Below are 72,089 nucleotides of genomic sequence, written 5' to 3'. Positions count from 1 at the left end.
CTCTGCCAGCTAGCCCTGACAGCTTCAATACCATGATCCAAATTCTGTGCCAGGCGTATCCCCAACATCTGTAGCAATGCACTGCCTATGAAAGTACCAACCATGATGGTTAAATTGTCCTGCAAGCCAGTTGTCAAACTGGGGCACACAGCCTTTTGTGCAGATTACCATCTGCTGGTCAACTTCTAGTTTTTGCCTGACATCATAGCCACACTGAGTGTTGATGACATTTTCTGCAGGATCGTTAGTACAGTAGGAGAATGGCATCCACATTACTTTGACTCATGTTGAATCTGTGCATTTTTAAAAAAATATTATTTATTTATTTATTTGACAGATAAATAACAAGTAGGCAGAGAGGCAGGCAAAGAGAGGAAGGGAAGCAGGCTCCCTGCTGAGCAGAGCCTGATGTGGGGCTCAATCCCAGGACTCTGGGATCATGACCTGAGCCGAAGGCAGAGGCTTTAACCCACTGAGCCACACAGGTGCCCTGAAATCTGTGCATTTGAAAGAAATATTTAGGTTCCAATCATCAACTACAGAAGCCTCATGGAACTGCTGCTATTTCTGAAGTCTATGCAGTTCTGCAAATCTATGTCATCTTTGTATGCTCTGATGCTGTTTATAAAGAAATACAGCTGGTCTTTGATCCAGAGAATTTTTCCCACTAGTTTGAGTACTCCTTTCTAATCTTGTGAAAATCAGAATTTTTGCTTTTGTGTGTGGGGAAATGAAGTTCTCTGGCTCATTCTTGAGTCTGTAGCCACAGGGGTCTTCTGTGTTTCATCCAGAGCACCTGGATGCAGACCAATCTTTATTATGTCTGGCATGGCTCCTGCTTATTTGGGGTCCAGCTTTCTTTCTTTGAAGAATGACATTGGAATGTACATTGCACTTTTTTTGTGATCTTCTATAGAAGAAACCCTTATTGTTGGTGATAAAAGAAATTAGCACTACGCAATTTATACTTATGTTTATATATTTAATATATAATATATATTTGGTATATATTTAAATATATATTTAATATATATAACTTATAATTATATTTATATATTTATATATATAAGCAATATAAAAGATATTTTATATCTTTATATTTTATTTTGATAGAAGAGAAAAAACAACCCTCAACTAATGAAAGTCAAAATTGTCATGTAATAAATTAATTGCCTATAATTGATCTTATTTGTGATAAGATTATTGAATTTCAAGTTAGGACCAATTTCATAGATACATTATTTCATATGACTGCTAATCTCTGGTGTCCTCATAATTCAACACAGTGATTTATTATATAACATAGTTTCTTTCGTTTGTGGGAAAGTTCCATCCTTAAATACCTTCTATGACTCAGGGAACATTTGAGATCCCCTCTGGTAATTCAAATTGTGTTGCAGTGGCAACACATCAAAATGATTGTGAAACAGCTTGTCTTTGTAAGTCATTGCAAAATGTGTAGCTAATGGTCACAGAAGGGGAAAGATATACTTGAAGTATTGCAAATCAGATTCTTTCAGTGTTCAGGCTCAATCTTAAGATTAGAAAACTGCAGCAGTATATCAAACTTGAATAAGAGAATAAAATATTTATTAAAGAATAAGGAAAACCCACTCTTCTTTAACAGAACAGAGATCTTTGTGTCATTTTTTCCCCTTCATCTTTCCTACTTCTTTTCTCCATAATTCCTCTTGGCTTATTTTGGCTTGGTTTCAGAATGAATAGAGGAAAACATTGAAGAAAGTGTGATTTACTTCATCTTTTCCACTGTTGCCTTGCCAAACCACAGCCAGAAAAAGCACTCTTTGCTTCATTTTCAAAAGCAAATTATAACCTCATCAGTTTTAATAATAATATTTAAATGCTTATTATGTTACACAATTTTACAAGGAACTCATTCAGTCCTCTGAGAATCCCATGAATTATCACATTTTACAGATGAGAAAATTGAGGATTGGAAAAGGTGTATAATTTTCCTATGATTAAAATCTATCATTATAACTATGAATTTATTAGTTGTAGGGTTTTATATTTCTGGTTTCACAGAGGTTATTATACCAAATAAATACAATCACCTCATCCTTACTATATAAGTTCAGAAGTTTGAAGGGATTTTTATGTAAAGCATACATTTTTTGAGATGTAAGTGGCACATAACATATTAGTTTCGGATGTACAACATAATGATTCAATGTTTGCATACATTGCAAAATGAACACATAATAAGTCTAGTTAACATCCATCACCATAATGGTTATTTACGTTCCTAAAAGTGCTAGATGCTATGTGCTGTGACATTCTCAAGCAGAGCAGTATTCTAATTAGCTCCCAATTTCAGGCCAGAGAGGCACGTTGATAATTTCAGAGTAAGGTGGAATAAACTATGCTCAAATATGGGGGTCATGGTCTCATATGGAAAAGGAATTTAGGCAGGTGCATGGGCTCAGGCAAGGCTTCCTGGGTACAGTGACACTTGGGCTGAATTTGGAGGATGGAAAGGCAGTGATAAGAAGGATGTGGGGGCACCTGGGTGGCTCAGTGGGTTAAAGTCTCCGCCTTCAGCTCAGGTCATGATCGCAGGGTCCTGGGATGGAGCCCTGCATAGGACTCTCTGCTTAGCCAGGACCCTACTTCCCCCGCCCCCTCTGCCTGCCTCTCCGCCTACTTGTGATCTCTGTCTGTCAAATAAATAAATAAAGTCTTTAAAAAAAAAAAAAAAAGAAGGATGTGGATTGAAGCAGGGAGGTAGAAGGTGACATACAGGGTGCTATTGTGTTGCTATCACTCCTAATCTCTGGATGAGTGAAAGGCCATGACAATCAAAGGAGAACAGATAGATCCTGCTGAGTTTGGTTTTTGCTTTGAACTGGCCAGAGGGAAGAACAATCAACTATGGCACATAGTTATGTGGTGGTGTTTTTTTTTTTCTTTTTCTTTTTTCCCCCTGATTCAACCTTTAGACTCTGTCTCATTCAAAACTCAGTCTAAGATTTCTAATTATTGTTGGAGATGTGAGTACTCTTCACTTAGAAAAACAGCTTTACTGGTGATGACTTTTGTCAAAATCAGTTTCAGCTCTGTGGAGCAGAATGTAGAGTTTACAAGCTTAGGAAACTTGGAACTCAGGATGCCTGGGTTGAAATCCTGGTTTTACCTGTTCTCTTTTGTCAAGGAATTCAAGCTTCTTTTGCCTCTGTTCTTTCATCTATAAAATGGAGATAATACTAGTGATAGGATTCTGTGTGTATGGAATAGGAAACACTTATGAAGAATACAATGCCTGGTACATTGTCAGCATTCGACAAATACTAACTTCTTTATTATCCAATCACAAAACTAGCTGTAATTGTAGCAACAAGTGAATAGAATCCTGTATAAACCAGGGAATGGTAAGTCTGGGACAGACAAATGCATGTTCCTGGCTTTGGGTATGAATCCTTTGAAGATGAGTATAGAATGAAGATGTCTAAGAGAGCATGAGCAGCTCACACTTTATCTGTGTTGTTAGTAGTTAAGCATTTTAACAGTGGGTGGGATGGGTTGGGGCAGTTGTCCAGGTTAGATAACCCTTAGCCAGAACAGTGTATAGTGGCTGGGGCAATAGAGTTGATAAAATAGGACTGAGAGTGAATCCAATGGGATCCTAACAGCCGGGAGTAATGAGAATAAAAAAAGAATCCTCTCCTAGGATAGCAAATAGCTAAAATCTTAGTAGAGAGCCGGCATCAAATCGATCCAAGAGCATTGTTGCTGTATGTGGTCTGTGCAGTCATTACAAAAGAGAAAGGAAGCTTTCTTACATAAGAAGTAGTAAAATCCTGGCTGTACCATGAGGCTTATGAGAACCCAGCCTAACAGAGCAAATGAAAAATGAGTGCTTGGGGTTGGCTCTTTCCCTCTAGGCACATCTGTTGCCTCGGGCAAGATAGCTTCCATGTCTCTCAGTGATCTCAAGGGTAGCGTGAGCTTCTGAATATGCACTTCACAAGCTTGCTGTAAGAATGGGCCAAAATAATGTCTGAAAAATTATGTTAACTTCAAAGTGTAATACAGATGTTGCTGTTTTTGTATTGTTTTTATTCCCTCTATCTCTTGAGAGTTTGTCCTTATTCTACATGTCTCTTTAGAGGAGAACTTTGTTAATATTTCTTAAAGTTTTTAACTTTCACTCCACATACATGCTAGTGACTTCAGCAGAAAAAAAAAAAAAATATATATATATATATATATATATTTTTTTTTTTTTTTTTTCCCCTCTCTTCAAAGACCCTGTTTTACCTGGGGACTGACATCTCTAAACTGGATCATTCAGCCATTTGAGAAATCTGATTTTTATGAAATTGAAAATGAATTAGAGAATTTGGGCAGTGCTCTTGTGTTGGGGAAAAAGTTAAAAACCAGGGGCTGGCTAGTTACTTTCTGTTCAAATTGCAGTCAGAATCACTGTGGTAAGAGTTTGGGCTCAACTGATCTTATTTATTTATATTTACTAAACTGGTCGAATTTCATATAGATTGAATCAGAATACCTTCCCCTCTTTGAAGTTTGGCAAAAAATATTAATCTACTTTGGATCTTGCTCCTATCAAAGAAAAAGAATTTATCTTTGAGTCATAAGAAATAGGAAATCATGGGGGACTACTCTTACAGGATGATTGTTTCATGACCTCCAAATTGTAAGTAGTCATTTAAGCTAGTAGCAGTGATGGCACATTTTCATTTAGCTGTTTTCTATTGCTAAAAATCTTACAACTAATATTCTCTGGTGGCTGCGTTTAGTTATGTGCAAAAATGGTTCATACTTGATTGAATCCCACTGGCTTAAGGATAAAAAGAGGCTATGGCCTTTCCTTGAACCACATTTGCCTGTTTTTCAGGTCCGCTCACACTTTAATTCAGCGACTCATAGTGTATTATTGGTAAGTGAAACATGTTCATAAGATGCAGCCTTTACTTTAGATTATTTTCTAAATTCTTATCTTAATAATCAAATATTATCATATAAGCTATGCATATAAGGGGGAAATATGCACGGTAACATATTAGCCTCCTCAAAATACAAATAATCCCACTGAAATAGCAGGGTTTTACTTTTTCCAAATGATATATGCATTTTTGTATACATATCCTTCAGTTGTCTTCCAGAAAGGCAACTTTTATTTAACTCTCATTAAGAATGAAATATTTTGTGGCTTCAGTAAGGGGTATTCTCAGCCTTTTAAATCTTTTCAGATTTGAGTCATGAACAATTAAATCTTATTGTTATTTTTATTTATTTTTAAAACAACTATTATGAATGAGACTATTTTTCATTATGTTTATTTGATAATCATATTTCTTTTTTATTGCGGTGTAATTGACATATAAAATTCTCTTGGTTGGGGCACCTGGGTGGTTCAGTGGGTTAAAGCCTCTGCCTTTGGCTCAGGTCATGATCCCAGTGTCCTGGGATCCAGCCCTGCATTGGGCTCTCTGCTCAGCAGGGAGCCTGCTTCCTCCTTTCTCTCTGACTGCCTCTCCACCTACTTGTGATCTCTGTCTGTCAAATAAATAAATAAAACATTTTTAAAAATAAATAAATAAATAAATAAAATTCTCTTGTTTTCAGGTATACAACATAATGATTCAATATTTGTATATATTGTGAAATGATCACCATAGCAAATTTAGTTAACATCCACCACCATAAATAGTTAACATTTTTTTTCTTGTGTGATAATCACATTTCTTATCCCATGATGTGCTTATTTATGTTTCTACCCCATTTTTCTTTTGAGATATTGGTCTTTCACCTATCTTTTAAACAGATGGTTTCTCTCTATTAATAGGTATTTATGCGTGAGGTCTTATTGTATGTGGGCAAGTTTGACTTTTTATTTTATTTTTTTTTTTACGATTTGATTTATTTGAGAGAGAGAGAGCATGGGTGAGGTTGGAAGGGCTAAGGAAGAGGGAGAAGCTGACTCCCTACTGAGCAAGGAGCCCAATGTGGGCCTTGATCCTGGAGCCCTGAGTTCATGACCTCAGCTAAGTCACTTAACGGCTTAACAAACTGAGCCACCCATGTGCCCTTACAGGCTTTGACTTATAAAGAAAAGGATCTCCCAGCTAAACAGGGAATAGTTGGGTTCTTTCAGAGTTGTAGAGGTTCTAAAAAAACCGCAGCATATGAAACCTCAGCATATGAAAATCATGTTTCAGAATTATGAGTTGGGACTTCTTTTTTCCCCTATTCAAAAGTTCTATGTGGCTTTTATGGTCTCTCATTGATCAGGAATTCTACTGTGAAAGAATTATAATTTTTACTTTTTGAAAAGTTTAGTTGTACTTACTTGGCTAATTTGTAATTCTTGGTTCATGGTACACTCTCCTCATTGGTCCATGCCTTGTCTGCTTTTATTTAACTGGGAATTTATTTCTTTATTTGGTTATTTTAAGTAATGTACTGAACACTAATGAAGCATCTCCCCTAAATAAAACCGTATCATGACAATGATCTCTGTCTAGCACATATTTGCTTCCTCTCTCCTATTCATTTGCCGCCAACTACTTAAGCCTGGAGCACTTGCAGGGGTAGCATGAGGTTCTCTGGCAGGACTTACCCGCCTCCATGTGCTATAACATAATTGCTGCAAAGTCACTATGAAGATTTTGCCAATTTGTGAATGAAGGATACTTTAGCAATCAGCCTGATCATTTTATAAGTCAGTCTTCAGTTAGTGTCTCTTATACCTACAATTAGTTTGAAGAATTGGAGATTCCGATTTGTCGTGATGAAGATCATGGATGGCTGACCAGGACTGACACTCCTTCCAGCCATTAGTGAGTTGAAGCAAGAATCTTTTGGTAACTCTCTGAGTAATGTAGTTTTCTTTGAAGAATATTTTGAATCTGCTCTCTCCACTCCCAAACTGAAAAACCACTTGTTCCCAGAATTTAGGTCATGCTTGTTATCAATACTGTTATCCCCACATTTGTTCACTTAATGATACGGAAGTGTAATATTACCCTGCACTTCCAATAAAGGGTGAAAATAGAACAACAAAAAAACCCCACAAAAACTATAAATACTCAGCTTTCCATAATATAATATATATTTCCATATATATATATGGAATATATATAACAAATTTATAATATATAATATATATCATATTTATAACATATATTTCCATATATAATATAATATGTCCATATATAGAAAATGTATATTATCTATATGCATTTCTTAAAAGTATATTTTTGGTCAGTTGTTTTTAATTTTTAAAAAAGATTATTGCACTATATGTAATCTTCAGGAGAATGTCTTTTTCACTTACTATTATATTTCTAAGATTCACTCAGATTCTTTAGTGTCTCTCTAGGTCTTTTTTAAAAAAAAAGAATAAATCTTTTATAGTGACAAATTTATTTTGTGCTTCCAAGTGTTACTCATTTTACTGATATGATAAAAAGAAAGCAGTCATTGAAATTTCAGAGATTCACTGACAGAATATCTCATATAAGGACTGCTTTTGTAAGGCTTTTACCTGAATAGTGTTTTCAAACTCATGATAGAGGACTTTGTTTTGTTTTGTTTATCATTTCTATTTAAATAATACAACTGGTTAGAACTGAGAAACTAAAGATTAGCTTTCCCAACCAACATTTTTCGACTATACTGCCCAGAATTATCTCAGTGTTTTGTGTAGACTGCATTCCTAACTATTGCATAAAAACAAGTTTATGACCATTTGAGACACATTTATAGTGTTAAGCTCATGTGGTTTGTCTTACACAAGGCATAATTTTTTCACTTTCACTTTAAGCAACTATGTTTTAAGAATTTGTTAAAATCTGACACATATGGGCCTTTGAGCCTGTTTATTTGCTTAATTTAATTAGTTCTAATTAGACAGCATACACCAATTAGATAGATATTAATTGATTGTGAGACATCTGTGTCACAGAAGTAAGGCTGAAACTGTGCTATTTTCCTTGAATCTTTCCCTAGATAGCCATAACACTAAGTTTTCTAATGGAAAAGGATTTTAATACCTATCTTGTCCAGTGGTTCTCAATTCTGTCTGCATATTAGAACTCTGGAGAGTCATTACTCTGATAGAACTTATTCATAACAATAAGAAACTGGAATAATGCAGTTGACCATCTATAAGGTAATGGATAATCTTGTGATATATTTGTAAAGTGGAATATTACCTACCTATGAAAATCAACATATTGAGTAAAGAAAGCCAGACACAATAAAATGCATAATGTATGATTCCATTTGTACAAAGGTTTAAATTATGTCAAACTAAGTTACTGTAAGAAAATTGGATCATTGGTTTCTTGGAACAGGGAAGGGAGGGTTGAATATAAAATGTCAAAAGGGAATCTATTATATGTTTATAAAAAATAAAAAATTAAAAAATTAAAATAAAAAAAGGGAATCTACAAAGAAAATTTCAATGTTCCATATATTTTCCAATATTTTATTATGAAAACTTTCAAATATACAGCAAAGGAAAGGATTTTACAGTGAGCATTCGTATGTCTGTAAACAAGATTCTACAATCAACATTCCACTGTTCTCCATTTGTTACAAATCTATCCATTTAGTCAAGTCTCTATCCACCTACAAATCAAACTATTATTTAGGATCCTTTCAGAACAAATTTAAGACATCAAGATACTTGCTAATATATACTTTGGTGTAGATATCATTAACTGGAATTCAATATTTGTTTACAGTATTTTTTATTTTGAGCAACATTTATATATAAGCAAATGCATAAATATTAACTTTACATTCACTGAATTTTGGTAAATGCATATATCAGTGTAATGCAAATCCCCATGAAGCTGTAGAACATGCCTAATACCACAGAAGATTTCCTTGTCCTCTCTTCTCATATATTTCCACTCCAAATACTCTTAGAGGCAATCATTGTTCTGTTTTGTTTTCACAGTAGGTTCCTTTGTCTGTTCTATAATTTCAAATAAATGTAATAATGTAGCATGTACTTGATTATGTCAAGCTTCTTTCATTTCTTTTGAAATTCATCCATATTGGTGTACTAAGAATCCATTTGTCTCTGTTGGTGAGAGCTACCTTGTTGCATGAATATATCAGAGTTTATCTGTTTTGTTTATAGATACTTTGACTATTTAAAATTAGAAACATTGGTGAATATAGTTTCTTTGAACATTTTGTACAAGTCTTTCTGTGAATATGTGCTTTTATTTTTATTGGAAAAATACCTACAAAGAGGAATTATTTGTCACATGACAAGGGTATATTTAGTTTTACAAGACACTGGCAGACTTCTTTCTAAGGTATTTATGCCTTTTTACCTTCCTACCAACAATGTATGTGAGTTCTAATTGCTCCACAATCTCACTGGTATTTTTGTAAGTTTTTTTTTTTTGTTTTTCTTGTTTTGTTTTTTTTTCCTTAACTTTGGGTATTCTGGTAGGCATGTAATGGCATCTAATAGTGATTATAATTTTCATTTTCCAATAAATAATGATTTTAGCACTTTTTATACTCAATTCTTGGCCATATACTCAATCCTTAGTCCATTTGTATATTTTATTGTTCAATTGTGGGAATTACAAAAGGTTTCAGTCCTTTGTCAGATACATATTTTGGAATACTTTCTCTCAGCCTGTCACTTAATTATTTATTAATTGATAAATTTTTATGAACTGAGATTTAAATTGTGGTGAAATCTATCAACTTTTATAGTTATTATTTTCAGTGTCTTTCTCAAAAATGTTAATTTCTGATTTATGAAGACATTTTATGTTTTCTTCTGTATTTGTATTTCTTATGTATTTGATTTTAGCTTGAGAATTATCTCTTTTTAATTTTTTTATGGTACTCTGCTCATCAGTCATGAAGAAAAACAAAGCAAGACGAAGCAATAAAGAATGCCAGATGAATGGAGAGATTACATTTTAAATTAACTGCTAAAGGAAATTATCTCTGAGAAAGTAAAATACAAGCAAAGACCTTTGATTTCCTAGGGATTGTGGGCACACCATTTAGTCACATCAGAGAAAAACATGCTAGATATAGGGAACAGCAAATTCACTGAAGGACAATGCTCCTGGGTTTTTGTTCGTTTTTGAGGAAGCAGGGAGGCCAATGCAGCTGTGAGAGAGACAGGGAGTAGTTGGGAAAGCAGAACACCAGGGGAGTTCTTTGCATCTCAGGGATCATCTGAAGGACTTTAGTATATTCATCTGAATAGGATGGAGATATGTTTCAGGACTTTAAACACAGGAGTGATATGATCTTACTCGACATTTAAAAAGACACCTCTGGGTGCTATAATGAGAATGCCTTTTAGGAGGGCAAATAAAAGCAAATAGTGTGTTGGACCAATTTGGCAAGGGTGAAGATGATGAAAAATAGTTGGATATTAATGGATGTTTTTAATCTGATAACTGATTGATATGAATTGATTTCTCACTATTTTCTTAACTTGTATTTCCCTAATTATGAAGTTCAATTTTTTCCATCAGTAACTTATTTTGATGTTCTTTATAATCTATCAATATGACTTTGTATCACTTTGTAGATATATTTTATGTATTCTTCATCCAAATAATTTAATTATATTTATCTTCAATATTATCTCTCAGAAATGTGAATTCTATTCTCACAGTGTGTGTGAAATACCTTATGTACTAGTCTTATATGTGAAATAATACCTCATATGTAAAATAAGTGCATTTAGTATATTTCTTAGTTTTAATATACTATTTAGTAATATATTTCTTCCATAATTTCTAGTTTGTGATTATTTACTTTCTCCTTTTCCTTCCTTTTCTTCCTCTTCTTCTTCTTCTTCATCTTCTTCAGAAATCCTACCTAATGTCAAGGTAGACATACTGAGATTGAAAATAAGTGGTATTTATTTAACGGTAAAGTGGCAGGTGGTGAGAAAACTGGTATCTTGATCCAGAAAGCTGAAAATGCCTGTTGTAAATTAAGAAAACAGTTTTTATGTATGATGTGTGGTAAGGGTCCAGGCTCATGTTCTTTATATGGAGATATAGTTTTTCTTGTACCATTTGTTGAAATTACTTTGGATAATTAATTACTTTGTTGACTTTTTAAGAAAATCTAGAGATCTTGTAAGGATCTTGTATGGATTTATTTCTAGGGTTTCTAAGTCTTGAGACAAAGTAGTAGTAGTTCTCCAATATCGTTCTTTTTTTATGATGGCTTCTGACATGATTTATATTTTAAAAATATTGGAAAAGTTTATCAGTTTCTTCAAAATGTTTTCTGGGATTGCATTTAAACTATAGATAATTTTTTTTTTTTAGAATTGGCATCTTAACAACACTGACTCTTCCAATCCATTAACATACCTACCCATTTATTTCTGTCTTCAATTTCGTTCAGCAAAATTTTGTAGTGTTTGGAATAAAGGTATTGCACCTCCTTTGTCAAATTTATTGAGGAGCATGTTTTTGACACTATCACAGATCCAAATTTTACAATTTTATTTTGAAAGTTTTGTTGCCTGTATATAAACATAGAGTTAAGTTTCATTTATTATTCTTGTATTCTGTGACCTTGCTTAATTCACATAATAGGCTTAGTAGTTTTCTATATTCCATAGATTTTAATGTAAAAAAAATTGTCATGTGTTAATACTTCTTTCTTTCAAATCTTAATAACTTTTCTTTCTTTTTTTTTTTAATTTTAATGGCTAGTATCTCTAGTATAATACGGATACAAGTAGTAAGAGAGGGCATCTTTGTCTTTTTCCCAGTCATTGTGGGATAGCATTCAATATTTTACTTTAATATATGTGAGAGGAGGCCTTCCTTTTGGTGTGGGTCCACACTTTGGATTTGTAGGTTATCTTTATTCCAAAAGTCACATAATCACACATCACCTTTAATTTTTATATTCTCTTCCTTTAAAGAGAAAAGTAAATGAGAGTTCCTTGTACTGTTTTGGAACTATGTTGTAAGTATTTAATTACCTCAAAATAAGAATTTAAATAAAAATATATTACCAGTTAAGATGAAGGTTAATCTGTTATAAAAATATCCAAAAATGTAGTGGCTCAACAAAAATAGTAGTTTATTTCTCTCTCATTTTAATAGTCTATGGCAAGTATGTGTGTGTGCTCTTAAGAAGTCAGGATGGCAGCGTGTCTCTGCTGTCCTTAATATTTGACTTTCAAGATTGCCTCAGGAAAAATCATTTCTATCCAGCAGGGTAAAAAAGAGAGAAGCAAGTCCTGAACGATTGATCATCTTTAAGTGGATGGTAAGTGGCACATAATACTTGTGCTCACATCTCAGTGATGAGATCCTGTCCTGTAGCCATAATCACTGGGAGGGAGAGTGAAGCCTATCATATCCAATCATGTTTCCATGTGTACCCAGCTAGAGGGTGAATAGATCTGGGTGACAGGCAGTGCTATTCCACAGAATATTTTATAGTACAATAATAATAAACACTAAAAGCTACTATTACTGTCTAAAATTTGGAAGTAAAAGAAAGTAGAAAGAGTGAGAAGAAAATATAAATATAAACATACAACTGAGGATGAGGAGACAAAGGAATATTGTTCATAAAAATAGGGAATCATGCTAAGGGAGATAAAGATTTTAAGACAGAGGGGTCAAATAAGATAACTAAGAAATCATAATTGTAACCATTACATACGCTAAACTAGCTTAGCCACTAATAACCCTCACTGCTAACCTCTGCTAATCTTTTGGGTGTTAGCTGATGCTATATATCAAATCCCGTTGAGCTCATTAAACATAATCACTTAGACACAGAGCCTTACTTCAGTAATCCACATTACAGAGGCAGACACACACCAATACTCTATAAATGGAGATTTGTGTTATCCATGATAGTTATGGTGGAATTATGATGCATTGCAATTAAGCATTTTTTTTGCAATACTTTAGTCTCAAGTTTTGAGTTCAAATACCACTTTAGCTACATCAAAATTTTAATGTGATGCTGTCAATGGGATTATATTTCAATATTTGCAATCTAGAAGAGTAAAAATGGGTGAAATTATTATTTTAAATTGGTTACAGATGTTTTCTGATTTATCTTTGGAGAAGGTTAATGTTTATTTTGGGGAAGAAATATTGTAATGACCTTTTGATTATGTAGAAGTAGAGCCAAAAAAATTTTGTGAAATGGAAGTATTTAAACCAGTGAGTAGGCGAATTATCTTACATAACAGTGTAAAATGTTCTTTCTTGTCAAGGTCTCATTTTAAAGGATTATGTCTACTGTGGGTAAATTCTGGACTTAAGCTTGAAGGTCAGTAAGGGTGAGGAGAGAGGCTTATTCTATACATATACATATGAAATCATGACTGGTTGAGGCCTGCATATTAGGGCAAGGAAGCTAAGTGAAATTCTAGATATGAAATTTGAAAGGCCATGGTCCATGGATATACAAAATCTAATTTTTTCTTGCTTCTTTTTGTCAGCATTGCTGCAGTGTCCAAGCCTTCAGCCAGAAGATATATATAGATAGAGGTATAGACATAAAAGTATAGGTATAGGTATATGTATAGTTATAGTATGTGTATGCATATATGTATATATTCATGTATATATGTGTGTGTACATATATTTACATATTTATAGTGTACATATATCTGTGTATAACACATACATCAGTATGTACATATGTACAAACTATATTAATATGGCATATAGTATTAAATTATTATATGCATACTCAACATGTACACATAAACATGTGTGTACATATATATGCATATTAATTTTATTTTTACTCAAAGTACTTCAGGGAGAGATACACATTTTGGTGAAAGCCACTTGAGTATGCTCTAGAAATGTCAGACCAATTCATTTAGAGAAATTTGTAAAATAGACTTCTGTTCTGAGAGGAAGACACAACTTCAGTCATTTCTTGCAAAGTGCTGCAGCATGGAGAGACTACAGGGTAGAAATGTCCACCTTCACCAGGGAAGAGGGACCTCTGTCGATTTGGGGTGTTTGGGAAGCTAGAGGTTACATTCAATTTCATATATTCTTGTGGGGAAAACGTAATAGGAAGACTATTGAGATTGGATTCTCACAGGATGTGGTCACTAAGGCTAAAAGTTAGTCAGACATAAGTTTTGGATGATAATAGAAGTTGGTCCACTGTGCCTGGGGCAACTTTCTAGGGCCATTGATTTTTCAGGAGAACTTTGCTTGCTTTGAATTGCTCTTTTCGGCCCCCTTTAATGGCTTACCCTATTAGATCATGGCCATCCAGGATAATCTCTCTTCTGACTAAGTTAGCCATTGAATTTGGAGCCTTATGACTTTCCAACCAATTAAGTCAGTTTGACCTAGTAAATTAAAAGATTAAAAGAAAGAAAGAAAGAAAGAAAGAAAGGCTGACAAAGCACTTCAAACAGAATATAACTTGGAGGGATTGATTCTTTGAAAGTATAGTCATATTATAGTAATCACTCATTTTATAATAGGTTATAATGATTATCTAATTAATTGATTTACTTCTTAAAAGAAGAACATTCCATTTGAAATTTGAATTAAATGGCAACATACTTGTACATTGTACTTGTGCAATAAAATCATCGATTAAATTAATGGTAACTATTTAATAGTGATTAGAACAGAGTGTTCAGGGGTAAGAAACTAAACTTGCAAGTATAAATGCATGACCACTGTGGCTTAAGAAAATCTTCACCGGGGCTCCTCAGTGGTGCAGTCGGTTAAGCTTCTGACTCTGGGTTTGGGCTCAGGTAGTGATCTCAGGGTCATGAAATGGAGCCTTGAGTAGGGCTCCTTGCTCAGCAGGAAGTCTGCCTGAGATTCTCTCCCTCCATCTTCTTCTGCCCCTAGCTTGTATGCACAAGCATGCTTTCTTTCTCTCTCAAATAAATAAACAAAATCTTAAAAAATAAAAGGCTTCACTATACATTAACTGTTTATTATGAGCTGGATCTTATATTCAGGCAATGATAATACCTGGGTACTTATGTTGTGACTGGTATAATTATAAGTATTTAAGTGTATTATTCCATTTAATCTTTTAATATCCCTTTGAGGTAGATATTGTTATTATTTCCAATTTGCACATGAGAATTCATGTAACTTGCCCAAAGTCTCATACTAACTAGTCGTGGTACCAGAATTTAATGCTTGGTAGGCTGACTCTTGAGTCTACTCTATATGTCTTCCAGAATAAAAAAGAAGAGACCTTCCTAAAGATCCATTTATAGTTGTTACATGTATTTTGATAGTAAGTATTTAGTGATCCTCATATCACTCAGGAGAGAGTCTTAGTATAGTTTAGACTCTGAGTTTTTGTTTCTTGGGTTTTTTTGTTTTGTTTTGTTTTTCCTACTGAGAACTGAGTTCTGGCAAACAATCAGAAGAAATATATGATTAATTCCTTTTTAATGGACAATTATATTCTCAAATATGAAAAGTATAAAGAAAGTTTCTTGAAATTTATTTTTTATTTTAATTTTTTAAAAAAATTTTATTTATTTATTTGAGAGAGACAAAGAGAGAGCATGAATGGGGAGGGGCAAAGGGAAAGGGAGAAAGAATCTGAAGGAGATTTTGCTCTGAGCACAAACCCCGACAAGGGGCTCAATCCTGTGACCCCCCCCAAAATCATGACCTAAGCTGAAACCAAGAGTCAGATGGTTAACTGACTGAGGACCCAGGTATCCCCTTGGCATACCACATTTAATAAAGATATAAACAAATATACATTTTCCCTTCAGCTGTATTTATTTGTAACTTATTTTTATGGTCTTTTTTAAAAAAAGTATTTTATTTATTTATCTGACAGAGATCACAAGTAGGCAGAGAGAGAGGGAGGAAAGCAGCCTCCCTATTGAGCAGAGAGCCTGATGTGGGACTCAGTCCCAGGATCCTGAAACCATGACCTGAGCTGAAGGCAGAGGCTTAACCCACTGAGCCACCCAGGTACCCCTATTTTTATGTTCTTTACAGGGAATAAAAAAAAAAAAGCTGAAGCACTGGAGTATTTTTCTTTATTTTCTCCATAACTCTTCACTCTTTTCTTGTCCAAAAACCTTGATATATTGCATACTCATCTCTGTTGGCGTGATAATAACATTTTGGTTTCTGTTTTTTCTGAAGAAAAAAAAAAAAAGAAAAAAAAAAGGTGGGGTTGTGATCTAAGCCTTATGCTGCTTGGGGCAGCTATACCTGACAAGAAGTGACATTCTCCATGTTGACATTATGTTTTTTAGACAAAACACTGAAAATGTGGCAATGACATTAGCATTAAATAATAGATTTTGTAAATCATCAAGGCAGCATGAACTGGAACTCAGTGGCTCTGGACAAACTATATATTACAAGCTTACATATAGATGATTCATCATTAGAGTGAACCAAAGTCCCAGCACAAATGGAACTGAAGACACTACCTAAAGCAGGATAAGTAATCATCAAAGATTATATTTATCAGGTACCCAGCATAAAGTTTAAGCAAATAACATTATCCTTGCAAAGCTTTCCAGACCTTAATGCCTAATCTCTGAATGTTAGCAGAATCATTTAATGTCTGCAGCTGATTTTCTCTTTAATTTTTTCCCAGGTCATCTTGCTTTTACTTTAAATTCTAAGTATCATCAAAATTTGTGGTTTTATCTACCTCTCTCTATTTTTAAGTTAGCTAAATTTGCAATTAGCATAGCATTAACGTATAGACTTACATAGACTTGTAGAATCACTATGTTGTATACCTGACACCAATATAACATTGTACAGTAATTATACTTTATTTTTAAAAAAGGATAAAAATAAATCTAAATTTGAATTCATTCAGATTTTTATATCTTCTTTTCCAAAGTATTTCATGCTTTTAAAATGTGTATTTCATAGCATTTCCCTTGGTTTTTTATATAGTTTCTTAAGTGAAGCTGAGCTTTGAGCTGGTAACTAATAAATTCTCTAACAGGGAAAATGAGGGGGTGGGGTAGGGAGAAAAGTGGGGAAAAAAACCCAGATTTTAACCATTTGCTTAATTAGATATTTAATAACTTTGGGGAGAATGTTACAGTGATAAGGATATAAAAATTTGTCTTGCCTGACCCAGATGTTGAAAGATTTTTGCTGTATGTTTTTCTGTATTTGAAGAAGATAATTTTTCTACATTTTTATCTTGCATTTTATTTTCTTTCATATGTTTCATTCTTCAAATACTGTAACCAATGTCATTTTCTATTATTTTAGTTTTTCCGTTCCCCCTTTGGCCTTCAAGTGTATTAATGGAAACCCTGCCTGTTCCCATTTGCTCATCATCTCAGCTGAAGTCACCAGCCTACCTCTTTACCAGTTCAGCTCCTGTTGCAAGGTGGGGTCTGCTATCATTTTGCCCCCTTTTTATTAATGTTTCTCAAATATTGGTGCTTGAATCCAACTAAAGACTAACTAAATCAGGACTATATAAGCAACTAAACTAAATTCTCCATAGACGATTAAATGTACATAGAGGTTTCTGAATTACTGCTTTGACTGAAAACTAGGTCTCTCCTCAAACATGTTTTCAAAATATTTCACCTTCTAAAAAGATCGTTTACCCGAATGTTTATAGCAGCAATGTCCACAATAGCCAAACTATGGAAAGAACCTAGATGTCCATCAACAGATGAATGGATCAAGAAGATGTGGTATATAGACACAATGGAATACTAGAAGGTCTTTTTGAAACACCAAAAGCTGTTACTATTTTTATAATTAAGTATTGTTGCTTCTAAAACATTTATCTTTCACCTATTTGTAAAATGCCTCTTTCAGAAATTGAGGCTCATGCCCACTGGATTTATTACTTTTTTTCACTCTCCCCTTTTGCTATCTTCTGTTAACTTCCAGGTCAATTCCTTCAATTCATTTCAATCTCAGAAACTGGTTCACAGTTTTTTTCTCACACTAACTTCCTGCTGTAATTCTAGGATTCTTCAATATCCCTTACTTGGAAACGTGTCATCCTCCCTTTGTTAATTGCGCTGGAAGCCAATGATTCTCAACCAGGGAAGGGAGGAGAATTTTGAGATTGATCTTTATATACACTTCTCACAGTCCTCTGAGACCCAAAGTGTTGAGGAAGAATGATTACTTGATCTGTATATTTGATCTGTGTATCACCATTTTCTTTCTATCCATTATATGCTCTCTGTCCTTTTCCATGATTTTGTTCTTTTGCTCTTCATTCTGAAAACTGTTCTCTACATCATTGACATCCCCTATTTCATAGACCAGGTTTGTGTTCTCAAGATTGTCAGTTCTCTGTTCAACTCATGGAGAGGAACAAATATATTTTATCTTACCTCTGGCTCTTTCATGGTGTAGCCTCTACACCTCAATGGGGTTTGTCCTTTATATTCAGAAAAGTGCTTGTCTAAGTCAAGGTAAGACTCAGCAAAGTCAAGGGGAAGGAGTGTCAGGAAACAGGTGTATAGTGCATAGGTTTTCAGAGTCCCGTTGCTTCACATGTTGGCCCAACCCTGTATAACTGCCCAAGGTTCATTCTTAGTCTGTTGAGGCCATAGTTGCTGCAAATGGAAATCTCTTCTCATTTCAGGAGAGTGGTCAATTTTGCCTCATGCAGTTTTGCCACATTTTGAAAATCTGAATTAAAATAAAAAATGTTCCTGGCCTATGAAATTTCTATAGATGTAGCTCCATGTTTGCTACCAATTTTTGGCCTGGCTTCTCATCTATCCTCTATGTCCTCTCATTTCTTTTCAAGATTTCTCTTTGTAATTTGTCACAGTAGGAATAAACCTAACCAAAGAGGCACAGAATCTATACTCAGAAAACTATAAAGTACTCATGAAAGAAATTGAGAAAGACACAAAGAAATGGAAAAATATTCCCGGCTCAAGGATTGGAAGAACAAATATTGTGAAAATGTCTATGCTACCTAAAGCAATCTACATGTTTAATGCAATCCATATCAAAATACCTTCCATTTTTTTTCAAAGAAATAGAACAAATAATCCTAAAATTTATATGGAACCAGAAAAGACCTCAAATAGCCAGAGGAATATTGAAAAAGAAAGCCAAAGTTGATGGCATTACAATTCTAGACTTCAAGCTCTATTACAAAGCTGTCATCATCAAGACATCTTTCAACCTGATCATCTTAAAAATACTGTATTTTATGGTATGTAGATAATACTTTTTTTAATCCATATTCATAGAAGAGTTTCCTTATTTTGAAAGTATTCTCTTCTCCTTTTATTTTTGTTTTATTTTATTATGACAGGTCTTGGGCATCTATTATATAATATTCTCTATTGGGCTATCATTTTCTTAGCATTCCAAGGGAGATTCATTGAGAAAAGAATGTAAAATAACAAAAATGATGCTTTAAAATATATTAGAGACTACAAAACTAGTTTTAGTCTGTTCAAGTATCTGAGCCTGTATTGGTAAGTGACTAATGTGAAAATGCAAGAGATATTTATGAATTAGAGAAACATCGTACTGACCTTGGGTTATCTGAAGAGGATATAAATAAGATGGGTAAGTCTCAATGACACAAAGACTTTTTAGCTCAGTCATACCAGTTAAAATATCTGCTACTATAGAAAGTATGAAACAGTGGGTAAGACATATGGAGCAAGACGTTTATCAATGAGACACACTGAAAGCTCTTCAGCATGAGAAAAAGCTGATTCTAGATATGTAAAGCTGTTGTGCAGATGTTATATTGAAATTCTACCATCCCCATTTTAGCAGCTGGTAATTTGCCTTTGATATAATAAATGTAGTCCTTCAAAACTTACATTCAAGCTATAGGTGCTGCTGACAAGTATAATTACACACAAGTTGTTAGGATTCTTCTTTCCCACAAATGGGCATTTCCAGTGTTGCAAGTAAGTTTTGTGGTAGTCCAGATCCAGACATATTCTTCTGCCTTGTATGCAAAATTTATATTGAATTCTTTGCAAATGGATTTGCTAAGCATTTGTTCTGCTCCATGGAACTGACTGGGTTTCCTTGCAACATAGAAGTATTAAGAAATTATTAACGAATGCATTGGTCAATAATAAAAAAAAAAAACACTAAAAAAAAGCCAATGAATTCACTGAGAAAATCTGGTCATAAGAAACATTAACACAATTACAATTTATAGATTTTTTTTCAAGAAAAAAAAAAAGAAAGAAAACTCATGCTCTTTCCCCATAGTCAGATGTTTCTGCCTATGGTCCTGAGATATATGACATAGTTGGTGACAAATGTCTTCACACCCAGGTTTGGGCTTAAGTTGTCAATTTTCCTCTTGTCCAGTTTTACTATTCCAACCTTTCTAAGCATGTCTGTCTTCTCTAACAAGTTCTCATCTAAATAAAATGAGAAATAGAAACTTCTTTCTATAGCAAGTGCACAAATTTCTTATAAGCAAGTACTAGTAAACATGAAAGGAAAAAAAGAAAAGGAAAGAGAACAGGACAATAAGGTAATTATCTTGTGGATACCTGATTTTTATAAGGCCTACTTTAGCCAAGAGGGGCTAATGGTTGTTTTTCATGATTGTAAAATATTCAGTGACAGTTGAGGAAAGAAGCTTGTCAACTCCATGTTTTCTTATATACCAAATGTAGTGCTTTATACATCCAGTATAAAAAAAACTTAAGAGGCATTTCCAGGGGTATGTAATTGGTATCCAAAGATGATACAGATTTCAGCATTTGACCTACAAAATAGACCAAGTCACCGCTAAAATAAACCACATCACTGCTGCTGGTCGAATGAGAGATCGCTTTGCTGTTTGCTGTGTGTAGTTCTCAACACCATGCCTTTGACTCTGGCACTGATGAGGATAATATAATTATCTCACTATCCTTTGGGAGGAACTGCCTATAATGTGGGAATAGAAAAAAAAAATTGACCTAGAAATGTGAGTATATTATCTTTTGCAATTGCTTATGGAAGCACTTTTTTTTTTTTAGAGAAAAATTAGAACTCACCAGGAACTTGTTAATTTAAACTTTTAATACTTAATGTTGAGGGCTTTTTAAATTCTGTTGATGTTTACCTGGTATCTATGTGCACTGGCTTATCTAAACGAATTAAACTTTTTTAAGGTGCAGTTTAAAAAACATAAAAGGAGCTTAGGATGTAGATATCACCAAGGTTATTCCTTTCAAAATGCTGTCATAGGAGATATTACAGATAATAAACACATCTCATTTTATGCTCTTTAAGCATGCACAGTTTCAGGTACATGTACAATTTATGCTAAAGTTCAGGAGAGCAAGTGCTTCATTGCTCTTTTGAAACCAATGCATAGAACTCAATGGAATCTGCAAAATCCTGGTTTTAAGAGAGAGGGTTGTTATTTATTAAATATTTGAGAAGTATAGTCACCATCTCAAATCTGTTTCTTATGACTTCTGGAGGCTGTGTTCAGCATCAATATAAAATAACCTTTCACAAGAGCAATTGTCTATCTTGTTGTCTTAACTGCACTGTGTCATAAGGGAATCTTTTCCTTTGACAGTGTTGCCTTAAGTGAATCATGTTCATTTTCCCAACTCACGTATGACTATCACTCTGGTCATGCATATTCCCAGCTCCTATTGATTCTATAGCCTATTACATACTCACTGTCCTGTAAAACTTCTTTGCAGCCATGTCATCTGATCATAACTGGACCTTCTTACAATATTATTTGCTAAATATCTGTTATTCATCTTTGGCTCATTCCAATGACTTTCATAATTTGTGGGGTGTTTCAACATCTATGGAGATGATTCTTCTAACATTCATGCTATATATGTCTTTTTTTTCACTTTAATAAACTTTAGTTCCACAGAATTCTGTATCCTATATCCATGTTTACATCTTGATCTTTGACATCATACAGGATTTGATCATCTTTGAAAGACATCTTAAATAGTGTATAGGTTATAGTTTTTCAATTATTAAGTTAAACAATTATAAATATGAGAAGGGTCAGAATTTATCATAAGGTGAGACCTGGATTGAGAATATCCCATACACATTTTCTTCTTGGCAAACATGGTTTTTTTACTTAAAAAGAAAATACCAACTGAAAAAAGTCAGACTCATTATACCTCATCAGATGCAAATAGATATAGGGAAGGAAGGAAGAAACGGTAGACTTAATACTTCCAGCAGAGAATCTTTTTATGTGTGGGAATTTCACGAACAGTACAAACCAAATGTTTTGTACCAATTCTCTCCTGTTTACTGCAATATACTGTTTCAAAAATTTGGCTTGAAGTTCTTGACTCTTACTTTTTTGTTTGTTTGTTTGTTTTGTGAGAATATCTTCTTTGGCCCCACTTATTCAGTTCTTCATACTTAATCATATGGAACTCTAACCAAGCATTAAATTTTGTCCAGAAAGAGAAGATGCATTTTATCATCCCACAAGAGGGGGGGATTTCCTTCCTACTCTTTTTAAAAATTTTTTAAATTTTTAAATTAAGATATAATGTATTATTAACCCCAGGGGTACAGGTCTGTGAATTGCTAGGTTTACACACTTCACAGCACTCACCATAGCACATACCCTCCCCAGTGTCCATAACCCCACCACCCTTTCTCTACTCCATCCTCCCCCAGGCAACCCTCAGTTTGTTTTGTGAGATTAAGAGTCTCTTATGGTTTGTCTCCCTCCCAATCCCATCTTGTTTTATTTATTCTTTTCCTATCCCCAAACCCTCCATGTTGCATCTCCCTACATTCTGAAGTTTTCATCAGGAAGGGATGCTGTACTTTGTCAAATGCTTTTTCAGCATCTATTGAAAGTATCATATGGTTCTTGTTCTTTCTTTTATTAATGTATTGTATCACACTGATTGATTTGCAGATGTTGAACCAACCTTGCAGCCCTAGAATAAATCCTATTTGGTCATGGTGAATAATCCTTTTAATGTACTGTTTGATCCCATTGGCTAGTATTTTGGTGAGAATTTTTCACATCTGTGTTCATCAAGGATATTGTTCTGTAATTCTTTTTTTTTTTTTTTTTTTATGGGATCCTTGTCTGGTTTTGGGATCAAGGTAATGCAGGCCTAATAAAATGAGTTTGGAAGTTTTCCTTCCATTTCTATTTTTTGGGACAGTTTCAGGATAATAGGAATTAATTCTTCTTTAAATGTTTGGTAGAATTCCCCCAGGAAGCCGTCTGTCTCTAGGCTCTTGATTGTTGGGAGATTTTTGATGACTGCTTCAGTCTCCTTGTTGGTTATGGGTCTGTTCAGGTTTTCTATTTCTTCCTGGTTCAGTTGTGGTAGTTCATATATCTCTAGGAATGCATCCATTTCTTTTAGATTGTTAAATTTGCTGGTGTATAGTTGCTCATGATATATTCTTATAATTGTATTTCTTTGGTGTTGGTTGTGATCTCTCCTCTTTCATTTATGGTTTTATTTATTTGGATCATATGGTTCTTATTCTTTCTTTTATTAATAATAATAATATAATTTATTATTTCTTTTATTTTCTTTTTCTCTTTTCTTTTTGATAAGTCTGACCAGGGGGTTATCAATCTTATTAATTCTTTCAAAGAACCAGTTCCTAGTTTTGTTGATTTGTTCTCTTGTTTTTTGGTTTCTATTTCATTGATTTCTGCTCTGATCTTTATGATTTCTCTTCTCCTGCTGGGTTTAGACTTTCTTTGTTGTTCTTTCTCCAGCTCCTTTAGGTGTAAGATTAGGTTGTGTATTTAAGACCTTTCTTGTTTCTTGAGAAAGGCTTGTACGGCTATATACTTTCCTCTCAGGACTGCCTTTGCTGTGTCCCACAGATTTTGAACAGTTGTGTTTTCATTATCATTTGTTTCTGTAGGCAGCCACGGACCCAGCTAGAGGCGAGGGATCAAACCAGGCCCTGACTCATGCCTCCTGAATATCAGTTGAGTTGCACTTGAGAAAAAGCCTGAGCTGACTCGTGCCTCCTGGATATCAGTTGAGTTGCACTTGAGAAAGAGCCGGAGCTATGGACCCTAAGACTCATTGACGTGACTGCCTGCATGTATTAGAGGCAAAATTGGGTTGTACATTTAACTGTTACAAGATTACCCTGTACTTGCATGGATTATAAATTGCACCATTGTAAGATCATGAATTGCTAAAGATTAGCTAAGTAAACAAATGTTACTGGCATCAGAAGATCCACTACCAGCGCTTGGGAAATGGGTTTCGTAAAAGCTCAAGGAGTTTCATGTGAATGTTACATGTGTATGAGCGATCAACCAAAAATACATACTTCCTTATAATTGTTTCTGTTAACTATATAATCTCTCACATCCTTGAATAAAATTGGCACTGTTGGACAACCTCCTCAGGGCTTCTCCTGCCCCCATCTCTTTGTCTCTTAATTTCTTTTCACCATCTTCTTACCCTCACGTTCCTGGTCAATTTGTCGTGCTGGCCACGACATGTTTCCATTAATTTTTTCAATTCTTCTTTAATTTCCTGGTTGACCCATTCGTTCTTTAGAAGGATGTTGTTTAGTTTCCATGTATTTGGGTTCTTTCCATATTTCCTCTTGTGATTGAGTTCTAGCTTCAGAGCATTGTGATCTGAAAATATGCAGGGAATGATCCCAATCTTTTGATACCAGTTGAGACCTGATTTATGACCCAGGATGTGATCTATTCTGGAGAATATTCCATGTGCGCTAGTGAAGAATGTGTAATCTCTTGCTTTAGGATGGAATGTTCTGAATATATCTGTGATGTCCATCTGGTCCAGTGTGTCATTTAAGGCTTTTATTTCCTTGATGATATTTTGCTTGGCTGATCTGTCCATTTAAGTGAGGGGAGAGTTAAAATTCCGTACTATTATTGTATTATTGTTGGTGTGTTTCTTTGTTTTTGTTATTAATTGTTTTATATAGTTGGATGCTCCCATGTTAGGGGCATAGGTATTTAAAATTGTTAGATCTTCTTGTTGGACAGACTCTTTGAGTATGATATAGTGTCCTTTCTCATCTCTTATAGTCTTTGGCTTAAAATCTAATTGATCTGAAATAAGGATTGCTTTCTTTTGATGTCCATTAGAATGGTAAATTGTTTTCCACCACCCCACTTTAAATCTGGAGTGTCTTTGGGTCTAAATGAGTTTCTTGTAGACAGCATATTGATGGTTTTGTTCTTTTATCCATTCTGATACCCTGTGTCTTTTGATTGGGACATTTAGCCCATTTACATTGAGGGTAACTATTGAGAGATATGAATTTAGTGCCACGGTATTGCCTCTAAGGTGATTATTACTGTATATTGTCTCTGTTCCTTTCTGATCTACTACTTTTAGGCTCTCTCTTTGCTTAAGGGACCCCTTTCAATATTTCCTGTAGAGTTGGTTTGGTGTTTACAAATTCTTTTTAGTTTTTGTTTGTCCTGGAAGCTTTTTATCTCTCCTTTTATTTTCAATGATAGCCTAGCTGGATATAGTATTGTTGGCTGCATGTTTTTCTCATTTAGTGCTCTGAATATATCATGCCAGTTCTTTCTGGCCTGCCAGGTCTCTGTGGATAAGTCTACTGCCAGTCTAATATTTTGACCATTGTATGTTACAGAATTCTTGTCCCGGGCTGCTTTCAGGATTTTCTCTTTGTCATTAACTTGTAAATTTTACTATTAGATGACTGGGTGTAGACCTATTCTTGTTGATTTTGAGGGGGGTTCTCTGCACCTCCTGGATTTTGATGCTTGTTCCCTTTGCCATATTAGGAAATTCTCTACAATTATTCTCTCCAATATACCGTCTGCTCCCTTCTCTCTTTCTTCTTCCAGAATCTCAATTATCCTAATGTTGTTTCGTCTTATTGTATCACTTATCTCTCAAATTCTCCCCTCATGGTCCAGTAGTTGTTTGTCTGTCTTTTGCTCAGCTTCTTTATTCTCTGTCATTTGGTCTTCTGTATCACTAATTCTCTCTTCTGCCTTATTTATCCTAGCAGTAAGAGCCTCCATTTTTGATTGCACCTCATTAATAGCTTGTTTTATTTCAACTTGGTTAGATTTTAGTTCTTTTATTTCTCTAGAAAAGGCTTTAATATCTCCAGACAGGGTTTCTCTAATATCTCCCATGCCTTTTTCAAGCCCAGCTAGCACCTTGAGAATCCTCATTCTGAACTCTAAATCTGACATATTACTAATGTCCATATTGATTAAGTCCCTAGTCTTCAGTACTGCCTCTTGTTCTTTTTATTTTTGGCGAGTTTTTCTGCCTTGTCATTTTATCCAGTTAAGAATATATGAAGGAGAAAATAAAATACTAAAAGGGTGGCAATGACCCAGAAAAATATGCTTTAACCAAATGAGAAGAGACCCTAAATCATCAGGGGGAGAAAGGGAGTAAAAAGAAGTTCAGAAATTAAAAAAAATTTAAAAAAAGGAAAAATATAAAAAAGGAAAAACATATATATTAGACAGATGAATAGAACAGGGTCACCCACTTAATTTTGGGAGCATTTTGGTCTCTTAGAAGAAATTACCTCCCCAAATTTTAAAGAATGAAAAACATATATAAGGGTAAACACAATGAAGGGTTGGGATATGATTGTAAAGATTAAAAAAAAATTAAATTTTAAAAAAAGAGTTGATAACATAAGTTGTTTGGGAGAATAAAGAGAAAGAAAGTGGAGAGAATTTGCTCAGGCTGGAGACTAGAACAAAGCCATGCACTAGATTTAGAGTATATTTTGATCTATTAGAAAAAGTTTTATCCCAAATTTTTTTAGAAGAAAAAACCCTATGTGTATACAAAAAATAAAGTTATATACAATGAAGGATAAAATATGACTATAATAATGAAGGTTCAGAAAAGATTTTTTTTATGAAAGGTATTGTTAAGATAAACTAGTTTAAAAATGTTAAAAGAGGAAAGGGTAAAAGTTAAAAAAATAGCAGAAGAAAAAGATAAAATTAAAAAAAAATAATTAACTTTGCAAAACTAAAGAATTATGGGGAGAAAGCCATGAATTCTATGCTTTGCTTTCTCCTCCTCTGGAATTCCACTGTTCTTCTTGGTAAGTGAACTTGGTCTTGGCTGTATTTCTTGCTGATCTTCTGGGGAGGGACCTGTTGTAGTGATTCTCAAGTGTCTTTGCCTGAGGTGGAATTGCACCACCCGTACCAGGGGCCAAACTAAATAATCTGTTTGGGTTCCTTTAGGGAGCTTTTGTTCCCTGAATGCTTTCCATAGAGTTCCAGAGGACAGGAATGAAAATGGCAGCTTCCCAATCTCCAGCCTGGAGGAACCAATAACTTGGGGCTCCTCTTCCCAGTGCATCCCCAGAAAAAAACACTCAATCACTCCCATCTCCCTGGCCTCCAGTTGTGCTCCTAGCTCACCCAGCCTGTGTCCAAGCATCTCTGTCTCTGGCACACAGCCCTGCCTGGAGTCTCCAAACCTGGCAGATCCCTGTGATCTTCCAGGGGGGTCTCCCCAGATCTTGTGGGGTCTCCTCTGACAGAGCAGTGGCCTGTGCCACATATCACAATTTACGGTAACCCTGAGTTGAGAGCTCACTCCTTGGCTCTGTCTCTGTAGCCAGTTTCCCTGCTCTAATACCTACCTGTGAGGTCTGTGACAGACACTCAGAACCCCCCATCCTTCTGTGACCCCATGGGACCTGAGACCACACTGTCCCGATGTGGGCTTCACCCCAGCTTAGCCTCTGGAGCAATGTCCATCAGTGGAGCAAACTTAAAACTTCTGATTTCGTACTCCGTTCCTCCACCGCTTGCTGGGAGCCGGCCCCTCCTCCCATGGTTTCTCATGCCATTTCTTTGGATTCACTTCCTTGCTGGCCCTACCTTTCAGAAAGTGGTTGATTTTCTGTTTCTAGAATTGCTGCTCTTCTTCTCTTCAATCTCCTGTTGGATTTGTAGGTGTTTGGAATGGTTTGATTTTCCTTCCTGCTCTTAACCTCCTGAAGTACTGGTTGATATTTAGTGTCTCTAGCCCCACTTCTGGAATATAAATTCTTTTTTGTTGTTTTTTTATACTGGGTATGCTTCTATAGTTGGTGAGACATCTCATTCGCTGCTCCCTAGAATAAATTGATATTGTTTTTCCTGTAATAGTCTGATACTGTCTGAATTTGCCCATTAGACCAGTGGTGGACATTTGATTCATGATGGGAGAATTGTCAGAATGATGGCTTTTTTCCAGCTTGTGGAAAGAACTATAACTAGAAACGTATGAACTATGGTATGATCATATTAGGTCTTACATAAGTTTGATGAAGAAGAGAGAAAATAGAACAATTAGATATGCAAAGAGAATAAAAAGTGAAAGTTTTAAAAAGTATACTAATGATTTTCCATGTCCTTATTACAACCTCTCTCTGATCGTTGGTAGATTGCCATCATTAGATTCTGTGAGATAGCTCCGTTAAGACACATTTATCCCAGTCCTATCTCAATTTTATTTTGTAAACTAGCACCAATTTGTTTCTATCACTTGAAAACAAACAGAGCTAATTAATACATCCATCTTTTTTTGTACACCTGAGTTCTAGCCACAATAGCCTTCTTAATCTACCTTATGTTCTTGCATGGTTCTGAATATGTGGTTACAACACAGAACAAACAAATAAACAAAAAACTATCTCATGCCCTTTCTTTCCTTTATATACTCATTAAAGTCTTATTTTCTTTGCTTATATTAAATGGTTCACCCATGAAGTCTTCCCTATTTCCTCAGTTATATTATCCATGATATATCCATAGACTTATGTACCTGTTTTGTAGAAGTTATTTCATTTTGTCTCCCATTAGAGTTAATTAAAAACTCCACCATGGGTTTCCAACTCTTTTACAGACAATGCCATTTCTTCCTATTCATTTTTATATTCTTCTAATATATGTCTTTACACATACTGTGTATTTAATAGAGGGTCATATATACGAATGACTATATAATGACCATTTCACACAGCCCTTTAATCATCCCTTTTATTACTTAGAGTCAATGTTTGTTAAAGATTTGACGTATCTTGTGTGTTTGTGTGTGTGTGAGAGAGAGAAAGAGAGAGAGATTGAGAACATATGTGTAACTGTATGTCACAGAAGAGGAAGTAAGTATTTGACTAAATACCTGGTGGGGTGATGAGAAAAGAGCAAGGAAAAAGTAAAGCAGCAAGTTTCATTCAAGGAACTACAGTCCAGCAGTGTTCCAGAAACATAATGCATGAAGTTTGATGAGAGCATCATGAAAGATAAAGAGGGCAAGGTAGCTAAGAGTCAGGTAAAAAGGGACCTTTTTAATGTGAAAAAGAGATAACAAATTGCCAGGTTTGTGGAATGTAAATTAAGTCATTTGGAAGTATATTTACTTTCAGGTCACTGGGAGAACACTGAATGAATGTGACTGTAATTTTAAAGATAAAGCCTTAATGGCCAGGAAGACTAATTTGGTCTTCTGTGGCATCTAGATAAGGCAATCTGCTTTTAGTGGCACAGATGGATTCAAAATTAAAGAGACTGCTAAACACTCTGAATTAATTGCTTTTAACTTTTGTGTTTGAATATAGATTTGAATTTCACTATTGAAATTCAGCCCTTGCTCATTATCCCTTGGGCAAGAAACCTAAGTTCAAAGGTACTCAACTGGACAGAGAGAGCCATTGCCCATGAGATGCATAATTAATGATAAATTATGTAAATGATTACATTCCTAAAAGTTTAGGAGTCTCCAAAATAAGACAGAATTGGGCATTAGCAAAATTTGTTTATCTATCTAATTACTGCATTACTTTTTTTTTTTTTAATCTAGAGGAAAAAAGTACAGAACAAGTTGCTGCTTTTTCTTTCTACTTAAGATTATTTCGAAAGCATATTTTTAGACCTCAGAAATGCTGATGTGATTGTTTTCTCCTTTGGATAATGAATATAAGACTCAAAGGGTTACTGCATAGTGTAAAATAAGAATCACTTAGTATAGTAGAAAGTTTTATCATTTTTATGACTTCTAAGGCTAGATTTGATAAAAGATGGTACAGCTGAAACAGTGACTATGAATTTGAGCTACGGTATTTGGACTCATGGCTGAAGAGATCAGTATAGTCTACTACAGATGACTTTTTTTCCTATTTAGCTCTGAGAAAATCCAACTTCAAATGGTTTGTCAAATGTGTATATTTTAGGGCCAGCACATTTAGAGTATTTATGATAATGTATCAATTGTTTGAATCCTATAATTGATCTCTCAATTATATCTCTTGAAATATTTTTATATATATACATTCTTGGCAGAAACCCATAAAAATCCCGAGATTTTTATACTACAGCATCACAAACATCACTATATTTTATGGACTTTTTCTACTCTCTATGTAATAAGATTAATTTTTTGAGTAGTGGTGTTTCTCATTTTTGATAGTCTATAGAACAAAGGTAAGAATCAGCTATCTTATAGGACTCATTACAAATATATTCAATTTTGATTTGTTCCTATACATGTGAAATATATAGCATGCCTATATGTCAGAAGTCCTGCTCATATGCTTATGTTTGTGTGTTTGTGTTTATTGGGACTTCTATTTGCATGTGGAAGCAACCTAACTCAAAATAACTTAGGAAAAAATAAGAATGCATAGGTTCATATAACCAAACTCCAGCAAGGTGGGTGCAGCTGTGATGCAGGGATTTCTGAAACCAGAGATTTTAGTGCCTTCAGGAAGCTCTGTCGTTCACAGTGTTGACGTCATTGTCCATACTACCAAGAGTTATTACTTTAGGTAGGAAACATGGCTGCCAGAATACCAGATCCTCAAGCATCAGCATATTCAGCATGATACGAACATAGTGTTTCTGGTCCAAGGTGAAAATAATCTTGGAAGGGAAATCATCAGAATTGGATAAGAAAAGCAGAGATAACCTAAACAATCAATATAGGAAAGGCTTATGTTAGGAAAGTAAAAGTTAATGAAACCCTTGCCAGACAGAACAAAGATTAGAAAGATTAGAATTCTGCAGGAATTTCAGAAAAGCCAGAATCCCATAAAATTAATATCCGTGGTTTCTGTTTCCTATTATACCTAAATGGAGTGAATTCTTCTTAGGAAGATGTCCAGAAATTGCTAACAAAAACCTATTTATTTACTCTTTTCAACACCAATGCATGTCTGATCCATTAGAAGTCTTTCTTTCCCCTCACACCACAGAAGTTCTGCCAGCTTGGCTTACTTTCATGTGTTGCTGGCATTTTACTAAGCAATCAAGCAAAGTGTGAGTGCTATTTACAGCTGCTCAAGCTTATACTTTAAACTCAAAACTTCTAGAAAGTGTACTCATAACTAATAAATTTGAACAAAGTTGTATTTTTCCTCCTTGATCTAATATCCTTGGAATCCATCGCTTCTCATACTTCAAAGTTTTATTCCAATGTATATTGGGAAAATCTTGCAAATTATTTGATATACATGTATCTCCTGAGACAGACATTAATTTGTCTTCATGAGTTGTTAGGGTATGACACTAAATATAGATTTGTAAGTATTGAGAGTGAATGGCATGTGTCCTGAGAAGAATCAACTTTCTTTACAAGGCAACTCTTTCAAATGGGGTCATTATAGGGTCTTCAGAAAGTGCAAGCAGTCATAGAAGGTATGTTTATATGGCAAGAGAGGGTCAGTGGTATCTTGGACTGTAAGATATTCATATTATTGAGAATCCAAACAGATGTCTCTATTTCAATTCTCAGGAAATTATTATTTCCCAATCAATGTCTTAACTTAAGAATAAGCATTTGATAAGGCTATAAACTCAACCTTCATTGTAATTCAGTGACTTACAGGATCAAAATTAGTTTCCGATTTTCAGTGATACCCATTTGCAACTACATGAGGAACGAGATCATTTCAGGGCAATAATAGAAGCTCTCTGACTGCTGGCTATACCTTCACCTGAGAATTTAACCCTCTACTTAAAATTTTCTATAAGTTCTTTACAGGGTAAGTCAGACATTTTATATTCATAGTCCTTATATTATTTCTATCAGAATGTTTTATTGCAATAGTAATATGGTCATTCAAATATTGTTTTAATCATCACATCATTTCAAACAATAAAATGTATATTTGTAAGTTTAAGATTTTTTTTTCTTTGCTACTACATAACAATATCTTACATATTGGTAAGAGATCAACACTGCTTTCAAATCTGACTAGATGAGAAAACCAATCCCTGATTCTCAAATTTGGGATTATTTCTTTAGAATCACTGCTGGTAACAAACGCTGATTTGGTTAGGTTCAGTTTGGAAACTGAAGTCACTCCACGATTTAAACTGAAATGACATTTACTACCGGGTATTAGAAACTTGTGTAACACTTTAAAGCCTGAGGGAACAAACATCAGTAAAGGCATTTGCCAAAAAATCTGGGTGTGTTAAGATGAGAGAAGAGTTGTCATCAATAGTCCTAGCTTTCATCAACGATGAAGTTCTCAGGGGAATACTACAAACCTTTTATAAAAACACAAAATCCACACTGGCCATAACTGCCAACTTTCTTTTTCTTCCATCCACCACAAATCACCACCGTGCCTCTCATGGTGAAATTTTTCTGGGGTTCTAGTCACAGGAGAGTCTGGGAAAGGTAGCTGAGAATCAGGGATGACCTAAGAAGTTCTGAGTTATTAACAGACAATATCTGGATTATCAGATGTGGCTATAAAAATAATAGCAAAATTTGTATTGATGGTACACATTGAATGTCCTTGATTTAAGTTCAACAACAACACAAGGATACAAGCTATTCTTACTCCCACACAACAGTTTACAAAAGTTCTAGCTAGAAAACAAAGCTAGATAAAAGGCATCCAAATAAAAGAAGAAACAAAAGCATGCTATTAATAGGCTATATAATTTTCTAATCCCCCAAAATTTATAGTTAAATTCTTAGAATTATTTTAAGTCCTAAGGAAGGTAGAAGATAAAATATAACTGATTGCATCTCTTTATACTCACAGAAAAGTAGTTTATAAATGTTATTTAATTAAAGTTTAATTAAATGAGATTTAATTATAATACCATTAAAATATAAAGTAGATAGAAAAATTTTAGCAAAAATAAATAAGAAATTTATAAAAGCCTTAGAAATTTATCGAAAGATATTAAAGGGCATTTAAATAAGTTAAAATGACATAAATACAATATTCATGGCTTATTAAAGGTGCCAATTCTTTCCAAATCCTGATGGGATTATTTTTGGAACTCGGTCAGTTAATTCAAAGATTTAAATACAAAGGAAAAATGCCAATAATAGCTAAGAGGCTCTGAAGAGGTGTAAGGTTAGATGGCTTGCTGACCTGGTATCAAGAATTATTCTAAGGTTGTAGTAATTCAGATAGTGTAATAAACAGTAATTGCACCTTCAAATTCAATAAGCAATCCAGGAAAACACCCAAACAGTATGGAAATTTAATTTATGAAAATTCTGGCATTGCAGAGTAGTGAGAAATAAAATGAGCAAAATGAGGCCAGGCCAATTGACTCTCCAAAAATAAAAATTAAATTAGACCTTGTGGTAGGCAGAATTCTACCTACTACAGATGTCTCTGAGTCTCACTCTTTGGTTCACTCATCCCTATAAAATCTCTTGTTAAGTATAAGCTGAACTTGTGAATATGCAAGATATCACTCCCAGATTACATTATATTACTTGGCAAATTGTTTGTATGTAACAAATGTCCCCAGTCATCTGACTTTGAGTTCATCAGAGGACAAGTTATCTAGGGTGGGCACTGCCTAATCAGGTAATCCTTTAGATGAGAAGCAGTAGCAGATGCTTTCCTGCAGCTTTGAAGAAGTCAGGTAGTATGCTGAGATGGGTCCCTAACCAATAGCTAGTGAGAAAGCTGGAACCTCAATTAAACAGTTGCAAGAAAATGAATTTTGCAAACAACCAGTAAAATTGGAAGAAGATACTGAGTTCTAAATGAGAATATAGCCCAGCTAACTCCTTGAATCATCTTGAGAGGCATTGAACAGGAAACTCAGCTATGCTATGCCTAAACTTGTGTCCCATGGAAACTGTGAGATAATTAATGAATATTATTTTAAGCAATTTAGTTTAGAGTAATTTGTTATATTGCAGCAGAAAATTAATACTGATCACTACTTCCATTGCACACAAAATCAATTTCAATTGGATTAAAAACCTACATGTGAAAGGAAATTTTATAATACATAGTAAAAATTTTTGATTACACCAAAGTAGAGGAATATTTCTTTATTTTTAAAAACGCATTTATTTGTTATTTATTGATTTATAGTTGACACACAATGTTACATTAGTTTCAGGTGTAAGATATAGTGATAAGACAAGTGTACACACTGTGCTATGCTCATTAGTATAGCAGCCATCAATCACCATATAATGTTATTACACTATCATTGACTACATTCTCTATGCTGTGCCTTTTAATCTCATGACTTAATCATTCTGTAACTGGAAGCCTACATCTTCTATTCCCCTTCACCCATGTTGTCCATTCCCCCAACCCTTTTCCCTTCTGGCAACCATAAATTCTCTGTATTTATGGGTCTGATTCTAGGTTTTGTTTGTTTGTTTATTCATTTATTTTATTTTGTTTTGTTTTTTTGGATTCCACATATAAATGAAATCATATGGCATTTGCCTTTTTCTGTTTGATTTATTTCACTTAGTATGTTACTCTCTATGTCTATTCATGTTATCCCAAATAACAAGATCCCATTCTTTTTAATGGCTGAGTAATATTTCCATTGTATGTATATCTCACATCTTCTTTATCCATTCATCCATTCATGGATGGACCTATGGGTTGCTCCAATATCTCGGCTATTGTAAATAACACTGCAATACACATAAGAGTGTATATATATTTTCAAATCAGTGTTTTTATTATTTTTTTTGAGTAAATATCCACTAGTGGAATTGCTGGATCATATGGTATTTCAATTTTTAGGTTTTTAAGAAATTTCTGTTTTCCTTAGTGACTGTATCAGTTTACATTCCCACCGACAGTGCATGAGGGTTCTTTTCTCTGCATCCTCACCAACACTTGTTATTTCTTGTCTTTTTTATATTCTATCTACTCTGGCAGGTATAACATGATATCTCATTGTGGTTTTGATTTGCATTTCCCTGATGATTACAGAATTATTAGGAAAGATTAGATTTTGAGCATCTTTTCATGTGTCTTTTGGCCATCTGTGTGTCTTCTTTAGTCTGTTCAGGTCCTTTGCCCATCTTTAATTGGATTATTTGTTTTTTGGGGTGTTGAGTAATTTCTTTATAGATTTTGGATATTAATCCTTATCAAATATGTCACTTGGAAATATCTTCTCTTATGGAGAATGTTTCTTTAAAATACAAAAATTAAATAATTTATATTGAGTACATTAAAAACAAAAACCTTTTCATCTAAAGACAAAGAAAAGAGGAAATAAAAAACAATCCAGAAACTGGGAGTTTTATAAGTAATACCTAAAATTAACAAAGTATTAATATCCAGAAGTTATTTAAAAACTCAAAATCTATAAGAAAAATACAAATAGCACAATAAAAAAACAGGCAAAAAAGATGAATAGCCATTATTCAAAAGAAGAAGGCTAATAAACATAAGAAAAGATGTTCAAATTTATTAACACCAAAGGATTAATTAACAAGGCATAATCAAACAAACCAAAATGACCTACCATTACTCACTCCAGATTTTGAGGGAAGAAACAAAAGCCCTACTAGCAGGAAGTGTTGGCAAAGATACAAAGCAACTTGAATACAAATATTCTTATGGGTAGAGTATGAATTGGTATGGATACTTTAAACGTGGTTTACTTCCTAAAGTTGAAAAACACATGTCTTATGATCCAACAATTCTACTTCAATTTAAATACCATAGAGAACTTCTCACAGCTGTGCATAGCAAGACACAGTGAGATTTTAAGAGCTATGTTACAATGATTTATTCCTTGCATGTATTTTTAAGTATTATTTTATATCTAGTCAATATTTCATAAAAATATTCTTAGAAATTTTTAAAGATTGTCTTTCATTGTGTTTTCTTCATACCTTCACAGTGGTGAGAAAGAAAGATGAGTTTCATTTAAAATAAGATTAGAAAGGGTATTTTCAAAACTAGCAGGTGTTGTTTGTTCTTAAGATCCAAGATCAAGCTAGAAAAAGAAATGAAAACCACCGTTGCTTAACAATGAATGCTAAGGGTATTTACCTAAAGGATACAAAAATACTAATTTGAAAGGTTATATATTTATAGCAGCAGTATCAATAACCAAACTGTGGAAAGAACCCAAATGTCCATCGACTGATGAATAAAGATGTGGTATATATACACAATGGAATCTTACTCTGTTATCAAACAGAATGAAGTCTTCCCATTTGCAATGTTGTGAATGAAGCTAGAGTATATTACGCTCAGTGAAATAAGTCAGTCAGAGAAAGACAAATACCATATGATTTCAGTCATATAGGAATTTAAGAAACTAAACAAATGAACATAGTGGGGGAAAGGGAGGAAAATCAAAAAACAGACTATTAACTACAGAGCACAAACTGAGAGTTGCTGGAGAAGGGGATGGCTAAGGGGGAATGGATAGTGGACGTTAAGCCCTAAATTCCCATGTAAATAATGAGCCCTAAGTTCCCATATAAATGATGACTCTACATGTAAATGATGAATTACTAAATTCTACACTTGAAACTAATATTACAATATATGTTAACTAACTGGAGTTTAAATAAAAACTTGAAGAAAAAAAGTTAATGCAAAAGAAGAAAGAAACTAATGGGAGGAATGTAAAATTCTCCAGATATCAGGAAAGTCAATATGCATATAATCCACACTATGTGTGTTAAATTGGTCTACTTAATCAGTATTCCTGACAGAAACTCTTGATTGATGGTAAGGCTATATGGTTTTTCAGCCGAAAGATACTAGGATCAGTTTGGTTTAAACTGTGGATATAGTAGGCTGAAATAGTGGTAAAAAGAGCTTCGTGTATTTGTCAGTATCTTGTTTATGTACTTGCTTAAAATAATCCAAAATTTTAACAGAAAACATTCTTTTTTTTTTTTAAATATAATTTTTTATTTTTTATAAACATATATTTTTATCCCCAGGGGTACAGGACTGTGAATCACCAGGTTTACACACTTCACAGCACTCACCAAAACACATACCCTCCCCAATGTCCATAATACCACCCCCTTCTCCCAAACCCCCTCCCCCCAGCAACCCTCAGTTTGTTTTGTGAGATTAAGAGTCACTTATGGTTTGTCTCCCTCCCAATCCCATCGTCTTTCATTTATTCTTCTCATACCCACTTAAGCCCCCATGTTGCATCACCACTTCCTCATATCAGGGAGATCATATGATAGTTGTCTTTCTCCGCTTGACTTATTTCGCTAAGCATGATACGCTCTAGTTCCATCCATGTTGTCGCAAATGGCAAGATTTCATTTCTTTTGATGGCTGCATAGTATTCCATTGTGTATATATACCACATCTTCTTGATCCATTCATCTGTTGATGGACATCTAGGTTCTTTCCATAGTTTGGCTATTGTGGACATTGCTGCTATAAACATTCGAGTACACGTGCCCCTTTGGATCACTACGTTTGTATCTTTAGGGTAAATACCCAATAGTGCAATTGCTGGGTCATAGGGCAGTTCTATTTTCAACATTTTGAGGAACCTCCATGCTGTTTTCCAGAGAGGTTGCACCAGCTTGCATTCCCACCAACAGTGTAGGAGGGTTCCCCTTTCTCCGCATCCTCGCCAGCATCTGTCATTTCCTGACTTGTTGATTTTAGCCATTCTGACTGGTGTGAGGTGATATCTCATTGTGGTTTTGATTTGTATTTCCCTGATGCCGAGTGATATGGAGCACTTTTTCATGTGTCTGTTGGCCATCTGGATGTCTTCTTTGCAGAAATGTCTGTTCATGTCCTCTGCCCATTTCTTGATTGGATTATTTGTTCTTTGGGTGTTGAGTTTGCTAAGTTCTTTATAGATTCTGGACACTAGTCCTTTATCTGATATGTCATTTGCAAATATCTTCTCCCATTCTGTCAGTTGTCTTTTGATTTTGTTAACTGTTTCCTTTGCTGTGCAAAAGCTTTTGATCTTGATGAAATCCCAATAGTTCATTTTTGCCCTGCTTCCCTTGCCTTTTGCGTTGTTCCTAGGAAGATGTTGCTGCGGCTGAGGTCGAAGAGGTTGCTGCCTGTGTTCTCCTCAAGGATTTTGATGGATTCCTTTCGCACATTGAGGTCCTTCTACCAGATAATGTTGAAGTGAAAACCTACATAACTGCACAATTCACAGTGTTCTTGAAAATATTCGAATTACTTTAAAGAAATATAACACTTCTTGGGCAACAATTCTCCTTAAATCCTCATGGCTGTGTACAGTGTGATATTGTGTACTATTGTTTTTAAATAATAGGAACAACAAGAAGTTGCACAGGGCTCTACCTTATATTGATACTCAATACAGGCTGAAGGCATCAGTCTAAAAGCAAATCAATAAAAGTGATTTTTGCCTGCAAACAATATCAGAGGTTCAAGTACCATCTCTCTGCTGACTTATGGTTTGAATCAGGAATAAAATTAGATTACATGAAAGAGAAAAAGATATATTTCAAATGCTTTTCTAAAGAATATTGTTTCTCTCGTTGTATTATTTTTGAATTTGAGATGGATTTCATGAGTATTGACAATTTATCTCAGAGAGTTGAAAGGGAGAGGGGATCAGGTTAATAATTTCTTTTTCTTTTTAAAAAATATTTTATTTATTTATTTGACAGAGATCACAAGTGGGCAGAGAGGCAGGTAGAGAGAGAGGAAGGGGCACAGGCTCCCCCACTGGCAGAGAGCCCAATACAGGTCTCAATCCCAGGAGCCTTACAGGTCTCAATCCCAGGAGCCTGGGATCATGACCTGAGCCGAAGGCAGAGGCTTTAACCCCCTGAGCCACCCAGGCGCCCCAGGTTAATAATTTCTTATGAGGTTTGAGGAGTTCCTGGTCTTTACCACACCAAGGAAATAAACTGATGGTCTAGGTGCAAGTTGGGACAAAATTATTCTGTAAACATCAATTTGATTGTTCTTTAGCACACTAACATATGAGTAATGGAGCCTACGGAATTCTAATTCACTTAAGATTAAACATTATAATATTTTCCCTTAACTAAGGCACATGAACAATGTCAGTTTAACATAGAACTATAGCTACTGTTCAGCAAAGTCACTGAGAACCAAGAGTCCGTCCTGTGCCCTCCTCTGTCCATCCAGTTCTTTTTGTCACTGTCCCAAGATTGTTTCACTTTAGGAAGTATCTCTGTACTGAAGGAGGTAAGATGGAAAGGATTCAAGGAAAGAGGCAGGTTGTTCCTGCAAGGTCTTTCCCTATTGATCCAAAAAAATCCTATGGCTTTTGTAGAAGTCCTACTTAGCAGACTTCTGCTTACTTTTTAAATTATAAAGAATAGACTTTATATTTCAGAAGAGTTTTACATATATAAAAAATGAGCAAATAGTACAGAGTTCATTTATATTTTCCCACACATAGTTTCCCCTTAATATTTACATCTTACATGACTACAGTGTGTTTGTTACAATTAATGAGTTAATATTGACATATTATTAGTAAGTTCATAGTTGATTCAAATTTCCTAGCTTTCATGTACAGTCCTTTTTCTGTTCCAGAATCCCATCTGTATTACCAAAGTGCATTTAGCAGTTCTGTCTCCTTGGGTTTCTCTTATTTGTGATAATTTGTTTTTGGTGACCTTAACAGTTTTAAAGATGATTGGTCAAGTATATTACAGAATTGGAATCTGTCTGTTTTTTTTTTTTCTCACCATTATGTTGTGCTTATGGGTTTTGGGGACCACAGTGTTAAGGTGTCATTTTCATCACATATGTTATGACTATTGAAGTTAACCTTGATCACCTGGCTAAAGTAGTGTTTCTCAGATTTCTCCTAACAGTGAGTTACTCTCCTTTTCCTTCTTTATATACTACGCTCTGGAAGGAAGGCACAGCACATAGACGACACTTAAGGAGTGGTGAGTTATAATCCTTCTCTTTTTGGGTGGAGTATTTATTTATTTATTTATTTTAATTTTTTTTTTTGAGTATTTAAATGATTTACTTGGGATTCTTTTGCATTAGAGGCTTTTTTTCCCCTCCCCAAATATTAATGTATTCAATCATTTATTCATGTCAGCATGGCCTTATAAGCATTTATTTTATACTTTTTATTCCCAGTTTTATAATCCAGTTAATTTATTTTTTTATTGCTCCAGTTGCACTAGCATTGGCCATTGGAAGCTCTTTTATTTGGCTTCTATATCCCTTGACAAATCCCCATCAATTTTTTAACATTTTCTATTTTCTAGAATTACACAAAACTGTAGGCTTATATTGTATTATTTCTTGTTCCAGTCTTAGAATTAGCCATTTCTTCAAGGAGCCTTGGTCCCTATCATTGGAGAATGGTACTAGAAACCAAGAACTGGGTGTTATGTGTCCCTGCTGACACAGAGGTATCATTCCTTTTAGGCCCACTCACTTGTCAGAACAACAACAAAAAAATAGCATATATTAACACTTGTATATACAATTATCTATGTATATGTTTTATAAGCAGCCATCTGTATCTATATTAAGTAAACCATTAGCTCTTACTGATGTCTACAACTTTAATCCATTACCCCATGAAGGATTCTAATCTCCTACCTTTGCTTACCTGCATTCCTTCACTCCCAATAGTGAGACTCCTACCTCCTATCATTTGCCACCTACTGAATCAACTGTTCAGTTATAACAGACATGTATAGCAGTACCAGAATTGTTAAACCATACTCCCATGGAAAACACTTTACCAACTAGAATGCAGTGTTTGTGTGCAAATTCCTTCTACCTCTTGTCTTAGAGATTCCTTTAAATGTGAAAGTTATTTAGATCATCACCTTATTCCCTTTCTTCTTCAGTGACTTTTCCCACACAATTATAATAATATAGGTAAAACTCCTTTGTTATAGCCTGCGTTCTTCCCTTGGAGTCCCCAACCTCCTAAACGATCTTTTAAAATTTGCATTATTGAAAGTTTACCTTTTGTGTTGTAATCTTCTACAGGTTTTGAAAACTGCATGTATCTATCATTTCAGTATCATGCAGAATAGTTTCACTACCCTAAAACAGATCTTGTGTATTCACTCTTCCTGTAATCCTGAAACTTTGGAAAATAATGTGTTTTTTTTTTCCTGATTTCTAGAGATTTGCCTTTTTCAAAATGTCATTTAATTACAATCATATAGTATGTAGCCTTTTCAGACTGGCTTCTTTCATTTAGCAATATGCATTTAAGATTCCTTCATGTCTGTTTGTGGCTTGATAGCTCATTTTTTATCATTGAAAAATATTCCATTGTATGAATTACCACAGCTTGCTTATCTAATTACTATCATAGATCATCATGGTTGCTTTCAAATTTGATGATTATGAATAAAGCTTCTCTAAATAATTTTGTGGAGGTATTTGAATGAACATAATTTTTCAACTCCATTGGGTCCTGCCTGGTGTTATGATTATTGGATCAGATGGTAAGACTATTTAGCTAATGCCAAACTGTCTTCCAAAGTGTCTGTACCATTTTGTATTCCTACCAGGAAGGAATGAAAGCTCCTACTGCTCTACATCCTCATTATGGATGAATATAGTTCTAGTGCTCATTTTGTAACGTCAGATCATGTTTTGTCTTGCTTTTTAGCTGCTTTACAATTTTTTATTGGAAGATGAGCATTATTTGTCATGTCATGGGAAGTGAGGTGAATAGGCATTTAACATGAGGTTCCTAAGAATCTGGATAGGTGCTGGGCTGTATTAGTGTTTATTGTAGCTGTCGATGCCAGAGGCTTCAGTTTCCTCAAATGTTTTCCTGTTTGTTTTATTTTGGTTGAACTTTGTTGTATTTAGTTTTCCCTAAATACTCCTTATTAAATACTATGTGTGTCTTGCATCTTTTTTAGTTATAATGCACTGTTACACTGGAGCCCTGTTGAAGGTGGCAAGATGTGGAGAAAGGAAGCATTCTATTATGTTATGATTAAGTTGCAGTCTTTAAGTGGGCCTAAGTCCCTGGGCTTTGACCTTAGAAGCGTTTCTTAGTGTCCCCCCCCGCCCCCCCCGCCCAAGAGAGATAGGGTATCTAGAGGGGATTTGGCTATTTATATTTCCTTAAGATGAAAAAAAGCTCTGATAGAGTTGTTTCTTCTGGGAAGAAGTGTTTTGTTATGGGAAATATAGAACACTCGAGTTAGCAAAACGTGAATGAATTTCACATCCAATTTTATTTATCAGTATTCATTTTCAAATGAACGTTGTCAGTGAATCATCAACACCTGGCTAGCATCAGATCCATTGCTTTTTAATCTGGTGAGATTTCAACTTTTTCTGTTTTATCCAGATACTTTCTTGACCTTATTATGGGTAAATGGAAGTCACGGAAGGCTATTCTAAGGAATTAATATTTGGACTAAAACCTACCATTGTCATAGGACTTCATGAGATGAATATTGGAATGGGAGACAGTTCTATCCAGAGGGAAGGATATCTGTGAAAACATCATCCAGAAATCAGCATAAGTAAAAAGGATACAGCAGGCAAAACATGCTAGAGTGTAGTGGCAGCTTGTGACTCCTTTCACTATACACACTTGGAAGATGTTTACAATTATTCAACATTGTTAACTAATGTAATTAAAAAAAGAAATAAATTAGAGGCATAAGAATTAGAAAGGAAGAAGACACTATTTGAAGACAACATGTAAGTATACTTAACAGTGACAAAATTAACTCACACAATAAAAGAATTCAATTAGAGTGTGCAGTATCAATTTAATACGATGAACCAGTAGCCTTTACATACATGAAGGATAACTAATTGGTACAGAATACAACAGTAAAATAAAATAAATTACTTAGGAAGAAAGCTAAAGAACTGTTTAAAAGCAATATGGAAAAATTTTTAAAGCACGTCTGAAGGACACAGATACAGGTTTGAACAATTGTAAGACATTCTTGCTCTTAGATAATGTGACTCAACATCATATAGATTTCAGTTTCCCTAAATAGCAAATATTTAGTGCCATCCCACAAAATTATCCACAGACCATTTTTTATAACTTATTTTATTTAAATTCAGTTAGTTAACATATACTATATCATTAGTTTCAGATGTAGAGTTCAGTAATTCATTAGTTTCATATAATACCCAGTAGTCATTACATCCTGTGCCCCCATAATGCCCATCACCCAGTTACCCCATCCCCCCATCTACCTTCCCTCCAGCAACCCTCAGTTTGTTTCCAATAATTAAGAGTCTCTTATGGTTCATTTCCCTCTCTGATTTGATCTTATTTTATTTTTCCCTCCCTTCTTCTATAATCCTCTGTTTGTTTCTTAAATTCCACATATGAGTGAATCCATGTGATAATTGTCTTTTCTGATTAACTTATTTCAGTCAGCATAATAATAATACCCTCCAGTTCAATCCATTTTGATATAAATGGTAAGATTTCATCCTTTTTGATGGCTGAGTAATATCCCATTATATATATATATATATATATATATATATATCGTATCTTCTTTATCCATTCATCTTCTTTTTTTTTTTTTTTTAAAGATTTTATTTATTTATTTGACAGAGAGAAATCACAAGTAGATGGAGAGGCAGGCAGAGAGAGAGAGGGAAGCAGGCTCCCTGCTGAGCAGAGAGCCCGATGCGGGACTCGATCCCAGGACCCTGAGATCATGACCTGAGCCGAAGGCAGCGGCTTAACCCACTGAGCCACCCAGGCGCCCCCATTCATCTTCTTTATCCATTCATCTGTCAGTGTACATCTGAGCTCTTTCCATAGTTTGGTTATTGTTGACATTATTGCATTAAACACTGAAGTGCAAGTACCCCTTCAGATCACAACCTTTGAATCCTTTGGATAAATACCCAGTAATGCAATTGTTGGGTCATAGGGTAGCGCCATTTTTAACTTGAGGAACCTCCATACTAATTTCTAGAATGGATGTACCAGCTTGCATTCCCACCAACAGTGTAAGAGGGTTCTCCTTTCTCTGCAACCTCCCCAACATTTGTTGTTTCTTGATTTAGTATGAGCCATTCTGAGTGGTGTGAGGTGGTATCTTATTGTGATTCTGAGTTGCATTTCCCTGATGCTGAGAGATGTTGAACATTTTTTCATGTGTCTGTTGGCCATTTATATGTCCTCTTTGGAAAAACATTCTCAGTGGTGAAAAACAGAGCTTTTCCCCTAATAGAGCAGGAACATGAAAGCCATGTCCACTTTCACCACTGGTGTTCAACATAGTACTAAAAGTTTTAGCCTCAGCAATCAGACAACAAAAAGAAATAAAAAGCATCCAAATTGGCAAAGAAGAAGTGAAACTCTCAGTCTTCACAGATGACATGATACTCTACATGGAAAACCCAAAAGACTTCACCCCAAAATTATTAAATCTCATACAGGAATTCAGCAGCATGGCAGGATACAAAATCAATGTGCAGAAATCAGTTGCATTACTATACAATAAAAATGAGACCAAAGAAATAAAAAAGGAATCAATCCTATTTACAATTGCACCCAAAACCATAGGATACTTTGAAATAAACTTAACCAAAGCAGTAAAGGAGCTGTATTCCAAAAACGACAGAACAATCATGAAACAAACTGAGGAAGACACAAAGAAATGGAAAACATTCCATGCTTATGGATTGGAAGGACAAATATTGTTAAAATGTCTGTGCTATCCAGAGCAATCTACACATTCAATGTAATCTCTATCATAATACCATCAACATTTTTCACAGAACTGGGACAAATAATCCGAAAATTTCTATGGAACCAGGAAAGACCCTGAACACCCAAAGGAATGTTGAAAAAGAAAACCAAAGCTGGTGGGCATCACAATTCCAGACTCCAAGCTCTATCACAAAGCTATAATCATCGAGACAATATGGTACTGGCACAAAAACAGATGCAGAGATCAATGGAACAGAATAGAGAGCCCAGAAATGGGCTCAACTCAATGAAATCTTCAACAAAGTGGGAAAGAATAACTAATGGGAAAGACGATCTCTTCAACAAATGGTGCTAGGGAAATTGGAGAGCCACGTGCAGAAGAATGAAACTGGACCGTTTTCATACACCATACACACAGATAAACTCAAAATGGATGAAAGATCTTAAATGTGAGGCAGGAATCCATCAAAATCTTAGAGGAGAACACAGGCAGCAATCTCTTTGACCTTGGCCACTGCAATTTCTTACTAGACACGTCTCCAAAGGCAAGGTAAGCAAAAGCAAAAATGAACTATTGGGACTTCATCAAGATAAAAAGCTTTTGCACAGAAAAGAAAACAGTCAACAAAGCCAAAAGACAACTGACAGAATGGGAGAAGATATTTGCAAATGTTTTATCAGATAAAGGGCTAGTATCCAAAACCTATAAAGAACTTATCAAACTCAACATTCAAAGAACAAATAATCCAGTCCACAAACTCTTGTATGAAATAGGTTGATATTTCACTTCGCATGGTAAAATAAATGTTCCAGATTTTGAAGCTGAAACAGAAAAGCTATAAGCAGAGAGTACAAATTCTAAGGTAAAACTGCTTGACACAGTGCTTAAATAGATATGCAGGCAGTAGAAATGTGCTCTACCACATATTTGGTATATAGGGTTTTTTTTTTATTTTTTTAATTTTTTATAAACATGTATTTTTATCCCCAGGGGTACAGGTCTGTGAATCACCAGGTTTACACACTTCACAGCACTAAATTTAGTATATAGGGTTTTTAATAAATACTATTGTTGGCTAACTGAATAAATAACCATTGGAAAAAGATAAAATTTGATTCGTATTTTATAAGTATTATCCAGATGAATCAGAGATATGGATGCAATAAATGAACCATATAAATATTCAAAGAAAGTACGAATAAATTATTCTATTTGAAATAAAAGAAAATATGGACAAATTAAGCTACACACACACACGCATGTGCAAGCACACACACACCTGTACAACAAAAGCAATAAACAAAACACTATAAGCAAAATCAGTCAAATGACAAACTTAAGGAAGATATTTGCAACATGTCACAGAAAAATGACTAACATCCCCTAAGATATAAAAATATTTAAAAATTAAGGAAAGATGGATTAAAAGCCCACTCAAAAAATGAGTAAAAGATAAAAACTGGGGGGCCTGGGTGGCTCAGTGTGTTAAGCCTCTGCCTTCAGCTCAGGTCATGTACTCAGGGTCTTGTGATCGAGCCCCACATTGGGCTCTCTGCTCAGCAGGGATCACAAGTCTGCCTACTTGTGATCTCTCTATTTCTGTCAAATAAATAAATGAAATCTGTAAAAAAAAAGATAAAAACTGGCAATTCATTTAAAAAAATATAACAATTGCATTTAAAAACATAAAAGTATCTCCCATTCATAAGACAGAGAGGCAATTGTCAGATTAGCAACTATTAAACCCCTTGACAATGTCTGTTCGTTGAACAAAGCAGACATTCTATATGATTGCACCTGGGAGTACAAACTGATAATAAACTGATGCAACCCTTATGTAAGAGTATTTGGCAACTTCAAAAAAAAAAAAAAAAAATTCTTATGTGTTTATCTTCAAGACCAGCACCCCATTCCTTGGGATTTACTCTAAAGATAATACTTCCAGCAGTTCAATATGTATATTACACACACACACACACACACACACACACACAGAGTTATTCACTGCAAAATTATTTATATCTGCAAAAGAAGAGTAAGGGTATAAAAATAATAGAAGGGAAAATGTACAAGGGGAATGACAAGAATATACAAAGGATATCAACAAAATTACGTTGTTTAAGTAATGTTAAAGAGCAAAAATTCAGCTGAATAATTTTGAAGATTTAACTTCCTGGAGATTTAATTGATTCATGCATTGGGCACTATCCCATCTAGCAAGTAGACAGGTATTCCAAGGAGCTGAAAAAAATGAAAGAATTTTAGAGGCTGGAACAGGGATGGGACAATTAGCAAAAAAAAAAAAAAAAAAAAAAAAAAAACCAAAAACAAACAAAAAACAAATTTAAGACAAGGTCACCTTCCCTTAGAGAGAAGAGCTGGCATGTCTTACTAGGGATATTACCTCATCTTCTCTTGAGAGATGGAGAGAGCCTATAGGACTGATTTCCTTATTAGTGCTGACCAGAAAATTCCTGACTGTCTAGTTAAGACTACATTTCTGGTTTGGTGACTTGGCTTAGCATAAGTAACTCTTTTGGGGGCCTGTGGTTTTCTTTTTAATAATAATGATGGAGTAGTGTCACCTAATGTTGACAGGCTAAATATATAAACAGACAAAGGGCAGACCATATAGAACTTTGAATCATAACCTGCAAACAACTGCCTAAGGAACCAATGCCTATCAACAGCAAACAACCCAGAAGCCAGCCTACTGTATGTCAGACTTGGAGTGAGCCATATTGCCATCTCTATCAACAGTTCGGGGAGTTAAACAATAACTTCTGTAACAAACATTCAAAATGGCCAGGACTTGATTAATAACTGGCAGCTTCCATAACTTTTGTCTCTGCTTTCAACGTAGGACCAATCAGAGAAAGCCCCAAACATAACCCACACCAGTCACATAGGAAGCCCCACTTCTAGTTAGCCTACCTATAGCTTTCCCAGACAAACAACCTCCAACCTGGGAATGCCTGAAGTCTTCACTTTTTTCCACGATAAAGCTTTCCAGTCTTCTGTGTGACTTGGAGTCTCTGCTAAAACACAGACAAAAGTGGCTGACTTCCTTTCTACAAGCAAGCAGATAAATAGACTTAGCTTTTTCTGTTTTAGTTAGACTTAATTTATTTTCACAATACTAAACCCCACGATGAAATCGTAGGAGGCATTATCCTGGGAAATGAATGGGAAGTATCAGTTACCGCAGAAAATGAAAGAATATGGGATAGGGTAAAAAGACAAAGTGTGGTTTAGAGACATTATGACAAACATTTGAATCCTTACATTCCTTCTTGAATCTACCCATATAGAAAACAGGGGTATATACTCTTCTCTAGCTCTGTTTCTAGAATGACAGAAACAAGCTATATTCCTTAGCCAGGAGATCATACTACACAGAACTGGGAAACTGTGTCAAAGCTAAAATGATATTAATAATAATAATAACATGGGTAACAAATCCCCAATTACTAAGTCCCTATATGACTACCCTACAGTAAAGCACAGCACTGGGCACATGCTGTTTCTATGAACGGAATGTCTAAGCAAATTTTTAGTGCTTGAGATGGAGATCTCAAGAATGAATGGGCAAGTAAATTTGAGAAAGGTTTTTAATATGAAAGATACAAGAATCATACAGAAAACTAAAAGGCACTCAGAAGCAACAGAAAAATCAATAGAAAAATAAAACCAACTAACAACATCCTAGTTAGTATCTTCAGAGAAATAGAAAAATTATTGCACATCTGAAACAAGATATTTTAAAAGAAGGAAATAAAAATATGTCAAAAGAATAATTACTACAACAAACCATTTAGGGTCTAGGTTGAGAAACGTTTTCATATAAAACAGCAACAATAACAACAACTACAAAACTCAAAATAAGGACAAAATTAGGAACAAAATTTAATTGATTCAGATTTCTGAATAATATGAATTATAAAATGACTAAAGTAATACAATAAAACTTCCCCAACTAACAAGTATGTGTTTCCAGATTTAAAGTGAACACACAAAACACAAAGTACCTTACACAATGATTCCATATAAATACACCAAGACATGATTTTTTTCAGTTTTTGAGGAACAATGATAAGATACATAGTATTCCAGAGAGGGAAGAAAAGCAGAAATACAAAAACCAGTTGCATACAAAGACTTGGGGACTAGAGTGATGGCAATAGATAACATTAGAATCTACGAGGTAGGGGAGAAACTCCCCATGTTCTAAGGGTAAAACATTGCTTATGTAGAATACTATACTAGGCAAATTATTAATCAAGTCTTAGGACAGAATAAAATACTTTTTCCAATATGCAAAGTCTTCTAAATTTTTATCTCCCATTCACTTTTTCTCAGGAAGTTACCAGAGTGTGGGCCCTATTCACTCTTAGGAAAATTGAATATTGCTTAAAATATCATGTATGCCCTACTAAAATAAAATATTTACTTCAAAATCCCTGGGAAATATTTCATGGTACTTCATAAGCTGATCCTTAAATAAATATGAAGATGTAAAAAAATAAAAGTAGGTAAGAAAGTTATAAAGTAAAAAATGTTGAGGATATGTTGTAACAGAGAAATATTTGTCCTAATGGCATGAATTTAACATTGTAACATTGATATAGACACATACAAGTAATCCAAGGGAACAATTTAGAGATCCCAGGAATAGAACCCTGTAGATGGGAAAATTTAGAATATGGTGAATCTTTCATTAGATTTTAGTAGGAAGAAGAAAGTTCTGTATAACACACAGGACATCGAAATTGTTTCATATTTCTCAAATTTATTTTTAAAATCTAATCTCCTTTACACATTTATTTTTTCATTATAATTTGTAAATTTGTAACTTTTGAATATTTCAATGCTGAGATTTTAAATTATTATAATATTATTACATATTTCAGCAGTTTAAAAATATATCCAATAGAACATAAATACCATAACAAATTACATCTACCTTCATTCACTTAAAAATAAATGATTATACTCTTTTCAACATTCCAAAACTTTTCATATCATAACTTTTCCTTCTATGAGCTCATATTTCCAATCCACCTGTCTTGCAGAATTTTCTCCCAATTTACTGTATTTTATGCTTGAAAGTTATTTACTGATTGTCCTATTTTTCTTCAATAAAATATGTATAAAATTGACATTTTAACTTCTGTTTTTTCCTTATGACATTAAAGATCTAGGTATTCAAATAGTCACTGGATTTTTAATTTCCTTTTATTAAATAAATTTTCACTGAAATATTAAATACATGGGGAAATACTCACAAATAATAAACATATATTGGGATCATTTTCACATGGAAAATAACACTCATAGATCAAGAAATAGAACAGGACCAGCAATCGAAAAGTCTCTCTTTCCCTCTTCTTGCCCTCTAAGTGACCACTATTTTAATTTCTAATATTAGGATTAGTTTTGCCTACTTTGAGCTACATATAAATGGAATCCTATGTTTAGTGTTTATTTCTGTGGCTCCTTTTGCTCAATATGTGCTGTGAGAAACATCCACATTATTGCTGTATCAGTGGGTCATTCATTCTTATTGCTATTTAGGATTCAAATATGTGCCTATAACATGGTTCATTTTATTTTATTTTTCTCTGCTTCTGCTTTGCCCCCTCTAGTTTGGTATGGTCCTCCAGGTTTTCCAGCAGAGATGAGGAGCTTACCAGGGTACCTGTCCTAAATGGGTATCAAATTCCAATTCTTGCAATTTTTGTCTTCTCAGCACTATTAACAGCATAAAATAACTATTTGACCACTCGGAGCTTTCTGCCTAGCTTTATATCTTTTTCCCTGTGCAGTTCAAGAATTGGTAATTACCTTAAGGTAAAAAACCAATATGATGCTAGACTTCCTTTCCTATGCTATATTCTCACATGATGGCTGCTAGACCAAGTACCACTCAATCAAGTTGTGATTTTTTTTTTTTTTTTGGTACCAATATTCTTCATGGTTTTTTCTTTTTCTTTTCTTTTTTTTTTCTCCAGCACCATGAAATGGGTAGAATATCTGCTGGCTTCTCTGCCTTTTCGTAGTGGTAGTCCATACCTGGACTATCTTTGAAGATATACGCCAAGAATCATCAGTGATGAAGAGCCTACAGAATTGGCTCACTTTTGTGTAGTTCCCTTTCTCTTCAGGATACTGGTTTCTTAGTCATGTTTCCTTTGGGAATTTTCCATTGCCTTCTAACAGTTTTGTTGTGGTGGTTGCTATTTGTATGTTTTATGTATTTTTCTGGCCATTTCTGTGTTTCTCCGTGGTACATTCATCTGCTATAATTATATTAGCCCAACAGAAAAGTCTACCATCACTTTAAGTAAACTTTTTGTAAAAGCATAGCGGAAAAGTACAGAAATACACGTGGGCAGATCCAAGAATTTTCAAAAGTGAACATAATTTTGTTACAAGAACCCAGATAAAAAATAGAAAATAGTAAATGGTAAATTGATACCCTGTGCCTCCTCACAGCCACTTACTACAACCACTGAAGAATACTGATTATTCTCGTTTCTAACATCATATATTAGTTTTTCTTATTGTTGACCTTTATACATAAGAAGTCATCATGAACATATTTTGTCACAGCCTTACTTTCATGACATTTTATTTTTCAGACAATCATATTTTTGATCATGTTGAAATTTTCTTATTTTTGTTAATTGGTGAATAGATTGATTTTTAACTCTTAAACCACCTCCGAATTCCTAGAACACCATTTGGTGATGCTTAGCCACAGTATATTATCTGGATTTGATATTATAATATGTTTTATGATTTTTGCATTTATATTAATAAGGTTCATTTATTACATTTATGCTTAATGTAATTTTTCATATTTCTTGGTTTATGTCTTTTTTTTCACTATGTGTTTTCTTTGAACCACCTGTACTATATTCTTTTTATAAATTCTTTCTTGACTTTTTTATTAACCTAGTACTATTTATCATTGGATTTTCCTACCATTTAGCTATACATGAGTTCCTTATGTTTTTAAGCGTTATTAGTCTTTATTAGTTTAATAAATTTAACACTTTTATGTCTCCCCAGTAATATTAAGACTTTGAAACAATTTATTCCTATCCATGTACATCACACTTGCCTTTTGTTTTTTATTGTTTTTATGCATTTTAATTTGTTTGAAACCCTACAAAGAGTATCATTGAGATTCCCCCTCATTTTCTCTCTCTCTCACACACACACACGCTCTCCTGCATGCTTACCTGTTCCCCTGTTTTCTCTAACATCTTTTCCTTATTTCTATCTGAAATTATTATTCTGCATAAAGAATGCTCTTTGATTTCTCTTAGAGCATATCTAGGTTGGCAATAATTTTTCAGGACATTAAAGGTGTCTTTATTTATAGTGAGAAGTCATTTATCTATTTTATTCTATTGTTGCTTTATAGCAGGGGTCTTATTCTTTAGCTGCTTTTAAGATTTTTTCTGTCATTGGGGTTCAGACATTTTATGAAGTAAAATGGCTTTGGCTTTCTTCATGTTTTTTTTTTTTCCCCCTTAGAGATTTCAGAGCAACTTGAATATATATATATATATATCTTTTATCAACTCTCTGTTCAATTTTTTCCTTTTTTTTTTGAAATTCCGTCTGAATATGAAATCTTCTCACTGTGTCCCCTTTTTTCTTGCTCTTTTTTCTGTAATTCTTATTTTATCTTTATGCTTTAGTTTATATATTTTCTCTTGGCTTATCTTAATATGTCACCAGTTGTTTCTTCTTTTTAATATCTTATTATGCTGATAGATGATTTCTGTTACTGAATTTTTCAGTTTTAGTTTTCCTATTTGATTCTTTTTTAGTTCCCATATTTTCATTAAATTCTCCATTTAAAAAGATATTTCTCAGTATTCTGCGATTTCTTTAAAAATTTTAATCTTAGTTACTTTAAAGGCTTGTGAGCATATTCCAATATCTGAATACATATAAATCTTTTTTTTAATTTTCAGTTATATTTTCCCATATTTTGACAATTCTAATAGTTTTTGATCAAACTGTGGACATTGTGGATAAAATTTTAGGTGTTCTAGATGATATAACCCACTTTCAGATAAAATCTACCCTGCCTCCTATTAGGGAAATAGAATGGGGAATTTTTACCTTAATTCAATCAGAAACAACTGAGTCAACCTATTTTGCAGATTTGGTATTACTCTATCTACTTCTGCTTTCCCTGATTTCCAGAGAAAAATGTCTAAGTGCTTAATTGAGAGGACAGTCCTCTTGGGTATATATCCCCTTGTTATATCCTGAACTGAAACTCTTTTTTGTTCAACATATCAGGACATTCAAAAACTGCTTGTTCTCACAGGGATTTTCTTATTACTTTTTTTTTTTTTTAACTCCTTTAATCTTGTGGCATCAGTTTTCAATGTGATGAGTAGAAAACTGGTTTCATTTAAACTCAGTTCTCTGGGCATTTTTTTCTCTTCAGGATCATGATCTCTCCAGCCTCTAATTTTGTTCCTCAACTCTTGAAACTATAAAACTCAACTCGTCAACTCCTGAAAACTATAAAAGCTCTTCTGATTTCTCCATTCCCCTAGAAGCATTCTTTATCTAGAAAATGCCAATGCTTTTAACCTCTTGTATATAAAGATGCAATATATCTATAGCATGTAATAGCATCTATATATCTCTGTCTATCTATAATCTGTCTATGTATCTATTTGTCTATCATCACTCATAGACATTTATGAGAAAAAATGCAGAAGAGAAGATGAAAAACACAGAGAAGAGCTATAACAATCTCAGAGTTTTTCTATGCATATGTTGATATTATAATAGTGGAGATGAAGTGTGGTGATGTGACTAAGATATATTGGCAGATATGACCTATAGCAGTATTTCAAAAATATTTGTGAAGAGGGAACTATTTTTCAAGTTCCCTCAATCTGTTATAGACCAACACATTATGGAGCAAAATACAATTAAATTAATGAAGTGACAAGGAAAGACACAAAAATGTGATCCCATTTTTTATTACTGGATTTAAGTGATACAAATTATTTTGTTAAATTCCTGTAAGAATTTTTAAATATTGACATTATTTCTGTACTTATCTGATCTCAAGTTGGTAGCAAATAGTTTGTTGACCATATGTAAGTAACACTAATCTAGATTATGTGATGAAATAGAAATAGAAAGGGAATCATTACTTTTAGGCTATTACTTTTGTATTAATATAAATATAATTTTATTTTGGTGTTTTTAGGCTATTGGTATTGGCTTTATAGCTTGAACAACTGAATGGGTGTGTTTAAGACATTTATTCATATTAAGAAAGTTTAAAAACTTACTTTGACAGGCAACAATCTAAGTTTGTATGTAGCATGTTAAGTTTGAAGTGTCTTTGAGCATTCAAGATTGTTATTTCATGTTGACACCTATGTCTGCAGTCTCCCAGTATATTTAAAGATGAAATTATGTGGGATTTTATTTCTTCTATTAATAGTCTACTAGTAGTATAACTTCTAAGTCATCAGTGGTTGAAAAAAATCATTGTATATTCTTCCTTCTTCAATGCTATCTTGTATTGAAAGCCAGGTTAAAAATAATTGTATATTTAAGCTTTGCTTCATTTTCTTCTAAAATCCAATAAGGTTATTCTGTACCAAACCTACATTTTTGTCTTTGTAACCATACTTTTTATTTTTCTATTTGTATGTGGGTGATTTTGTAGTTCTTATTTTCTCTTAATTTTTTAAAATTATATGAAGATGTTTATTGTTATCCCTGTTTATTAATATGCATCCTGTATAGCAATTGAAGAGCACTTATAATTTGTAAATTCCTGTCTGTCTATAGTTCTGAAAAATGTTTTATTTATTTGATTAATCTCCCCACCAAGATCTATATGGAAATGCTTAAAAAAAGAAAAAGATTTTATTTATTTGAGAGAGATAGCACAGAGGGAGAGTGAAAGGGTAGCAGACTCCCTGCTAGCACAAAGCTTGATGTGGGGCTCATTCATAGGACCCTGAATTCATGACCTGAGCCGAAGTCAGATGCTTAACCAACTGAGCTACCCAGCACCCCCAAAATTCTTTTAGTATGGAAATGCTAACTATCTTCCATATATTTTCATTTTTGCTCTTCCTTTTTCCTTTGTGATAGAATTGAACTTCTTTATTTGGTTTTCTGGTTCCTTAATTGACTCTTGGCCAATGTCACTTAGCAATTCAACCTATACATAGCTTTTATTTGTATATCATTGATCAGCGGTTTTTAAAAAATGAAACCTCTATTTGGGTATTTTTTGCATGCAATTATTCTAAAATCTCAGTCAGGATAATAACTGTATTATTTTTATGGTGGGACATTAATTCTACATTAGGCGAAGGAAAGAAAGAGTGAATTGGGGAAAATAAAAGGGGGAGACTAAGCACGAGAGACTGTGGACTCTGAGAAACAAACTGAAGATTTTGGAGGGGAGGGAGTGGGGGTTTGGGTGAGCCTGGTGGTGGGTATTATGGAGGGTGCATATTGCATGGAGCACTGGGTGTGGTGCATAAACAATGAATCTTAGAACACTGAAAAAAAAATTAAATTAAAAAATTCGTTACCTCACTATTTTGGTATTTTTAGTTTTCTTGTCCATTTTAATTGAGGAACCTATTTGCCTACCAAAATTTTTTAAAAATCATAAGCTGCCTCTAATAACAACCAGCCATTTGACTTCTACTCCATAATCAACACTTACTTAAATTGTTGATAGACATTTTGTCAAGCTCAAGCATCTTGGGTGATAGGGGAATACCCTCATCTAAGTGACATCAATTTAAGCCTATGTTAATTATCCTGGTAAATATCACAGGAACATCTCCAACTATTTACATCAGCAACTAAAGGTTTAAATACTATATATTTTTTTCTTTTTTTACATTCACATTTAGTCTCAGTCTTATATATATTGTTCACCATTAGTCTTTATTGATTTATCTCTTGTCATTTCGGTGCCTAAATTTTGTACTCCAGTAGATTCTTCAAAAAAAGATTTATCGGATCAAAAATTTCCTGAGTTCTCTCACATTGATTACACTTTTCTGTAGCTTTTTTCCCCCCCTCATTATTTTTTTAATGTTTTCATTTAAATTCCCATTATTTAACATACAATTAAATGTATACCTCTTAGTTTCAGGTATACAATTTAGGGATTCAACAGCTCCATGTACCACTGGGTGTTCATCATGACAGATGCACTCCTTTATTCCCATCACCTATTTCACCAATCCTCCCGCCCCAGTCCCCTCTGGTAACCATCAGTTTGTTCTTCATAGTTAAAAGTCTGTTTCTTGGTTTGCCTCTCTCTCTTTTTTGTTCCTTATCCCATAGCTTTTACTTTTAAAAATCTGTTGGCAGATATAATATCCTTATTAGTTCATATTTCCTTTCTTTTGGTATGTTATCTTATTTGTTTTTGCTACTCAAGAACATTTCCTTGACTTACAATTTTGGTACTTTTCTCCTTATTTTTTAAAAATGTACTCTATTTTTGGTTGTTTACATTCTAGTTAACATACAGTATAATATTAGCTTCAGATTTACAGTTTAGTGATTCAACATTTATATATAACACCCAGTGCTCATCACAGCATCCCTTTACTTTTGCTTTGGGTTTCTTCCTTAAAGACCCCCATTACGCATATGATGGATCTTCTTTGCTTATCATCTAAATTTTTCACTTTCCTTTAAATTAAAAAATTCTTCTTTTATTTAAGTTGTTATTAAAGTATATTTACACAGCAGATCAAATAAATGTAAATCCAGATAAATCGTCAAAAACTGAATATATCCACGTAACAACATAGAGATCAAAAAATAAAATGCAAGTCAAGCAGAAAAAGACAACTATCATATGATCTCCCTGATATGAGGAAGTGGTGATGCAACATGAGGGCTTAAGTGGGTAGGAGAAGAATCAATGAAACAAGATGGGAATGGGAGGGAGACAAACCATAAGTGACTCTTAATCTCACAAAACAAACTGAGGGTTGCTGGGGGGAGGGGGTTTGGGAGAAGGGGGTGGGATTATGGACATTGGGGAGGGTATGTGCTTTGGTGAGTGCTGTGAAGTGTGTAAACCTGGTGATTCACAGACCTGTACCCCTGGGGATAAAAATATGTTTATAAAAAATTAAAAAAAAAAAACTAGAGCAAAGGTAAAAAAAAAAAATAAAAATAAAAACGCAAGCAACACAATAAAAAACTTTTCTTTTTTCCTTTCCATCTGTACCACCCACATGGCTAACCACTATCATGACTTGTAACAGCTTATTTTAGGTGTGTTTCTTTTTATTTTTTATATAAACAGAATTTTAATGTGACTACTGAGGCAATTTCTCTTTTTCAGTGTTTTAAATGTAAAATTTCAAATTATTTTATCTTGGCATCTTCACACATTTATTGTAGCTTTAATGTTTATTTTTGTTTTTTTCTTTGGTCACTTGAAATTTTACTTTTATTGATGTAAACTATAACAATGACTCTATTTTTTAAGAGATTGCAAAATAAAGTAAGTGATGGAATGTGTATCACTTGAATTAATCTAGTCATTCCAAATTGTACTGATCACAAAGAGATTTTTTCTAATATAGACTAAAGTAAATGATTATTCCTTCTAATAGTGTTTATACCATGTAGAACTTATTATGCATGAATTTGAAATGCATACAGAAATATGTCCATCTGAATTTGAATTAAATGTATTTCTTGTAGCTGATTATGAAAGTTGTTATTGGAAGATGAAATTAACAAAAGTATATTATCCTATTAATCTATAAGATAAAATATGAATTTATAATACCAACTAGGAAATTTGTATATTCTTAGCACCAAATAGCAATTACTATAAAACTTGTGGCAAAAAATTTTTTTTATAATGTTTAATATATCATTTTTATCTGACCTTATGATTTGAACTTATAATATGTGCAACATTTTATAAACTATAAATATGTACTCAAATAGTAAATGTTATTACAGCCACATTTTAGGTATTGTGGATTGTAAGTTGATTTAATGTATATAAGCTAAATCAATGTAGCTGGTGTGCATATCTATGTAATAGTTTTCTTTAATTGGAAAAATTAAGATTCCAAGTATAATTTCCCTTTATGTAAAACATTCAATACCCAATACATCTATTTAAACATTTGTCTAATCAAAATTCTATTGCTTCTCTATGACAGTGAGAACTAAGAGCCTACACAGCAGGTTCACACTATACATTCATTTAGCAAATATTTTTGGACAGTTTTCCCATGCCAGGGATTAGACTAGAAATTCAAAAATAAGACATGATAAATTGCATTTTAGTTATGGAAGAATAATTGTGGACATAGTAGGAGCAGTAGCTACCATATTATTATAAACTTGACCATAACTTAGGATTCTTACATATAATATATTATTTAAATTTGGCTACCACCTATGATGAAAAGTTTATTTTATGCATTTTATATTTGAGGATACTAATGTTAAGATAATTTAGTGGTCAACCAAAAGATAAGTATACAAGAAGTCCAGGAACTATAATTGGAATATTATTTAACACCAAAGATAATTTCATTATATACTATGTAGTTAGATAAAGTTTAATGTTTTAAGTAACAATGCTATACAAGTATAATTAATCTATAATTTGGCATTTTTTAAAAATGCAAAGTTAACATATAAATGCCCATGCATTGGGACTCAGAGAAAATGTTGATCTGTTTTGCCAAATTAGTATGGCTATTAAATCCCAGTCCCTAACTGAGTGGTTAGATTACAGCATATTATTCAATAGCCTTATGATTTGTTTTTAGATAACTATTTTCATTCTGTATTAAAATGTGCTAGTATGTTTTTTGAAGAAAAATCATACTTTTTTCTTATTTCTATTTATACATGAGCAATTTATTGCCAAATCAAATAACTTCCAACTATTTCTAATGGCAATGTTAGAGCTTAAATAATTAGAATCATTTGTTAGAACAAAGTGTATTTACTTCAGATTCCATTTATTTCTAGTGGTCAGTAAATCTTTCAATTTACCTTAAGGACTCAAGAAACTCATTCAAAGTTTGTCTAAAGGAAAATTATACCCCTAGTGGGAGATATTTTTCTAGATGGGATCCTGCAGCAACCATAATATATTATAGTTACAGAGATTAAGTCTTCTGGAGAGACACGATTCCTACAGTATCTTTGGTATATGTTTATATTTCATATTGTAACAGAAAATTATTCATTCATTCATCATTCATAAGTCTTTGTAAGTTATGATAATATATAATCTTCCAAGATATAAGATTAAGTCTAAAGAAATTAAAAATAGAAAGTAACTGGTACATTAAAATTTATTCACAATTTAAAGTGCTGATAGATTAGAATGTCTGAACATCTACACCTTTTTGAACCATTTTCAGAGTCAAAACTAGGAAGTAGGAAGATATCTAGAGATATTATTTTATTAATTTTGCATCCTGTAGGAGAAGCATTATGTTTCCTAGATACCTACATTTCTTAAAGGAAATGGAGATATAAAAGGAAAAGAAAAGTGTGAAACTATATTTTTCAAGAGTAATTTTTGGATACCATTTTAAAAACCTGTTCATGTATCCTGAGGGTTATTTATTTTTATTGTAATGTCTCTTAAATATGTACAAATATAAACTATAAATTCTTACAACCATAAGCCATAAAACCAAAAGTAAATTTGTAAGTTAAATAGAAGGAAAACTAGAAAATCAATAACATTCTAATCAAAAGGATTAATTTGATATACAAGTTGACATTTTGTTGAAACTGAGATGTTCATTGCATTGATGTTATTGCACATGTCCTTAAGAGTTTGGCATATTTATATTGCCATGTAAAATCTGGAATTATTCCACTATAGTTGAACTATTGGAAAACATGAATTCATACATAGTGTTCTGATATAATTTGATTCTCGCATAACAGTGATAAAGGCTATATATACATACCTTATTCTCTTTTTGTTATTAGTTTACTACAGTTAAAATCTTAAAAGTACCAAGACAAATGTAAATGAGAACATAATCATAAACAGTGAAATTGAATAACAAGTAACGGTTATTATCCAAACCATTTTAAGATAAATTTAGATATTATAATAGTTTGTTATTGTTATTATGAATATCAAAATACACTGACCTACTTAATGGTCAGAGAGAGGCAGAGATGGCATATTGATCAACTAATCAGCCCAAGGGGCTAGTATATTCTGAAAGAAGTTTGGAGATTTCTTCCTCTGTAATCATTTTTGCAATATCACTTTAATCCTCATTGACAATTCTGTGCGTCTTTCAGGATTCACTGGTATGCTAATTACAGAATGTCTATAATCGTACAGCTGCAAATTATTTAAGCATATCACCCATGTATATACTACTTTAAGTTTTTGTTTTGTTTTGTTTTAAAATTTTATTTATTTGACAGAGAGATCACAAGTAGGCAGAGAGGCAGGCAGAGAGAGAGGGGGAAGCAGGCTCCCTGCTGAGCAGAGAGTCCAATGTGGGGTTTGATCTCAGGACCCGGAGACCATTACCTGAGCCGAAGGCAGAGGCTTAACCCACTGAGCCACCCAGGCACCCCCTATATACTACTTTGGAAATTTCTATTCTATTTCTAAAAGAAAGTCCAGATAGCAGTACAATGGAGAATTTTATCATAATTCCTAGGTAGGTCATTATAACTTCCACAAATATATTTGTGCACTATCACTTTTTTGTTTTCCATAAATACAACCCGCCATTCCAGGATTATTTTTTTCAACTTATTTTACTTAAATTCATTTAGTTAACATAGGGTATCATTAGTTTCAGATGTAGAGTTCAGTTGTTCATCCGTTGCATGTAACTCCCAGTGCTTGTTGTAGCCTGTCCTTTTCCCACTACTCTGCAGCACCACCTGTGTTCATGTAGCAAGTTTCCATTTACATAGGGTCATTTTCTAGGACCTCCAGGACCTCTATTCTCTTTTGTCTATTTGTTTAGTTCTACCCAATTTCACACTGCAAAGATTACTACAGCTTGAAAATATAACTTGATAGAGCAAATATTCCTACTTTATCATCGCCTCAATCAGTGTCATCATCATTCTTTCTAATACAATTCCTTTTTGGATTCATAGCCAAAGTTCTTAGAGTAAAAGGCAAGGCAAGCAAGAGATAAGTCTTCTAAGAACTACAGATAAAGAAATTGCCAAGAATGAACAAATAAATTTGTGAAAGGAAAAAAAAGGTAATTGAAATTCTAGAAATTAAGAATATAATTTATGAAGTTAAAAAAAAAAAAACTGTGGATGGTTTAAACAAAGAAAAACCCAGATGAAGGTAGACATGGTAAACTTACATATATATATATATATATATATATATATATATATATATATATACACACACAAATCCCTTAATATGCTGCACAGAAAGACAGTAAAATATATATGAAAAAGATGGTAAGAGCTAATGAGAGATTGCAAGGGTTTAATGTCTATTAACATAGAATCACAGGAGAGAGAAAACAGAGACATAATATTTGAAAGAAAGTGGCTACAATTTTTCAGAATTAAAGAAAAAGAAACTTTAAAGAACCAGGATTTGTGACATATCACAAGCAGAATAAACAAAAATCAGTCCGAATTCAAACACATCATAGTAAAACTGTAGAACACAAAGCCAGAAGAAAAAATGACAATTAGACAAGAACAAAATTCTCAGTTGCATTTCTGTGGTGCAACAATGAGAGACAGAGATGGTACAATAATATCTTTGAATTGTTGAGGAAAAATGATTGTCAGTCTACCTGTAATTTCCAAAAGAATAGCTTTCAAGAAAAATTATGAATTAAAATATCATCAAGAAAGACCTCCACTCATGTAATTCTCTAGAATGTATTTCAAAAAAGAATAAGAGTAATCCCAGTATAAGATCTGTGTTGCCAGAAAGAATAAGATAATCAAATGGTAAATGTGTATGTGAACAGCTGAATACTTCATCTGTAGGAATCCTACAGGTCAAAATCTGTAGCTTATATCAAATGATAAGCTTTTTACCTGACAGATTTTTTTAGCTTTGGCCTGTCACAGAGGGAGGGAAGTGATTGATCAGAAACTACCTCAGTCATTTTAGGGTTTCTGCCCCAAGGCAGGCTTCTGGGTTCACAATGGCTCAGTTATCAGACCAAAGCTTTCCTACTGGCACCCACCCTAAAGTACTGTATTCCTCCTATTTGCTTGTTGCCTCTGGCTTCTGGCCCTGATTTCAAATCATACGTGTGTGTGTGTGTGTGTGTGTGTGTGTGTGTGTGTGTGTGTGTGTGTTGTTCTGTGTTCCTTTGAGTATGTATTTGCATCTGGGTTTGGATTTGTATCTGAGGGGAGATGAGATGGTAAGATCACCTCAGGGCCCTCTTCTACCTCCTATGAGGGCATACCAAAATATGTTCTGTCCATTTCCATCCTGGAAGAGCACCCAGAGCACCCAGTTGACCAAGACTGCTGGTCACAGATGTGTAATAGTTTCTTGTCAACTTCGGATAACAAATGCATCTTTTGTAGTTATGAAGGAAAAACAGTATCTCTAAAGCAAAGCAGAGTTGAATGGTTTCGTTTCATAGAAGCAAGCACATTTCATTCTACTTATCTTTCTTTTTAAAAAGATTTATTTATTTATTTATTTGAGAGAGAGTGAGTGAGAGAGATAATACACAAGCAGAGAGACCTGCAGAGGCAGAGAGAGAAGTAGGACCCCTACTGAGCAGGGAGCCCATGCAGAGCTCAATTCCGGGACCCCGAGATCATGACTTGAGCTGCAGGTAGGCTCTTAACAGACTGAGCCACCTAGGTGCCCCCTCCTATCTTTAAATGTTAAAAACAACTTTGCAAACATAAAGAACCTTGGAAATGACAATATATGATGGAAACAAAAAATGACTATAACATAATTTTAGAAAGTTATAAAGACATAGAGACATTTTCCTGCCTTAATTCTCAAGGATTGTTAATTACCTCTTTGGTTGTTTTCTTAATTTTTTTAATAGTATAAATGACATATAACATTATATTAGTTTCAGGTATACAAATAATTCCATATTTGTATACATTGTGAAATGATCACTACAATAAGTTAGTTATCATCTGTTAGCATAAAAAGTTAGAATTTTGCTTTTATGACAAGACCTTTCAAGATCTACTCTCTTGATTTCTTTTACTCAAATTCCCTTAAAGTATTTACTATAAGGGTAAGCCAATACCTTTTGTAGGTGCATGGGTAGGGTCTAGCTGTTTTTTTCCTCACGTATTTTATATGCAGTAATTGTTATTTCCTGTTGCTAGTTATCAGATTAGAAGGCTCTATTGAGTATCAGATGTATCTGTATCATTACAGGTTTGTCTATCCTGAAATTGCCCATATTGCAATTTAAAACTTAAAGCTTTACAAATTTTGTAGACTTTATATGAAGAGATATACTACATCTTAAACAGAAAGTTTGATTCCTGGGGCGCCTGGGTGGCTCAGTCAGTTAAGCAGCTGTCTCTGCTCCAGTCAAGATCCCAGAGTCCGGGGGTGGAGACTCTCCCTCCCCCTGCTGCTCTGCCTACTTGTGCTCTCTATCTCTCTGTGAAATAAATAAATAAAATCTTAAAAAAAGTTTTACTAATTAAAATACACATGGTTAATAAGTAATACTCACCAGCATTCTTTTCCTCTATTTTTGTAATAATAATAATTAACCCAGCTGCTACTTTGCTTTCCCATTTAAAATGACTACTCCCACGTAGAGCTACGTTCAGCTTTACTAGACTGTTTCCCTATGGTGTGTTAATTACCATGTATTTTTTTTTCTCCCAAAAATGATAGACTGGAACGATAAACAAGTACACTATGGACAATGATATTCGAGGAAATTATTACTTGTCCTGTTATTTTTTTGTTTAGAAGGTTATTTTGATGTATTACAGACCACTAATAACAGAGTGCTTTTCAATATTTTTACTTCACAAGATGTAATGATTTGAGATCTATTGATTTGAAGTGGTATTCTACAGTGTGGAAATATTTTCCTAATATAACTGTGTATATTTTTGTGTGAGAACTGGTGAAATATCATGAGTTATAAATCATTATTTTTTTATGAGACAATCTTACTTGACTCCAAAATGACTACCATGTTGTAGCAATTCTTTCATCTACAGCAAGTTAAAATTTTGTTCTAAGGAAATTCTTGGCTGTACCCCATGTGTAGTGGTATGAATGTCTCTGCTATTACACTTTAAAGGGATAGCATGGGCCTTTCTGCCAAAGCTCTTTTTATAAGGAGCATTAGCTAAGAAGCTTTGGTTAGTACTTGGCTTTATTTTTTTAAAGAATGTTGTGAATCATATAAACCACTCTTCTGTTTATAAATTATGACATATGTATAGTACAAAATCTACCTTAATATCATTTTTTGTTTTGTTTTAGTTTATTTCATTTTGCCATTGATGGTTATTATATAACATTTCTTAAAATATTTTTAAAGCAGTTTTAATGTTCAATATAAAACTAAACAGGTAGTATAGAGAGTTTCCAAGTATTTCTTGTTCTACATACACAACTTCCCCCATTACCAACATCTCATACTACAGAAGTACATTTGTTACAAGTGATGAATCAGTACCATCACTTTCACCCAAAGTCCACAGTTTACATTAGGGTTTACTTGTGATGTACATTCTATTGACTAATCTAATCTAATCCAATGACATGTGTCTACATTGAGGTATCATACCAGATAGTTTCAACTATCTAAAAACCCTGTGAGCTATACTTATTCAACCTGCCCTCTTTCCTGGTAGTTACTGATCTTTTTGCTGTTTCCATAGTTTGGCCTTTTCCGGAAATTATACAAAGTTGGAATCATAAAGTTGTAGTTGTTTTAAATTTGCTTTTTTAAAAAAACTCAGTAATTTATATTTAAGATTCCTCCTGTCTTTTCATTGCTTAGAAGCTTATTTATTTTTAGCACTAAATAATATTCTATAGCCTGGATGTAGTCGGTATATTTGTCAAATCACCTACTGAAGGACATTTTAGTTGTTTTTGAGGTTTGGCAATTATGAATAAAGCTGCTATATGTGATGGTTTCTGTGTGGATGAAATTTTCTGAATTCTTGAGTTAATAACAATGATTATGATTTTGGGGTCTTATGGTAAGAGTGTTTTAGTTTTGTGAGAAACTACCAAACTATATTACAAAGTGTCTGTATCATTTTGCATTCCCATCAACAATGAATGAACATTTCTGATGTTCCACATCATTGTCAGCATTCGAGGTTGTCAATATTCTAGATTTTGGCCAGTCTAAGAGTTTTATAGTGATATCTACTGATATTTTAATTTGCAGTTCCCTAATGGCTTACGATGGGTATTTTTTTCATATAACCACTTTCCATCTGTACATCATCTTTGTGAGAAATCTGTCCAGTTATTTTTTTCCAACTTTTAATTTAACTTCTAGTTAGTTAACAGATAGTGTAATATTAATTTCAGGAGTAGAACTTAGACACTCATCACTTATATATGAAACTCAGTGCTAATCACAAGTGCTCTCCTCATACCCATCACCCATTTAGCCCATCCCCTGCCTACCTCACCTCCAGCAACCCTCAGTTTTTTCTCTATAGTTAAGAGTCTCACTTATGGTTTACCTCCCTTTTCCTCCCATGTCCATCTGTGTTGGTTTCTTAAATTCCACATGTGAGTGAAATCACATGGTATTTGTCTTTCTCCGACCGACTTATTTTTCTTAGCATAATATACTCTAGCTCAATCCACATCATTGTAAATGGCAAGATTTCATTCTTTTTTATAGCTGAGTAATGTTGTACATACCACATTTTCTTTATCCATTCACCAGTTGATGGACATTTGGGCTCTTTCCATAATCTGGTTATTGTTGATAATGTTGCTATAAACATCAGGGTACATGTGTCCCTTTGAATCACTGCATTTGTATCCTTGGAGTAAATACCTAATAGTGCAATTGTTGGGTGGTAGGGTAGTTGTATTTTAGCTTTTTGAGGACCCTCCACACTATTTTCCAGAGTGACTGCACAGTATGCATTCTCTCCAACAGTGTAAGAGGGTTCCCCTTTCTCAGCATCCTCATCAACATCTATTTTTTCCTGTGGATATTTGTTTGTTCTATGGCTCACCTATTAATGGGGTTGTTTGTTTTCTTACTGTTGTCTTTGAAGCATTGTTTGTATATTTTAGAGAACTGTTCTTTATTAAATATGTCATTTGTAAACCTATTCTCCTAGTCTGTGCTTATCTTCTCATTATCTTTAGATTATGTTTCATATAGCAGAAGTTTTAAAATTTTGGGGAAGTCCAGTTAATCAAGTATATCTTCCATGAATCATGCCTTCAGTGTTACATCTAAAATATCATCATTGTATTCAAGGTCATCTAGGTTTTCTCCTATGTTGTCTTCTAGGAGTTTTAGTTTTACATTTTACACTTAGATCTGTGATGTATTTTGAGCTGATTTTTGTAGAGTGTAAGGCCTGCATCCAGTATCTTTTACTATTTTACTGAGATGGAATTAACATTGACTTTATATTATGTGTGTGTGTGTGTGTTCTGCATGTAGGTATCTGGTAGTTCCAGCACCCCTTGTTGAAGAGACTATGTTTTCTGTATTTGCTTTTGCTCCTTCATCAGAATCAGTTGACTATATTTATGAGACTGACATGCAAAGTACTCTGTGAACGAGGCACCTACGGTTGACTATATTTATTTAGGCCTATTTCTGTGCTCTCTATTTTTGTTCTTTCACCAACACTCCACTGTCTTGATTACTGTTACTCTAAGTCTTGAAGTTGGGTAGTGTTAGTCCTCTGACTTTATTCTCTTTCAGTATTGTGTTGCCTATTCTGAAGCTTATGTCTTTCCGTATACATTTTAGAATCACATTGTGAATATCCATGAAATAACTCGCTGGGATTTTTATTGGAATTGCATTGAATCTACATACCAAGTTGGGAAGAATTGACCTCTTGACAATATTGAGTTCCTATCTATGAACATGGAATATCTTTCCATTCATTTACTTCTTTGCTTTCATTCATCAGAATTTTGTCATTTTTCTCACATAGATCTTATACATATTTTGCTAGACTCGTAACCAGATAGTTCATTTTGGAGTACACTTTAGTACTGGTGTTTTCAGTTTCAATCTTCACTTGCTCATTGCTGCTATAGGAAAAAAATTGACATTTGTTTATTAATCTTATATCCTGAAACCTTGAAATAATGACTTATTTGTTCCAGGAATTTTTTAACAATTTTTTTGGTTTTCTACATAGACGATCATGTCATCTGTTAACAGAGATAGATTTACTTCTTTCTCAAACTGTATATCATTTATTTCCTTTCCTAGTCTTAATCTTTAGCTATAACTTGCAGTATAATGTTGACAAATTGTAGAAAAAGATAACATCCTTGCCCTGTGTGTAATATTAATAGGAAAGTTTTGTTTCTAACCATTAAGTATGATGTTGGTTGTAGGTTTCTTGTAGATTTTTCTTAAGTTGAGGATGTTTCCCTCTTTTCTTAACAGATCAAGAATTATCATGAATAGGTGTTGGATTTCATTAAATACTTTTCCTGGATCTATTGATAGAATCATGTGATTTTTCTTTTTGACTTGTTGATGTGATATAAATGATTTCTGAATTTTGAACCAGCCTTGCATACTTGGAATAAATTCCACTTAATTATGCATAATTCTTTTTGTACATTTTTTATATGATTTTCTCATATTTTGTTAAGTATTTTTACATATATGTTCTTGAGAGATATTGATTTGTAATTTTCTTTTCTTGTAATGTGTTAGTCTGATTTTGGTAGTAGGGCAATACCTCATGGAATGAATTAAGAAGGATTCCCTCTGCTTCTGTGCTCTGTAAAGAGACTGTAGAGAGTTGGTGTAATGTTTTCTCTAAATGTTTGGTAGACACTGGATCCAGTGAATCCATCTGGGCTTGATGCTTTCTGTTTATTGATTCAATTTCCTTAACAGATAAAAACCTATTCAGATTGTTTATTTCTTCTTGTATAAATTTTGGCAGATTGCATTTTTCAATAATTGGTCCATTTCATTTTGGTTATTGACTTTGTGGTCATCAATTTGTTTATAGCATTCCTTTATTATCCTTTTGATGGCCATGGGATCTATAGTGATGTCTTCTCTTTCATTTCTGATATTAGTGATTTATATCCTCTCTTTTTTTCTTATTCTTAGTTATATGGGCCATATAGTTTGATGGATTATATTAATTTTTCTAGGGATCAACTTTGGTTTTGTTGATTTTATCTACTGATGTTCTGTTTTCAATTTCATTGATTTCTGCTTTAAATTTTATTATTATTTTTCTTTGGTTACTATGGTTCCTAGTTTCCTAAAGTAGAAACTTAGATTATTCATTTTAGAGTTTTATTCTCCAAAATGTGCATTTAGTGCTATAAATTTCCTTTAAACACTGCTTTTACTAAGCCCATGACTTTACTTTTAGAAGACTATTTTGCAGAAATATTCTCTCGATTATGGAAAACTCATTTGTGAACTTACATGAAAGCTATTTTCAGTAATTGCAAACTTGCATGTATATATTTACATGATGATTACCCAATCATGTTGAATTATGTATGTAGAAAATGTTTGAAGACCTGCCTAACTGTGACCATAGAAGTTTATACTAAGACTTACAAATTAAACAAAACCATATTCTGGATTTACATCAACATTTGCCCATTACTAATATTTTTAGAGGAGCTAGTCTTTTGTTGGAAAACATCAAAACAGATCAAGTGAGCTTATGCTTTTAGAATCATGCAATCAAACATACAATGATGAGGATCTTCATGTGTTAATGGGTTTTTCTAATCGTTATAAAGTTTCAAAAGAATCGTATCCAGAACACTCTGGCATCAACTACCTATGTGAATACCATCTTTTTGTAGAGTAGTATATCAATACTGAATTATAGAAATCTTATTTTTAACCTTCTAAAAAACATGGAAAAGAGAAGTAAGTAAGCAGTTGAATAGAAGCAGTTGTTCTTTTCTTTTTGGGCACCAAACTCTAAATGCTTAGCCAACATTTTTAAAAGGCAAATTGTAGATATAATGGTTTTTTGAATTACCTGGAGACTTGGTAAAAACACTGTTTCTTGAGTCTAACTCCAGTTAATTAAAAAAAGACACTGTCCTAAGTCAGTTGAAGAGCACTGCATTACAGGAAACAGTTACAAAAGAATTAGTTGTTTAAAACTCAGTTCAAGGTACCTGGGTGGCTCAGTGGGTTAAAGCCTCTGCCTTCAGCTCAGGTCATGATCCCTGGGTCCTAGGATCGAGCCCCACATCGGGCTCTCTGCTCGACAGGGAGCCTGCTTCATTTTTTCTCTCTGCCTGCTTCTCTGCCTACTTGTGATGTTTGCCTGTCAAATAAATAAATAAAATCTTAAAAAAAAAACAAACCTCAATTCAATTCTGTGATCAGTTATTGAGATACTTAAAAAGATTGTTACAAAGTGTTGTATGCTATTTTACCCTACAAATAATGATGTAGGTCTTCTGCATTGGCCTCTGTTTTCAGACTTAGTCCATTTCATGTGAGAAATTGACTCTACTTCAAAGCAGTATATGATCCAAAGCATACTCTGGTTCACAGAGTGTTACGGATCTTTGGAGTTCCTGTGGCTTGTAACCTTAGGTGATTTAATGTGGAGTTAATTTATTAGTTTTTCCAGAGTAAAAGCAAGATGGAAGTTCTAGTTCTGCTTATTTGTTATAAGTATTATTGGTAATTAATTCTCGCAGAGGTAGACAGATGTGTATTTATTTTCTAAATTACTGAATTATCCTAAGTGACCTTGGAATCTTTTTTATTAGCAGAGTACCCTACCCTTAGTGCCGTATATGCTGTTTATACCTTATGTTATTTCTTATCATAGCAAGGAGTGTGCAATGTCTATTTAGGAAAATATAAAAATAAAAGGAAACTGTTTCATAAGCATAGCAGCTATTTCTTGGTGCACAAATCACATCATCTTCATGGATAAGATATGCGACTAACTAAACAACCAAAGAGGGTGTCAATTTCAATACAAAACTTTCAAACCAAAATCAGAAAAAGATAGGAAAGACATGATGCAAAATGAAGGTTTTATTTCATTAAGAAATTTCCATTTTTTTTCTGGGTGAAAGAAATGATTCTCCTAACGATCTATTTTACATTGTTAATTTTCTTCATTACTGCCTTTTTTTTGCTTATCTTTTGCCCTAAAATAAGATTAGATTTAAATCTCCTAAAAAGTCTTTAGAACTTGCTTCTGTTGTCTGAAAATATTTTTTTTGCCAGGTGTATTTTCTTCACTTTGAGACATTCCTCTCTTCTATGACCTCTGATCTAGAGCAAATGTAAGTGGCACACAAGAGAAAATATGAATACTGTGCTAATTATGGATCTGTGTATTCTGTGAAGCTGACATTATTCAATAACCTAAAACCTAATGAACTTTTCTCCTGACTGAAACTTTCAATTACTCACTCACAGTTACATTAGTCCTTAAATATTTCAGTTATTGCCACAGCTCATTAGAATGTAAATGAAGATGAAGGGTTGAATTAACACATTCAGGGCCCGATTAAGTCAGAATTAGTTTAGAAAGATTTTCTTGCAAATGTCATTTTCTCCCCTTGCACCTTGATAGTAGACACCAAATCAAAGCTTGCTGTTATTCACAAAATCTCTGTGTTGAGTTTTTAGCACACATACATGGATTCATTACAAGGACATTTCTGCCTATTTCTCTTACTAACAAGAGATCCAAAATGAACATGAATAATGTTCTTGGAATAAAGGCTTTTTAACTTTTGATTGTAGTTTCATTGTTTCTAACACTTCTTGTTAACGCTGTCAACATGCTTCCCAGAATAAACCAGCCACACTACAATTCACCAAAGAGGGCTTGAATGGCAGCACTGGAGTGAACTTTATGGACTGGTCAAATCCTTTCAGAAGACTAGCCTGGGGATAATTAGCTTTTCCAAATAAACATTTAATACTAAAAATAGTACTATTAATGATTATCTTTATTTTTTTAACTAAGAGGCCCAAAACCTTAACGTATTTTTTGGTTATTAAATACACAACTGATTCTCATGTGATTTTGTATGCTTATACTTTTATATATAAATATGGAAAAACCTTAAAAATCATTAGGCATCCTTCAAATCCTTGAAGTTGTGTAAAAACAACATGGCTCTTTGACCTGGTTCTTTCATCATCCCCTTTACTACTTGCTTTAATTGAGGCTATGAGAGCATCTGTGTCTGTCCACACAAAATGTGGACAGAAGATATTCTCCTACTCTTAAAAAGATAACTTATGGAGGGGAAAATGGTGATGGCAGGAGGGAGCAGCAGAGATAAATATTTTAATTATCTGCACTACTGGGAGAAAGGAATGATGTAGAAAAAGAAAATCCACAGGTCATCTAAATGTGTTGTTTTCATAATTTGTGTCAACCTATTTCATCAGTATTTTCAGTAGATGTAAAAATAAACAGTTACAGGTTTTATCTGTTTTATCTTCTCTCTTCTCCAGCTTTTCTTTAAGTAGAAATTAAACACCCAAAATTAGGTAAATGATAAAATGTTCAAAAACAAACAGGGAAAGCAGAAGAGGTGAAAGCAAAGTAGAAACTCCATAGTCTACTTACTTGTATGAACCCATCAATAAGAAGTTGACACTAAGTTGCCTATCAGGCCCACTGCAACCCATGGTTTCTCCAGCTGGGTAGGGAAGCTAGCTTTTTTTCAGCACTATCTGAAGGATGCAGCCTCACTTCAGGTACCATGGCTGGTCAGCTACGACTCAGAATGAGTGATGATCCTCTCCAGGTAGAAGTTACATAGCATGCAAACCACACATGCTGTGTGCTTCCAAAAGAGGTAAAGGTGATACTCCATGTATTGGACCTAGCTTGATTTTACTAAGAATTCATGTGGTTCTGAGTTTTCCACAGGATTGCACAGGAGGCAAAGAGGTTCCTGGTATGACTTCTTGCCCCATTTTTTATTGCCCTGCCTGATATGTTTCTCCGCATCTATTTTCCTTATAGGATTGCATGACAATTTTTATGGTGTGAGGTC

The sequence above is a fragment of the Mustela nivalis genome (genome assembly GCF_964662115.1).
Source record: "Mustela nivalis genome assembly, chromosome: 5".
In the NCBI taxonomy this organism is placed as follows: Eukaryota; Metazoa; Chordata; class Mammalia; order Carnivora; family Mustelidae; genus Mustela; species Mustela nivalis.
Note: the sequence above shows the minus strand (reverse complement) of the source record.